The sequence below is a fragment of the Neolamprologus brichardi genome, chromosome 11, assembly GCF_056152115.1.
Source record: "Neolamprologus brichardi isolate AB-2024 chromosome 11, ASM5615211v1, whole genome shotgun sequence".
Classification (NCBI taxonomy): domain Eukaryota; kingdom Metazoa; phylum Chordata; class Actinopteri; order Cichliformes; family Cichlidae; genus Neolamprologus; species Neolamprologus brichardi.
In genome coordinates, this window is record NC_142114.1 from 23433410 (window position 1) to 23505498 (window position 72089).

Below are 72089 nucleotides of genomic sequence, written 5' to 3' on the forward strand. Positions count from 1 at the left end.
CAAGCCAGGAGGGGAATTATACAGTATAAAAAGAGATGGAGATCATTGCTGTGGAGTTGTGGAGTTGGGGAGGGGCAGGGTGACACAGCAGCTAACAAGACAAGGGCGTCCAATCCCACGGCTGCAGCCGGCAGCCTGCACGCCACCACCAAGGGTTGGATTAATTCACTGTGACGCGCTCTCTTGTCTGTGGGGAAAGATGAGCACCCCCTCCCTCCCTTCCCTCTCCCTTTATATCATTGCTCCCCTTACTCAGGGCTCGGCCTTCCCTCCCCACTCCTGCTGGGTCAATCTCTGGAGCGCTGATGAAGCTCGGCTGGGGGCTGATGCCGTGGATTTGAGGTGACAGATGGGTGAGTTTGAAGGCAGCTGAGCTTCGTGGCCCGCTGGCTTGGCCGGCCAATCTGAGTCATGCATGTGCGTGCTGTGATGTTTGGACTCGCATGTCAAAGTGAATTGAAGGAGGTGGAGTTTTGAGAGAAACCTCCTCAGCTGCTGCTAAAGCATCTTTTCAGCAGACACAGCTGAGTCTCAACATACTCGGGTCTGAATTTTTGCAGCGATGTGATGTTTTATGACAAAGAATAGACTTTATATTGATAGATGCAATGACAGCAACCTTAAGCAGAGTCCATCAGAATATTGTGTTTATATAAGAGATGGTTCTTCTTTTTGGGAAGTACATATGGATCCGAAATCTTAAAGATAAGTGGGGTGTGGGTTACCTGGATCATAGAAGCCAGTTCTTATACATCTGTAAGGTTTAATCGCAGTCGCTTGTTTGTATTAACAAAATCAGTCTAGAGACAGACAGCTGCCAAAGTCATGGACTGTACATTAGATCGACTTGGGCCCCTTGACATCACCTATTTGTGATCAGTGTCCCAACGTAAAGCTGACCTCTTTTGACCATCACCATTATGTTGTTCAGAAACTAGGCTGACGGGCAAAAAGTGAATTTAGACAAGAGACATGGAGATGCTGCACACTTGTCAATAAGGTAACCTCACCCTGAAGCATACACTGGGGACAAAAGCCACAGTTTAGGAAATTAGCATCAAAAAGAAATTCATGATTGAGATTGTCATGGTTATTCTCTGGAGTTCGTACCTTTCTTATCTCTGGACTTCAGCATTAAATGCTTGCTTTACTTTACTTCTCCTTCTTGCATCTTGAATGTGAGTCTGCAGCTTTCTGCATGAACAGAGACGGAGATCATAAAATAATTAGCAAAGTGTTTACTGAGACCATAAAACAAGGAAGCCACAAGGTACTTTTGCTTTCTTGTTTCCATGTGTACTCCTTTTTTCAGCCAGACGATTCACTTCCTATTCACTATTAGACTGGATGCATATTTAAGGCTCTTTAGCTTTAGGAAACTATGCCCCCTTTTTATATGCAGTACATAAACTATGGCCGCTGTAGTAAGCTATGTGCCAGGAGCCAACAAAAGGGAAATAAAACATCCAAGAGGGAAACATTTTGGATTTATTTATCTGCTGAATATAAATAATAGTTACTTTGATTCTGCACATAAAACATATTATCAGTTCATAAAAATGATGCATAATTGTAGATTAAAGGTCCCACACACCCACACTGTGTGGTTGATTAGACTTGCTGGAACTGGAGTAAAGCTGCACACTCTGGAATTTCCATAATATCACCAATCAGAGAAGTGAAGTTGAAAGATTTCTGCAATAAAATGAAAACAAGAACTTAAAAAGAAATAAATATACTGTCATTATTGATATTTTATCCACTTTCAGTCTTCTAGTTCCAAGCTTTCCAGCACATGAGGGCTGCAGGAATTTGATCCTATTTAGACAATTGGGCATTACACCTGAAGCAACTGATGATAACAATTTGTTATAAGGAACATTCTTATTCTCTGTCTTAATGGTAGATAATGCTTTTATCGTGCATTCATGTGGTGTCAGATTAAACAGAAAAACTTGAAGAAATTCTCATAAATGTCCACTCAACTTGGAAAAATAAGGTGGAAATTCAGAGTTCCTGAGATGTTGACATTATGAAAAAACAAGATGAGTCATGAATAACATACTGCATATATTTCTGTTTTTGCTACTATTTCATTTAAATGCATTAGGTGTTACCCTTTAGTTTCTATAAATGAAGTGGGACCACTTAATTGCCAAAGTTATTTGTTACCAGTAATTCTACCAGCACATGAGCTTCGTGAAGTTCATGGTGTTTGTTGAATCTAACCAATAAGAAATCTGACCTTTAGAAGAGTACATGTTTGGTTACATGTTAAGAGTACACAGTCTGGTTATGCTCAATTCCAGCTGCACTCCACCTGCCTGCCTCCCTGCCACAGCTTCTGGAGCAGTACATTTTGGATTCACCCACCTGCAACGTTGACTCTGCGCTCCCCCTCCGGCGCCACCACACCTTCTTTCCCCCCTTGGACCAGTTCATGGACTTTTGAATTTAACAATAATTCAGAGATTAGGTTTCTCGTTTCTGGATTAGTCTCATAGTTCACAGTTCATAGTTGATACCTTAAAAAGTATGCTTATGCCTGTGCATGCCTGTTTGTGTCTATGCAACAGGCTGGGTCTTAGACTCTCCCTCTGTCTTAGAACATTTCAGGCTCCTTCCTGGTGTGGGGCCTATTTCCTCCCACCACACTCCTTGCTTGTTGCTGGTCCCCCAACTGCCAGTGCAGTGGTGGTTTTCGGTGTCCGGGGCTGGTGCTCGGGTGTGTACTGGCTCGCTCCTGTTGGCCCTTTGGTGGTCCTCCTGGGGCTCCCATGCTCTGGGGGGAGTTGGATGTCTGGGGCCCAGGTCTCCTCCATGCCTGCTTCAGGTCCTGGAGGTCTGGGGCTGTGGCTCCCCACGCCCACTATTAGACACTTGCATGGAGAAACCTTATGAACACAAGCGCCCGTGCACACAAGTGTTCACAGATATGTACACACAGATACTCACAGACACACACTATCATGGGCTGCTGCTGCCTCTAAAATATGTATTATTTTTAGAGGCATTATTTTTAGACATGTTATTATTACTGTGTGATGTTCAGTAACATTGTCATTGTTATTTATGCATATGTTGGTTGTTTCTGTGGTTCCACCGGTGGTTTATTTTATCTCTCTCTCTCACCTCTATTTTCTCTGCCTCTCTTCACTTTCTTTCTTTTTTCTTTTCTGTCCCCCAGTCTTGTCTATATGTCTAATAAAGTTTTAATAAAATTTGACTATCAGTTGGACAATTATATTAAAGGCTGTAATGCTTCACTTGTGAAAGTAAATCTGTTTGGCATTTTTTGGCCTTCAGACAAGAATTCTGATTGCTACACTGCCAGACAGGACATGGAGGGGAAAAGAGCAGAATACTGGTTTTGAATTAGCAATCTCTTACAATGGGTTTAGTAGAATACAATAGAATATACCTTTATTGTCATTATACATGTGCAAAAATAATTGGGGTGCTCCACGCGAACTGTGCAGGACTAAAATATACATAAGACAGCAGGAATACTACTACTACTACTACTACTGATAATAATAATAATAATAATAATAATGATACATTTTATTTATAGGGGTCCTAAAGAACCTCCAGGTCACCTTGCAATAGTACAACAAAATAAAAACATAAGGTAAACAAATAAAAGCACAACTATAAAACTAATATAGACTAAGACCAAGTTATAATGAAGGGCATGCAGTTCTGAACAGATGGGTTTTGATGGGAGTGCATTCCAAAGTCTCAGAACAAGTAAAGGCTCCGAGTCCCATGGTAGTCAGGCGAGCAGATGGAACAGACAGAAGGGAAGCGGGGTGAGAGTGAGTATGTATGGAAAAGATCAGATAAATACTGAGGAGCAAGTTTATGAAGGGCTTTGAAAGTGAGAAGCAGGACTTTCAGTTGTTACGTGTTATACGTTCAGTGGATATGATTCTGGATATAACATCAGCAGCTGAATTCTGAACTTCCTGCAGTTTATGGAGAGATTTATGAGGTAAACCATAGAGAGGAGAATTAAAATAATCTAAATGAGATGTGACAAGAGCAAAGGCGCTGCTTTTTGGTCCAGGTTATTCTTCCTCAGGACACGCAGGAAGTGCAGCCACTGCTGCACCTTGTTTTCCAGGGTGTTGGTGTTGTGGGTCCAAGTGAGATTGGTGGAGATGTGGGTGCCAGGAAAACCTGAAGGTGGAGACAGAAACTGTAACTGAGCACATTTCTGGATGTTAATCAGAATCAGAATACTTTATTACTCCCTAGGGAAATTATGTGGGTTACGGTTGCTCTGGTACAGTAACATAAGTGAAACAAAAACAGACTAGACTATTAGCAACACAATATGTTAAGATATAAGGAATAACACAATATATACAAATCACCAAATAATCACTATCCAGGGTTGGCAGATGTGGTTATAAAAAAAACAATAAAGAAAATAGACAGCAACGTTAACGAGTAAGAAAAGAGCATGTGCAAAAGGATGCAACTATTGCAGTGTTTACAATGTATTAGATGGAGGAGTTGTACAGGGAGAAGGCCACTGGCAGGAATGATTTCCTGTGTCGTTCCAGCACCACCTCTCCAACACCACCCTAAGAGAGTCCAGCTCCATACCCACAACATTACTGGCCTAGTCTATTAAGTCCGTTGGCCTCAGCAACCCCCAACCTGCTGATCCAGCATGCAACAGCATAGAGGACAGCAGTGGCCACAACAGACTCATAGAAAATCCTTAGCATTGTCCAACAGATGTTGAAGGATTATGTTGGGCTTTCTTGTTTACTTACTTTAGGGTCATTATTTTAGTTTCCCTTCATCTTGTCTCTGTGTTTTGTTCTTTAGTGTTCTCTTCCTGTTTTCTAACACTCACCTTTATGTTTTGTCCTTGGCATCTTCCATGTTAGGTCTGTCCTGTTTCCATGTTTTTTTACTTTCTTTGTCTCTTGCCCTTTCTGCCTCTCTCTCTCTCTGTTCCTTGCTCTCCCTCTCCCAGTGTCTCTCACCCTCTCTCTCACCCCAGTCATGTCTCGGTGTTCTGTCGCCACCATCCTGGTGTGAAGCTTGTGTGTGTCTTGGTGTGCATGATGCTTCCTTTTTTTTCTGTGTTCAGTTTTGCTTCCCCTGTCGCTATGTGCAAATTTGTTCCTGCTGTGATCCCATGTGTTTCCACTTCAGTGTATTTATTGTCTTAGTTTTCCTCAATCCCTAGAGCATCTATTTACTCATCCCTATGTTACAGGTTCCCCAGTTTAGGTTTCTTTTTTACTTACTAATTTGTTTTTCTCACATTTGTATTATATTTATCTATCCAAACAGCTCACCTTCAGTTAGCCCTTGTGTCCACGCGTCCGCATTTGGTTCCTCTCCTTTGCTCCGTATGGTCTCCAGCCACTGATCCTGACATGTGGTGTCATGTTCTGTTTCTGTCTCCTCCTTGGCATCGGCTTTCTTATATTTTTAAATGTTGTGTGCTTGATTATAGGGCGAGACACAGTTTGCGAATGGAGCCCAACCACGCGGTCACTCCTACAGTCAGATCAAATACTTGACTCTGTCTCCTCTCCTCTTAGTTTAATTAGTGTTTATCTTTTCCTACAGTTTCCACAGGCGATTTAGCCTTGGTCGTTGAACCTTCCATCTCACCTGGTTCCTCTGCAGCTTCTGCTCAGATACCTGCCTCTTTGATCCTGACTTGGTCATTATAAAGGTTAAACACCAGAAATACTGAGTGAAAATGACGAGGACTTAGGGAACCTCCTGACAGAGCCAAATCTTTTTCCATATGTTTATATCAAGCGTCTTCTTCCACATCATTTTTCCTTCATGAGGTTGAAAGTTTTTCTCTACCGAAAGTATTTGGAGAGCAGTTTTTACATTTCTTTATGCTGATGATGTGAAATTGATTTCCTGCTGGGTGATAGATTCTGGTAATATTGCCGTTATTAGATTTCAGTGCTTGGAAACTGCTAAAAATCACTTTGGTGAGCTTGAGTGTCATTGAGCCAACCCCTTTGTCATGTTTATTCTATGTTGTAGATATAACTGGTTCACCTGGCCTTCAGAAAATTGCACAAACCGTCCATTTTTGATCATTTTCACTCTGCACATATGCAGCCAGTGCTCTGTGAGATGTTCTTTTCAGTGAACTTTATTGAAATATATTTCAAATGTAATAATGAGATGTAGTGTTTTGTTTTGTTTTTTTCTTGTGAAGAATCACATTCGGCAAAATTCAGCTGCCACATAAACAGCCAGAGATGCCCGTTTTCCTCTGTCAGCAGTACACATGGCCTTCCGCCCATCACTCAAACAAGAGTGAGTGACAGCTGCACTGATGCATGGTGGATCTGTTGATACTGAGTCAGCTCTAATCTCCGGTGACAGAGAAAAAAGCAGAGCACAAAGAGGAGGAGCTGCCGTTGGCCTGTCCAACAGTCTACTGTAAGATAAAGAGAGCAAAGGTAAAGGGTCATACAGTCCTTAATCTCAAGATTTAACTCAAGTTTCAGATAATTGCCATCTGAAAATCTCTGACTATAACTGGTGTAATTTTTAGTTTGTTTAAAGCTTAGAGCTGCATCTATTTTTCTGACTGGTTGCAGAATGCCACATCACATTTGTCAAATACTCACATTTCTTTCAGCTGAGATTCAGGCTTCACCAATTTCCAAGATAAGCTTTTTATGTTCCACTTTATTTACTAACAGTCAAGTGCATCCAGAAAGTATTCACAGCGCTTCATTTGTTCCACATTTTACCATGTTACATGTTTCACCTCAGAATTCTGCACACAGTCCTATAAATCCTGTCTGAGAGGTCTACAGACAATGCCTCTGATTTCTTGGCTTGGTTTGTGGTCTGACTGTCAACTGTGGAACCTTATAATTATGTACCTGCTATATTTCTGTTTCTTGTTTTTAATCAATATGCGATAATTCCAAGCAAACTTTACTTTTCCACTGTGGAGTATTGTGTGTAGAATTTTGCGGCGAAAAAATAAATCTAGGAATGAAGCTGTAACATGAGAAAATGTGGAACAAGTGAAGCGCTGTGAATACTTTCCAGATGCACTGTAAGCCGAAGGGGAAAAAAACAAAAATAGAGAGAAAAAGCTCCCAAAGCTGCAGAGATGCCTTGCTGCTGTAGGATGAACTTTTCCTCAACTTGTTAAGAATTGTTCAGTTTACTTAGTAATAATAAATGATTTTTAAAAGGTTTGTTATTTTAGTTCTACCTGAATTGGATAATTAGAAGTAATTTTTAATTTTCCTGTTACTTTGTATGCCTGTATTTCTCGCCTAATAGCAAAACTTAGTAACAATATATAAATCAAAATAGCTTTTTTGGTGCTAAAGGCTACTGACCCCCACATGAGATGAAAGGTTAGTATATGTATTCATGGTAATGACGTATCTGTCCCACAAACAGTTATTTATATGTTATATATACTTATTTATTTATATCAACTATGCCTGTTGATCAGATCAATGAGACAAAGCTCCTGGGTGTAATCTTAGACAGCCATCTATCCTAAACAGAACATATTAATAAAAGTTGTTAAAATGCCAATCTTTGACACCAGAATTGATTAGGTGATTAATCCAGGCATCGATATTGCTCAATAGTATGGTCTGGTGGTACAGTGGATTAGATTAAGAGTCTTTAAATGGTACAAAACAGAGCAGCAGGAATTGTTCTTTGTTGTGGGTATAGAACAAGTTTGTAACAAAAAATTGTAACAAAACCATAAATGTCTTTATTGGTTCACTGTTATATATTGATTACTTCATTCTTTACTTTATCTGTTAGAATTATTATTATTACAACGAGTCCGTTTTGTATAATAATTTGCACTTCAGTGAATAGTCTACCCGACAGGCTACAGGAGGACATTTTTTTATTAAACAAAGCAACAACCAATTCAATTAAAAGAACAGTTTTATAAACATGGAGTTTACCACCAATACAGATAACAACAGAAACCAGTAACACTGTGTTTGTAAAATATTTAAAACAATATTCTTTTGGTCTGACTTCTGCTCACAGTTGAAATTGTTGAACCATGAACCTGGATTTTTGTTTGTCTGCTGTAATGAAATTTTCTGTTATATTATCAGTGCTTACCCCGATGCGAGGCATAGTTTGTGTTGTAAAGAGATGTCTTTGTTGCTTCTATATGTGTTTTGTTGTATAGGTGTGTATAGTGCACTGTCAAAATGTAAAGTTTGTGACTCCAGGAAAAATAGCTGGATCGCGATAAACTAAACTGAATCAGTAGAAATGGCTCTTGGAGTTTAATCAGGAGTATTGTGGTGTGGACTAACACGCACTTGTTTTGACTCTTTTTTTTAAGGCATTTGTTCATCAAGACAAAAATATAGAATTACATCAATCTTACCCATTTACTCTCAGATGGCACTTGAGTATGATAGCTGGCATCATGATTGTGTGACGTTCAAGGAACTAATGGAAACAGACTGTGTGTCAGTGTAATCACACAGTGATTGTTTCCAGAAATGACAGAGGAAGCCGAGAGCTGCTTCCACACAGACACCTCCTGCCAGGAGCTGCAACATCAAGTGTAAAGATTCTCAGCAGGTGAAACTACAGATTCCACAGAGAAAGCAAAGCCACCTACCAATCTTAAATATACTCTGGAAGGTTACAACTGAGTAAGGCCTCAGTGAGGTAAAAATTGTCCTTAGTCTATCTTCCCAAGGTTGAATAATCCTACATGATTCAAATTCTATTTCCAAATATAATGTGTGATATGTATGCAAATAAAATCTGGGTAAACAATGAGCAAAGTGTCATCTTGGCCAAGATGAAGCAATGAGGTCGACAACTGCAGCTTCCACAAGGTATTTTTAGCCTGCATGTGTGCGTACTTCATGCCTCACCGTGTGTTGTAAGCGATAGACAAAGCTGCTGCTTATTTTGCTGAGGAGCTATGAAACTGTCGCAGGGAGCAAAGGGGGTTGAACGTGTAGCACAAAGCAAGAAGTGAAAAAAAAACCAGTGATCTGTCACATTGCAGTGAACCCTCACACTTGTTAGCACACTTTTGCTTCCTCTTCAATGTTGTTAAAAGCTCTTCCTTGTCCACGTATCCTCATATTGTCGCGTTATCAACTTGTCAGCTAGTTTCATATGTTTGCAGAATGCTTTACTAATCTGACTCCTGAAGATGCAATTAAACTGCAACAAGCAGAAAGGTAACTGATCTCAGAAAACATGACTGAGAAGTTGGAGGTTTGTTTAATTAGACATCCAAACTAAAGATGATTTTTATGATATTAACTATAAAATCTTTGTAATGGAAAGAATCTTCTTCTTCGTGAGCCTGAAAAAAGTTACAATTATTAATGTTCTGTATATTTCCCCAAAAGAAAAGTGTGCCATTATCTCTTTTCTGTTCTTTAATGAAATGGGGAAAGCTGAAAGATGACTTTATTGGATTTATTTGACTCAGACCTTCATTTTTGAGCTAACAAAGAACAAAAACATTTTAAAATGAATCGGCATGACAACCGTTTCAGCTGCATGCCTTTCAAGTCAGCATAGTTAAATATGACATAATGCCTATATTTTATTTACTCACTTCACTAACTGATAAAATAGAATTGAAATGTTTGGGAATAGCAAAAATATAGATGACTGATATGAAATGATAAATATTATGTGTAGGTGTGAAGGTTAATGTTGAAAAGAAGCTGATGGACTCCTCGAGCTCTTCGGTAGTGAAAAATAAGAAACAAATTTCTTCATAATTTCTAACCAATTGTCAGTTCTTTCGAGATATCACTCCAACTAATGAACTCAAGTTTTCATTTTCAGAGTCATGAACCAGATAATCAGCAGTTCATTCCCATTTTACGGTGACCACGGTAAACGAGGCTCCACTTACCATCACCAGAGATGTCAGATGTCTCAAATGAGGCTCTGGGTCACAAAGTAAAGGAACAATTTTCTCTGAAACACAGAACTGCTGTGCTGATCCATTAATTTAAGGACATGCTGTGTTCATTTCCAGTTCACTGAAACTTAATTTGCATTTAGATGACATGACATCCATATTAGGGTGAGCAGATATGAAATCATAGCCCTACTCATGGTCATAGAGTCGCTGATAGACACATCAGCTGCCACGGTGGTTGAACCTGTAACCTTGGTGCTATAGCAAATGCTTCTCAGATCACCAGGCCATCCTGCCCCCAATTAAATCTGCTTCTACAGATAAGATCCTGGCTCAGCTCTCTGCACCTCTTGTTTTTCAAAAGACCTGCTCCTACCTCCCATTACCATGAAGAAATGGCAACTAAATCATGGGGGACTCAAACTATTTCTATATACATTGAAAAAAACAGTCAGTATAATTTACAGTCTTTCAGCTTGTACTGGACAAACAGTGTCAAAAGCTCAAAAAGGTATAATCAAAAGTCTACTGCCTCCTCTGAATTATAGCGAGTAACTGAAAACAAGACGAGTACATGTAGAGACTTGCAGAAATGACAGAAATGATGCAGAAGTGGAGCAAATTTGGGAGGCAAAGAATGTAAACATTGCTCATCTCATCTTTTAACTACACTTAAACAACATTTTAAGTACTCCTGATCTTTTCCAAATGGAAGGTTTTAACAATTTATGATTAGTCAGAATTAGCCAAAGTCATGGGTGTCAAACACAAGACCCAAGATACAGAACTGGCCTGGCAAAGACTCTAATCCATCCCACTGGATCAACTTTGGAAAATGTGAATGACTGCATAAATTTTTGACTTTTAACTCTATTTGCATAAGTTTTACAGCTTTTTTAATTTAAAAGAAAAAAAAAGCTCCCCATGACGAGCCATACTACACCAAAACACTGATAGATAAATGACTAAATGACAGAAAAAAAATTGTATGGTTGAGAAGAGTCATTTTTTTCATTTATTACAACAGCATTTCGTTATCACGTGAAAAAACTTAGACACGCTGTTGAAAGTGCACTTTATCTTCTATTGAGATATCTGGTCTGGCCCAAAGTGAGATCAAAGTGGCCTGTATGTGACTACGATGTAAAACGAGTTTGACATCCCCGGTCAAAGTGATACCAAACCAAGAAAGAAACTCAAAGGAACAACTGTGATAGTTCTATTGTGTTCATTATCAAGATAAAATTCCTACACAGAGCAACATGATGATGGTTGGAGAGCTTTAAGTAAACAAAAACCTTTTCTTATCCTTTTGGATGTTCCATCTCTCATTTCCTCACCCTAAATTTTTAAAGTGCCTGTTGTTGTTTTTATGGTTTTTTTTTTTTTTTTTTTTTGGGGGGGGGGGGGGGGGGGGGGTTGTTTTTTGTTTTTTTGCTGTGTTCTCATTGAAGTGAATATCTCCCTTCACCACACCAGCCTCTTTGACTTATTTTCAACCAGTTCCTGTTACTGGCTCTCTTACTGCTGGCTGTCCTTACTGACCCCATAAACTGACCAAAGCCCTCAGAGCTGCCAGTTATGGCTTATTTTATACCTGTAAAGGGTCGTGCTGCTGAAAGGTTTTACACAAATAAATATCAAATAACAATTAAAAAAAAAAAAAAAAAAGATAAACATGCAGAGAAATTGAGGTAGTTTGTATCTGCAGTTTGAATAGAATGTGAAATTACAAACAAAAATAAAAACAAAACATATCTGTAGCTGATTTAAGAGCACCTGCAGTCTACTCTGCGTGTCATTTGTGGTGAAAGCGTCCTTCACACAACAATACGTCGACATTCGGTGCTGTCCCTGAAGAAACTCTGAAGAAACTGGTTCTTTTTGTATTTTCCTCTTTCTCGTCTAACATATCAGTCGGCTTGAAACCTGGACTGAACTTATGTGACTGCAAGAAACAAGATTACACACTCAAATTGTCTTCACACCTGAGATTAAATGTCATTGTTTGGAAAATCAGGTTGAGACAGGCTTGTCCCTTCTCACTACTGGAAATAGTTTGTTTGGTTTCAGTAAGGATGCTGCATGGGAAGAGCATGAAGAAGATAGGACACATGATGGCCACTCACCCAATGTGAATTCAATTACTTGCTTTATTCTCACGTAGGTGCTATCAGACAATACACACACTTTTTACAAAGGACCTGGTACAACAAGCCTATCTAATTTCCTGTCTTAGTGAGTCACATATCCATGTTCTCACATACAGTTTTATCAGGTAAGGGCTGCATTGCATGTCATAGCCAAACGTCATTGCAAAAATTTAAAGTCATCAATCCAAATCATGTTTTTCCAATCTTCTGTTGTCCAATTGTAGTCAGGTTGTGTAAATTATAGCTTCAATTTCCTGTTCATGGCTGACAGATGTGGCACCCAGTGTGGTCTTCTGCTGCTGTAGGTTTATGTGCTGTGTATTCAGAGAGGCTCTTTATATTTTCGTTGCGACAGTGTGAGTTAGTGTTGCCTTCCTAGCAGCTCACAGCAGTCTGGTGATTCACTTCTGAACTCAAAAAGTCATATTTGCCCAAAGAACTACTGCTCACTGGATATTTTCTCCTTTTTTCCACATCATTCTCACACATCTACTTGGATTTATTCACTTAAATCAACTTTTTAATCACCTGTTCCGCTTAAGTCACTTCATTCTGATGTGTTGAGTTGCCGCCATATTATTGGCTGATTAGATATTGCATTGATGAGCAGCCAAACAGGTGTACCTAATAAGGTATGCACGTAGACTCTGGGGTGATTTAATGAAAAGATGAAGTGATAAAGTTGGTTAAATTATACAAATAATCATGTTAAGTGAAGTGAGTGAAACTAATTTTGTCACAAAAATATTCCCAATTTTCTCACATTTAAAGATTAGTTTAGAAGAGCTTGTGATCAGACTTTTGTATGAGCACATCCATACCTGGGCACTGCTTTAGTATGTTGGTGTTGTTGTTACTCAAAATTGAAGGAAAACATGATTTTACATACAGGCAGTTGCAATGAGGGAAACACTTACAGCAGAATGTGTTGAAATTAAGAAATTATGGTTATGTTTGAATTGGCCAGATTCACTATTTAGTCCTGTAAATAGCATAGCAGCTCGTTTTGTGCAGTTTCAGTGGTACAGTGCACAACAAAGCATGCTACACACCAGTAAGCAGCATACAAAGGCTGTGCATTAAATATGTCAGCCTAAACAATTGTGCTGTTTGAATGACAAAAAGGGAAATCAGATATCTCCTTCTGAGCCTGAACAGCAAAAGATAATAATAAATGTCTGTTTATAGAAATGCTCAGTCCAGACTGTTACATTAGTAGACTACTAGTATATTATGAAAAATTTGCACATGAGCCAACGTGCAATATGTGCAACTGTTAATTCCCCATGAATAATACTGAAGAGTAGTATATAATAGCACAGATACAGCCACAGTTTCCATGCTGCAATTGTTTAGCTAAAGTAGCCTAAGACAGAGGTGTCCAACTCCAGGCTCCAGGTTTTAGATATCACCCTGGGTCAACAAACTTGAATCAAATGATGATGTCACGGCCTGAGGGATCGGCGAGACGCTGATCGGCCTTTTCTATCTTTTTCTCTCTTGTGCTCTTTCTCTCCTCCTCTCTGTCACCGGGGCGGAACTCATTGTGGGTTCACGCCCTTGGCCCACGCCCACAGAAAAGAACACACCTGATGCCCATCAAGGTGAACAGCATTTAAGCCAGGAGGTGACTGCTGGTCTTCGCTAGACCGTTGTCTGCCACACATCAGTGAAAGTCGAACTTCAGCTCAAGATAAGTCAAGTGTCTTCTACGAATATCGTTCTCATTCCTGTCTTCTTATCTGCAGACCCCCTGGATTACCCTTCCCGTGTGAATCTGTGCACTGCCGTCGTGTATGTGGAGAGCTGGAGAGCGAGCGATTCCCCCCTTGGATTTCCCTGGAACCTGTCCCTCACATTTCTGTATATAGCACTACCCCGCACTCTCTGTATATAAACCTTGGTGAACTGTTAATAAACCCTTGAATTCAGCTGATTCAGGAGTCCCGCATTTGAGCATTGAATCTTAACAGATTAGTTCATTACCAGGCCTCTGGAGAACTTCAAGACTTGTTGATGAGGTAATTTAGCCATTTAAATCAGCTGTGTTGGATCAAGGACACATTTAAAACCTGCAGGACACTGGCCCTTGAGGCCTGGAGTTGGACACCCCTGGCCTAAGATGAAAATAAAGTTAGGTATACAGAGAAATGTCATTAAAGTTGATTTAAAAGTTATGGAGAGCTAGATGTCATTTAGATGTACCAATCTAAAATGAAATGTAAAAACAGCTGCATGCAACATGGTATAGCAAATACAATACTGTGAGAGACTGGGAATGAGGGGGACAGTTAATTACAGTATAATTAATCTTATGTGAAGCTAAAGCTAAGCTAAAGCAGACCAACTTTGGATCATTAGGATCCCAGTGATGATCAGATTGGGTTCACAGACACTCTCTAACAGCAGCCATTAAAGACAATCTTTAAGGACATTTACATTATTCATTCGATTTACCTGCAGGTGAAACTGGGGTCAAACGTCTATCCAACAGGCGTAGGTGGTCATGAATAATCAAACTTTTGTTTCAATAGATTCCAAAAAAGCCTGCTGCGGGACAGAAGTACATGCCACAGGCATTTTTTTTAAAGCATATGCAGTGTTTCACAGTTTCTTTCATTTTTGCCACATTTAGATTGAAAACTACCTACAGAGAAGGGTGAGAGGCATTAAACAATCAGCTGGAAGGAAGGAAAAGTGACACAAGTTGATGTGTCACTTTCACCCAAAGAGAAAAGTTAAATCCTTTGATGATAAGATGGAGAAGAAAAGCCAAGTTAAACTGGCCACCTTTGCCCTACGAGTTCTCATAAGGGTGAGGTAATTGGAAGCTCCAGGTTACGGACAATTAAGTAGTGGAAAAGCTTCTTAAAGTCTGCGACCCCTGGGCCACCTCACCTGGCTGGTAATCTAGTGTTGAATGACAGTGGACGTAATCTTAAAGCTGGTGTTATGAAAGCTTTGAAAGCTCATTTCGTTAGGTGAACCTAACTGGATAATGAATTTCTTTTTTTCACTCAGCAGTCACATGATTCAAACTGAGAACAACCCGGTTAGGTCACGGGTGATTAGCGTTGCTGTAACTGTTGTTCACTAATCTCGTCTGTTCTAGTGCCTCACTGAGCATCGCGATCTATAAAGGTTTGTAATCACCTCAGTCAGAGCTCTATAGATAGACTCAAGAAGTGACTGTGATCAGTGAATTTCCTGTTCCACTTAACGCCTTCTAATGTAAACTAGGAAAAAGATTATTTAGGATAAATATACATTATACACTGACCAGGCACAACATTATGACCATCTGCCTAATACTGTGTTGGCGCCGCTTTTGCTGCCACAACAGGCCCTGACCCTTGAAGGCATGGACTCCACTAAAATCCCAAAGGTGTGCTGTGGTATCTGGCATCAAGATATTAGCAACAGATCCTGTAAGTCCTGTAAGTTGTGATGTGGGGCCTCCTTGGATCGGACTTTTTTGTCCAGCACATCCCACAGATGCTTGATTGGATTAAGATCTGGGGAATTTGGAGGCCAAGTCAGCACCTCAATTACTATTTTACCATTTTTTATTTGGCTTTTAAGTTTGTGCTTTTTTCTCTTTTATATTTTTTCTTAGGGTGATGCAAAATGGCCTTGTAGCAGATTGGCCACCGTGTAGTACCAGGGGTCAAATCTCAGTCCGTAGCATTTCATTTTCTGGCTCTTCAAATACTAAAATAACTTTCATAATTTTCTGGTTTTTTATTAAAAACATAGATAACCTCCATTATTTTCATCAGGGAAGCATTCATCTCTCCTTCAGTGTATTTCCCCTCATTGATTGTTTTGATTTTCATTTACTTTTCTTCCTTGTTTTCCCTTCTTTCACCTCCTAACATCAGCCCCAACAAAATCCATCTTACTGATGCAAACTCCACTAGAATAAAAACCAAAATCAGCTTTGCACTTGCTGATCTGAACTTGCTCATTCAATCCATATTTTGTCTGTTTGTAGGGAAAAATAATCTCCAAAGGTCCAAGTCTTTGTAAACATTGCACTCAGCAATACAAACTCAGACGCATAACCTTTGGAATTATTTATTAGAATTCATCTTTTTTTGCAAGTTAATTAGTGCTAGTAAAATAAATTCAGACTCAGTTAGTATAACTTAAAGTTCAAAACATTTAAGTTAACACTTTGTTACCCATCTTTCTCATTGCTTTTCCACCTGCAGCTTTCCGCCATGACTGATGAATTTATTTTAAGATGACAGTGATAAATAGTTGACATGTGAGCTTAGCAGCTTTCTCCAGAGATATTTTAGACCATTAAGCTTGTGTTAGCCTAAAATATCATACGAGCAAACAGCTAAAAGCTCTGGGGGAAGCACCTAAGTAGTCATTGGGTTTGGACATACAAATAACAATTTTCAAGATCAAATTTAATTTTTATGCTTCCTTTTTAATTATCCTAAAAGGATCCAGATGTTTACAAGTCATTAACAACTGAGCAACAGTGATATGCTGAAGAAGGCCATGTGATACACCTGTGACAGAGTATGGAAAAAAATAGTAATTATAGACAAGGAGTGCAAAAGTTTACTGCAACCGGGGGGTTCAAATTGAAAACCTTTGAACACCCAAACAGTAGTAGTTTTGGATGAATTCTGACTCCCTGCCAGGCTGATGTGGGGCTTCAGCTGCAGCAATTTTATTGTCTTGCTTAAGGGCATGCAGCAACGGCATCTCTACTGCCTCGCGCAACAAAAACCTTTTTAACACATTACATAATGCCAGAGGAAACTTGTTAAAAACGTTATTCTCACTAAAGGAAACACTTCCCACTGATTTTATTTTTTAACTTTAGTTTGGGTGACACTGCATTTTTGCCCGGTAAGCCGCAGCATGTTCTGTCCTGGTTTCTGCTCTGGAACAAAAGCAGGTCTCCTCCCAACACCACAACTTTTGGCCCTGCTCATGCTGCTTTCACTTCAATTGGGAATAAACAAATCAACTCCTCTCTGTGAATCGCTACCTTATCGTGGTGGAGGGGTTTGTGTGTCCCAGGGATCCCAGGGGCTATGTTGTCTGGGGGCTTTTGCCCCCTGGTAGGGTCTCCCATGGCAAATTGGTCCTGGGTGAGGGACCAGACAAAGAGCGATTCAGAAGACCCTTATGAAGAAAACATCAAGGGAACAGTTTACCCTGCCTGGGATAGGGTTACCGGGGCCCTGCCCTGGAGCCAGGCCCGGGGAGGGTGCCCGAGGGCGAGCGTCTGGTGGCCGGGCACAGCCCAAAAAGGGGACATGGGCCCATCCTCCCGCAGGCCCACCACCAGCAGGAGGCGCCATAGGGGTTGGGTGCATTGTGTGCTGGGCGGCGGCCAGGAGCGGAGGCCCTGGCGGACTGATCCCCAGCTACCAAGACTCACAATTGGGACATGGAATGTTACCTCTCTGGTGGGGAAGGAGCCTGAGTTAGTGCATGAGGTTGAGAGGTACCAGCTAGATATAGTTGGGCTCACCTCTACACATGGCTTGGGCTCTGGAACCAGTCTCCTGGAGAGGGGCTGGACTCTGTCTCAGTCTGGAGTTGCCCCTGGTGAGAGGCCCTCGGCTTGCTGCCGGTATGTTGGGGTTTTTCCCGGTGGATGAGAGGGTTTGTTCCCTGCGCTTTAGGGTTGGGGAACGAGTCCTGACTGTCATCTGCGCTTATACGCTGGGTGGCAGTTCAGAGTACCCAGCCTTCTTAGAGTCCCTGGGTGGGGTGCTGGAAGGTGCTCCACCTGGAGACTCTGTTGTCCTGCTGGGAGACTTCAATGCTCACGTGGGTAACCACAGCGAGACCTGGAGAGGCGTGATTGGGAAGAACGGCCTCCCCGATCTGAACCCGAGTGGTTGTTTGTTATTGAACTTCTGTGCAAATCACAGATTGGCCATAACAAACACCGTGTTCGAACACAAGAGTGTCCATAAGTGTCCAAAAACTCGGGTGTGGGAGTTCGGAGAGGCCATGGCAAAAGACTTTTGGACTGCCTCGAAGAGATTCTGGCAAACCGTCGGGCGTCTCAGGAGGGGAAAGCGGTGCTCCACCTGCCTTTGTATAGTGCTGGCGGAGCCAGTGGTGGTGGCTCGAAGTATTCAAAGTATTCGAGGTCCTCGAAGTATTCTTAATCCCAGTGAGTAAATGTTAGTAATGCAAGATTTCAAGGTTGTTCTTTGACACTAAAACAAACACAACAATAACAAACACAACTAAGAAATCTTGCATGATTTCTGATCTGGCATGACATTTTAAATCAATTAAAATTTGGTATGTGTAACAAGTCTTGAAAACCAGTTATAAAGGTTAGTTTTAGGTTTCACTGTAAGCTGATGAAAGGACTTTCTGGTGTTTTTGTTTAATCAGGTATGTCTAACAGCTGTTATCACCTAAACTTTACTTACTTTACTTAAGGATTTAAATCAAACGTTTTTGTGCTGTATGTATAATTGTAGGGTCTACCTTACAACATAAAGCGTCTTGAGGCAACTGTTGTTGTGATTTGGCACTGTATAAATAAAATTGAATTGAACTGAAGGGAATTGAAGTTTTATATCCTTGCTTTAACCTGATTCATATTTCACCTCTTTTCTTAGTTACATTTCATGTTCATGTTTTGTTCGATTGTTTCACTGATTCCTGTCTTGCACCCTGTGGTTTTGGGGGTTACTTTACTAAGTAATATAAGTGTAAAAACTTATTATTTAAATAATTGTCAGTTGTTTGCTGGACGAGACAAAGCATGTGAAGTTATAAACCTGGATTCCGCTAATGATGATGGGAATTTTGGCATCAAAGTTGTGCCAGAATAAAAGATGTCATTCACATTTCAGCTTTGTTTGAAGTTTCTTACATGTTTGCAGGTCAGAGACCGCACGTTAGTTTCGTATTTACCGGCTGTCCAGCGCGCCCTGAACGCGGCGCGGCGCTGCCATGTTGTTGTTGTATTTTCTGGGCAGCGGCGGAGTTTCCAGCTGCTGTAGCTGTCTGCGGACGCGGTGGGTAGTTTCGGTGGGGGAGGCACTGCTTTAATCACTCTTATTTGGATTACAACCGAGCTTCAAGTAACAGCAAAAGTTGCCAGACAACAGGAGCTGCCGTCGGGTATGTAGTTTTCCACGTTTTTAAACTTGTCTCCGTCGGTGTCCTGTCACTCTTTGCTAAGGGGAGCTACGGCTTGCTCTGTGGTTTGCTTCTACTTTTTCCCATTCATGCTAACAGGCGGTAGCTTAGCGCAGTTGAGCAGCTATCTTTCTTTCCCCGGAGTTCCACACAGGGAGTTAAAATCGATAAGTTTTTTTTTGTAGTCTTAAAGTCGAAAAAGCGGAGTTGATTTTTGTTTGACACAAGCAGTAAGAGGTGAACATTGTTTGGGAAGCTAACTTGGGAGCTAGCTGGCTAACGCTGCCAACTGACACCAGCTTGGAAAACTTACGGGGCAATAACTTGAAAAGTCACAGAAACTTTTAGTCGTATCGTGTTTAAAGTGTTTCAATGTAAAGAAAGAATAAACTGAGCGTGACGGTTTCAGTTTGCCTCACCAGTGGTGGCTTTTTGAGGACTGCGAGGAAAAGTCATTGCGGTTTATTTATTTTTAGCAGGTCAGGACAAGCTGAAAAAGGACCATTTATCAGCGTAGGGTAATATTAGCCTGATGCGTGGTTAAAGAAACTGACTTTTCCACCTAGTGTAAAGTTTAATATTTCTTTGGACTAACTTCACCCACCTTTGCCTCACTGTGCAGGTAACCTACAATCAGTTAGAGGTCCAGGCTCTGTTATTACAGCTTTTGTGGAAGCGAATGTGCGAATCTGATTGCTGGTGAAACCTGTCTATCTCAAAATGGGAAGTCTGCAACGCCTTGCCTCTGCCTTAGTCAGGTTGCCCATTATTTTCACTTGACTTCTTCTTCCACTACACGGAGTCTTTGAACTTAAGGTTAGAGGACGATCACGTGTCTTCTCTGGTCAGTATTCGCGTTCTCTCCTGCAACTGATTAATTTTCAGTTAGAAGAAGATTTGTATTATTTTTAATTATAAAATCCCTAATTCGTGGTTTTAAGTTTTTCTTCTTTGTCCACTTTACAGTTTAAGCCACCCCAAATAATTAGAATAATTCAAACAAAATAATTAAATAAATGACATCCACTTTCTGCTGCTTATCTGGGTACAAATCGGAGGGGCGGCAGAGATAACCAGATCTCACTATCCACATCAACTGCCCGTAGCTCTTCTGGTGTGACATGGAGACGTTCCCAAACCAGCTGAATGACATAATCTCTACAGCATGTACTAGACTTGTCCTTGGGTCACCTCCCAGTCAGATGTTCCCAAAGCACCACACATAGGAGGCATCCTAGTAACCTCAGCTGGCTCCTTTTGATATAGAGGAGCAGTGGTTGTAGGCCCCTCACCCCTCCTGTAAGGGAGAGCCCAGAGACCCTATGGAGGAAATTAATTTCCACTGTTTATACCCACAGACTCATTCTTCCTATCACTTCCCAGATGTTGACAGCTGTGCCTTAACACTTAGCTCTCTTTTCATCACAATTGAGTGGTACAATGTTTGTAACACTACCACTGCGTCTGTCAAGCTCTCACTCCATTCTCCTCTCACTAGTGAACATAACTGCGTTGGAATAGTCCTCCATTTGAGGCAGAAACTTGCTCCCATGTTGGGGTGGGCACTCCGGATTTGGATATGGCTGCAATACTGGTGCTTCGACAAATCACTCCAGTGTGAGACAGTGGTAATCACTTGATGTATCTGACAGGATCATCTGCAAAAAGCAGAGACATGATTCTTAGACTACCAAGCGTGAAACCCTCCGCCTCTTGGCTGAACCTGAAATTCTGTCTTTAAAAGTTATGAACACAATCTGTGACAAAGGGCACCTCTGGCAGAGTGCAACACCCACTGGGAATGAATGTGACTTATAGCTGCCAATGCTGACTAAGCTCTCACTTTGCATCTGCATGGACTGATTAGCCTGTAACAACACGCCTGGTACTTCTTAATTCTGAAGCACCCAAGGGATGTGCGTGACACACCGAGACATGCATTCAAATGCCTTCTCAAAATCCTTTAGCCTAGTTGATCAAACTCCCACATGTACACTTGAACAAAAGAGTAAAGAGTATCCCCTTGTTCCCTCTTGCATTGTGGGTGCTACATTGTGTCTAGATAGCTGTCAGTGTTGACTTCGGTTGCTGTCATCGCCCTGTTAGCAAACAGGTTACATTTACCTTTGGCAAAGGCTATTGTTTAAATTTTTAAAGAAAGTATTATTAAGTAGTATTAAACCACCCCACTGTCTTCACCTTTTCTCATTTGTCTCCCACACTTACAAAAATAATGCTGGAACAGCTGGTGGTTTAAATTTAGTAATTAACAAATCTTTCAACTCTTAAGCAAAGTACTCACTAGGAATTTCTTGTAACGTAAAGACTTCTGAATATTGTACTATGTCATGGTTAACAAAATATTTTTGTTTTTTTGGACATATATTCATTTTTATTAAAAAAAGTATTTAGCTACAATTGTTCAACTGTAACTTGAAATAAAACAGTGATTCTCTAAATCTAACTAAATAGGTCTGGGGAAACAACTACATTCTGTTAGCAATCATCTGTTATGACTGAGTGTAAAGAGCAGGAAGAGATTTACATATTGATAAGGATGCTTTCTGAACTACTTTGCGGTGACAGGAACAGCTGGGCTTAATAAACTTACCTATATGGAGCGTTTTTGTAGAGATCACTTTTGGAATTTCTGTAGGACGAAGGTTAAACAAAAAAGCACCCTCACACTCTAATAATCCTGTTCTACTATAGGAAAAACTCTGCTGTATTGCATTGATAGACTGAGTATCTCTGTGGGAACAAAAGGTTAAAGGAAATTGTGGGCGAGAGAAGATTCTGTTATAAAAATGTGTTTTCTTTTAATCAGACGTTTCATTAACCCCTATAGCTGCGTAGGTTGGTAGTTATCTTATGTTCCAACATGACATGTCTTGTAGTCTAATGGTTGCATTTGGATAAAGTTACATTTTTGCTTAAAACTGTGTTTCACGGTTCTAGAGTTGACTGCCTCTTTGCCTAATTATTGGTGATAAATGTGTGAGATCTTTTTTTCATAATAAAACTGAAAAGTCACCCACAGCTGAGTGTCAGGCCTTTCATAATTTAATATAGTCTTCTTTTTTAAGTTCAGTAGTATTTCATACATTAAATGAGCCCAAGGTATATTTTCACTTGTCATGCTTTATCGAAATTGCACCCAAAAGCCTAAGGGCCTACAATGTAGACTGATGTAAAGTAGAAGAAAGCAACAGATCTTCACTTTGAAGAGATTTTTGTATTTCCATAGATTTAGGTTATATTTCTAGGATAAAAATTAGACACCCACTGCCCCAAAAATACAGTTTTTAACATTCTCCCTTCTAAATATTTAAAATACCAACTATATTGTGTCAAGTATATAAAAGTTCCTTAAGAGCTTGTCCAAAAAATAGGTTAAAAATAGTAATTAACCCTAAATTTTCATAGTCAGCTGCCTCTCCAGTGAATCACAGTCCTTAGGCTTAGAATATGAAGTATTTCTCCACCTGCAGCCCCCTTGAAACCATAGACATTATAAAAATACGTACCTACCATGACACAGATTTAAGGCATTTGGGATCTATTGGACAATGGGACAAGAGACACAAGCAGGTGAATCTTGAGCATCACACAAGCAACCTGTACAGAAGACCAGCTGTAGGGAAAGAACAAGACAGGAATATACTGGACTGATCTATAAGCAGCACTTTCACTATAAGAGTGAGGAGATTATCAACTAGTAATCCAGTAGTAATCTTCTAAATAGAGTCTCTATACAAGAAATTCTTAACTTGTACCTAACCTTTTGAAACTGGGCATCTTATTCAGCTTTAATACCAAAACTAGGGAAATAAAAGAACCCGGCATGCTTCTGAAGTGTCATGTGATTTTGGGAGTCTGTTACTGACTGCTTCCTTAGATGGCTGAAAGTAGAACGCTGGGTGGGAAATTACCATCAGTCTTTATGTAATGAGAAAAATGGGACCTGATTAATGACTCCCTGGAAGAGAAATTGTGACTTTCTGTTTCTATTCCCCAAAAATGCACCTGGTAAATTGCAGAACCCACCTCTTAGGAGGTAATCATCCATTTATTGGGATTTATCCAACGCTGCAGCTTTTGGATGATCTTCTAAGTTTGCTAGTAGCAAATCAGTCAGCCAAGATATCTTCTTCCTTTTTGTGTTTGAATGTGGTTCAAACTAGTTCTTCCAGAACTCCTGGGCAATGTACAGTACACTCAACTACCTGAGGAACCAGGAACTTCTTTACCCCTCATCTCACTTTGGAAGTAGTCAGATCTGGCTCCGTGTAATCCAATATCCTGCACATAATCCAACGTGTCAGTTATAAATGGATGCAGATAAGGACAGCGGGTCATTTCCTGACTGACACATCAAGGAGGTCACAGATAAACAAAAACAGATTATCTAAACAGTGAGTGCTTCGTTTACTGTTTGTGAGGATGAGTATCCTTTGGAATCTGTAGAAATCTGCACATGCAAAGCACAGTTTTAAAAATATACATTTTTAAGCACTTTCCTCCTGTATACTTTGTAGCACACAGACAAAATGGTGCAAAGATAGTAGGGAAGTGCATCATTTATGTGATTTGCAGACAGAAGTGCACAGCCAGCATGTTGTTAAGTCCTAACATTTCATCATAACGTTTTGTCTTTCAGGCTGTTAATGTGTAAAATTGGTGCACCTACCTCATCTTTTCTGCACCATGGTCTCTCTATTTATTCCACTAAAACAAAAACAAAAATGAAGAAGTGAGATAAATTAGCAAGCTTTAAATTAAAAGAGACAAAAATACTGTCTGTGTGGTTTTGTTTACGCTAGGCCATTGTAGGTGCTCGCCACATCCCTGTTCATTTCAAGGAGTCCAGAGGTTTCTGTATGCACAGTCTCACGCTTGTTGTGTGTGATATATGCAGGGATGGTGATATAGCGAGATAGTGAGGGAAGTTAAATTTAATATGAATTTAAAGAATGTAATATTGCTATTATGCATTAGTGGGAAGAAAAAAAAACCCTAAATATTGCCATGACTGGCAGACTGTTGGCAATCACCAGCACAACCCTAATTTTCTTTAGTTAGGGAGGATGTTTAATTGCATATTTAGGAGGGCTTACATTAATCATGCTTTTTAGACTTCTGTAATCTGACTCTGCATTTGTGCCTTGTTTCATGTTACACTTGTTCCTAATATTAGTAATATGTTAGACTGCTTCTTGTAAGTGGTTTAGTTTGATTTGTATACTGTGTGAAATGTGAGTTTTGTTGAAATCGAATAACAAATATGCTATAAGTTGAAAAGTTGCTGGGAATAGTTCCTCTGCCAAGACAGAACAAAGCTTTTTAATTACAGCTCCTTGGCTTTTTGTCCTACTGCAAAATTCTGCAAAAACGAATAGGCCAAATTCTGTGAAACTTTCTTTAGAGGAGGGGGTTCTATGCTCAGCGCTAGAGCTGTTTGTCTATATATCTGCTCTCATTAAATCATGACATCACAACTGTGTGAAACACGAGCTTTTGGGTCATAGATATTATGTAAGCATACACAGAACTCATTATTGTGGACTTAGGTTATTAATGTGAGCATCAAACAATATATATATATATATATATATATATATATATATATATATATATATATATATATATATATATATATATATATATATATATATATATATATATATATATATATATATATATATATATATATATATGAAAGAGGGGGAAGAAGCAAAATTGATACCCTTGAAATCTACAAAATAGGGCATTATACTTTATGGCTCTCCAACTGCCTCTCTAGGCAGTCTTTAGCCAGTTTAAGGCAGGGGTGGGCAATTCCAGGCCCCAAGGGCCAGTGTCCCTGCAGGTTTTAGATGTGTCCTTAAACCAACAGCTGATTTAAATGGCTAAATTAGCTCCTCAACATGTCCTGAAGTTCTCCAGAGGCCTGGTAATGAACTAATCATGTGATTCAGGTGTGTTGACCCAAGGGGAGATCTAAAACCTACAGGACACTGGCCCTCGGGGCCTGGAATTGCCCACCCCTGGTTTAAGGGATTGTTGTGACTCAGGATATGGATGTTATTTTAGAGATAACATTCATAAGAGGGTGAAACTGAACAAAGATGCTCTACAGTGATCTGAGAACTATTTGTGTTTGTTATCAAGTCATTATCTATTGATGCAAGATATGAAGCCATTAAAAAAATGAATGGACACTGTGTATCCTACTTCTTTTAGTCTCTCTCTGCTGTATAGCTAACATTAGCTAGAGTGTGCTAATATAAGGTTGAACAGAGCAGCTTAATTGTGAGTGGACTTTCAAAATAGTCCTGTTGTAGAGTAGATGTTTGTACTTAGTAGCACCTTGTTTCAACTAGTAGATGACACTGAATTCAATAGTAATAAGAACTATGCATAATTATTCTAGTGGTGCATGTTTTTAAATTATTTATAGGCCTCTTGTAACATTTGTTACGAGAGTGTGTCCCACAAAAATAGTGTCTTTGTGGTGAAAGCGAGGAAGAAGGTGCATATGTAAGCATGTGTGGAGGCACACCCATCTTTTCTCCAGCTCCACCGCCTGGATTGCAGTGCGCAATGTGATATCCCCGTGTTGGTGGTGTTCTGTATTATCATAACAGTGATGGTCCAGGATCAACTGACCCGTCACGTTGTCCTAACATTCAGCAATTTTTAAAATTATCACTAGCAACCCAACATTAGTAAGCTATATTTGGCTAACAGGAAAGCTATCTTGATGCTGCATTTATTATATTGTATAAATTATTAAAGAAAACTGGAGACAGCTGAATCATCAAAGACTGTCACACCAAGAGTAATCTGACCAGTTTGCTCATGGGGAAACACTAGACTTGAAAGTCCTGTGCTAAATTGAGTGCATTGTCCAATAGTAAATCTCTCAAGCTTGTTTCAGACAGGTGAAAAAGTGAATTGTAAAATATACTCTGTGTGGGGAAAATGCTACAACTCAATAGTTTATTTGAACTTGTTCTAGAATACAGAAGATTAGACTTAATGCACTTACAGGTGACAATTCAATAGAAGTGTTGTACAATTGAATAAATCATGCTGTCTTTCTCTTTTTGGACATTGAACAAGCCTGTTGATCATGCAGGTCAGTACTTTGAATATCGTTTCAATTATAAAAAGCATTAAATATTTGCATAAGTCACATACAACGTCTTTTTTATGAGACTAATAAGGGACTAAAGTAACAGTACAAAACTAAGAAGAAGAGCATGTCCTGTAAGCATCTACTTTCAACATTAGTACTTCTCATTTTCATATCAGGCTACACCATTACTCAACACTTTAAGGTCTTCCATAGTAAGTCACAGTTTCACTTCGGGTTTTTTTTTTATGGCCCCAGCAGAGCATGTTTTACTTTTGTTACTCTAATTTGGCTTGTCTGTGTCATTTGTGCTCATGAACCATGTCCAGTTTATTTCAGATTTCATGTCAGTGCTTATTCTTGTTAGATTTAAAGTATTATTATCCTACACTGGAAAGCTTTTTAGTGTTAGGCAAACAGTCTACTGAATATACTCAGCCTGTACAGTGACATGAAGTAACATGGTTATAATCTTTATATTTCTCAGAATATCATTTTTCCTTCCTACAGATGCTCAGGGGTGTCAAACAAAGCCAGGCTTTCTTGTATTTACCTGCTTGACATAACCTACAATCACAGTCAGAAATAATGAGTATCACAATGAAGATTAGTTTCTCCGGAAACCCAGGCGCTGTGCTTCAAGTGAACGCTCACTTAAAAGGGGCGATTGGCATTTTACTAACCCATTAATCTTACTTAACTGTTTTTACGTTTTTTTTTTTTAAATCTTATCACTGGTGCATCTCAGTGTGTTTGTTTTGGTTATCTGTCATCAAGTTTGTATTTGACCTAAGAGCGAGAGAGAGAGATTAATAAATAATTAATAAATAATCAGAAATTTAGTAAGAGAAATTATTTTGTTGTTGGGATAATTTTCAGTTGTCAAATTGATCATTTGAATATTTCCATTTCTTAGGTAACTATTCTATAGGGTATCATTGTCATGATGTCATCCAGCATGTTATCAGATATTCATTTGTTGTGTAGATATCTGGTTACTGTTTAGGGGATTCATGTTTTATTTTTAATTTAAAAAAAAAAAAAACACGTAAATATATACCGTCTCTTCGTGTCCAACTGACATCAGTCACAGTAGTAGTTATACTTCAAATTCACCTCATTGTTGCTGGCTCAAACTTGCTGGTAGATTTCATACTGTCATACCAGAAATTCTTTCATTGTTTGCACAGAAACCCCCCCCCCCCCCCAAAAAAAAAAAACAAAACAAAAAAACCATGTACAGTATCCAAGTGCTTCACAACAATATCTTTTTTTCCTGGCATAGGGACAGCTCTTATTCTCTGCTGTGTTCATTGGTTGAGTGAGCAGCGAGGCTTCAGAGTGTGACAGTAAGCGTGGTGCACAGTGGGAGGAAAAAAGTATTACAGCTTTTGCTCCTTGTAAATTTCTTTCAAAGACAATTACTGTGCTGTGATTTCTGGTGCAGTTCCTCATGAAACAATGTCTTGAACCTGTGTGGTGATTTTTGTTGTGAGTCTTAGCTGCAGCTGCCACTATAGATTACTACAAAGCTCCAAAGCCCAACTCAAGACATTCAAGACAGCTAGATTTACAATAATAATTTCACAATGTACATATTTGTCTGTTTATATGCTGCATACTAAAAAAAAATAGTAAACTCATGTTTTTTAGAGGTGCCTTAACATCGAAACTTTTTTCACACCTTTGTTTTTCCAAGAAAAACAAGATGACTATATTAATCTTCTGCTAAAGTAGCACATTTGTCTATGAGTACACTTTATGGTGTTTCCATAGCTCTCTGAAATTAAGGGGTTCCTTCAGCTAATAAAACACATTAAGAACTTGAGTACCTCAAATTACTGTAATAAATCGGATAGTTAACTGGCTTGAAATATAGTTGGTTAACCACCCAGATATTTGATGTAAATTATGAGGCATTAATTCAATTCAATTTCTTTCATTTTTATTCATACAGCACCAAATCGCAACAAAAGTTTCCTCAAGGCACTACTTACAATAGTACAAAGAAAACAGAGTAAACCTCAATAATCATGTGACCCCCTATAAGCAAGTGCTTTGGCGACAGTGGGAAGGAAAAACTCCCTTTTAACAGGAAGAAACCTCCAGCAGAACCAGGCTCAGGGAGGGGCGGCCATTTGCCGTGACCAGTTGGGGTGAGGGGAGGAAGACAGGACAAAAGACATGCTGTGGAAAAAAGCCAGAGATGAATAATAAGTAATGATTAAATGCAGAGAGGTGAATAGACACATGATTGAGAAAGGTGACTGAGAAAGAAACAGGGAATGCTTTATGGGAATCCCCCAGGATCATGGCCTATTGCTGCAGAACTAAGGGAGGATTCAGGGCAACCTGATCCAGGCCTAACTATATGCTCTAGCAAAAAGGAGAGTTTTAAGCCTAATCTTAAAAGTAGAGAGGCTGTCTGTCCCCTGAATCCAAATTTGAAGCTGGTTCTCTAGAAGAGGGAACCCTGTGGAACTCCATAATTAACCTTAGTGTGTGAAGAGGACTCTTCATTTATATAAACAAATTGGAGTCTATTAGGTAGATACAATTCAAACCACTGCACCGCAGTATCTTTAATGCCTACAGCATACTGTAATCGCTGTAATGAAATATTATGGTCAGCAGTATCAAATGCTGCACTGAGATCTAGGTAACAGAGGTAAGTCCACTGTCAGAGGCCATAAGGCAATTATTTGCGACCTTCACTAAAGCTGTTTCTATACTGTGATGAGCTCTGAAACCTGACTAGAAATGTTCAAATAAGCCATTTTTCTGCAGATGATCTGTTAGCTGTTTGACAGCTAGACTTTCAAGATTTTTTGAGATTGGCCAATAATTAGCTAAGATGGCTGGGTCAGTGATGGCTTTTTAAATAACAGTTTAACTACTGCCAGCTTGAAGGCCTGTGGTACACAGCTTAATTGAGATAGGCTGATCATATTTAAGATTGAAGCATTAATTAATGGTAGGACTTCTTTGAGCAGTCTTGTTGGAATGGAGTCTAAGAGACACTGATGGTTTGGAGGAAGTAATTACCCTAGTTACTCAGAAAGATCAATTGTAGAAAAAAACTCTAAATAAATATCAGTGGTAACTGTACATAATGTTACATCTGTGAGATGATTATGAGTAAATTTTTTCTCTATTGATTAAAATTTTATTTGTAAAGAAATTCATGAAGTCATTGTTAGTTAACGTTAAAGGAATTTTTGGCTCACTGGGGCTCTGGCCTTTTGTCAGTTTGGCTACAGTGCTGAAGAGAAACTTAGGGTTCTTCTTATTTTCTTCAATCAGTGATAAATAGTAGATGTTTGAGCTTTACAGAAGGCTTTTTTTTAAAGCAGCAAACTCTTTTTTTCACGTAAATGACGATCTTATAAAATAGTGAGACGCCATTTCCTTTCCAGCTTACAAGTTATCTCCTTTAAGGTGTGCATTTGAGAGTTATACGAGGGAGTTAAGTACTTCTGATTTGAAGCTTTTTTTTCAAAGGAGCTACAGTATCTAGAGTCATACATATTAAAGAAGTAAAATTATTAACAAGATAATCGACCTCTGTGGATGTAGCATTCAGGTAGCTGCTCTGCTCTGTGGTGGCACAAGGCAGAAAAGAGGATAACAGTGGATGAATTATATCCCTAAACTTTGTTATAGCACTTTCATAAATACATCTACTGTGATGGAATCTATTCCCCACTGCTGTATAATATATTATTGTAAATTTAAATGTTATTAGGAAATGATCAGACAAAAGAGGGAAATAGAAATACTGTTAAATGTTCAGTTTCTATTCCATAGGTTAGAACAAGATCTAGAGTGTGATTAAAATGGTGGGTGGGTTCTTTTACATTTAGAGAGAAGCCAATTGAGTTTAATAATAGATTAAATGAAAAATTAATTTTGCTTGTCCTCACTTTAGCACAGAGAAGTTAGTTGGATATGGACAGTATTGCAAACATGAACAGTTAGTGACAGCTAAAATCAGTAGAGTAGGCTGTGTGTGTTTAGGATGGAGGATGGGTTTAGTTTCACTTTCAGGGTACTAAAATCAGAGGTAGATATAGTGATAAGACTTGTGATTCAAACACCACTGGTGTTTTGTTATGCATAGTTGTTCAGTTGTACACAGTAGATACTAGAAAATGAAATAATTACTTGCTGTTAAGTAACAAATAGATAAATACTATTTACTAGTATTAGTAGTATTAGTATTTAATGCTAATACTACTAAAAAGAACAGTACCATTCTTAATTGTAGCCATTACAAAACACAGATATTTGTAAAAGTTTATATTATAATATCCAGGACTGTGGTAGTAGCTTCTTTCCGGTTTTACTTTACCCTTCGGATTGAATTGGCAGCCTCCAGTTGTTTTCTCTGTTATTTGGATAGAGTGGGAGTGAATGGGCCTGAGAGATTTGGGGGAAGAGATATAACAAATTCTTTTCATGGTGCATATAGAAACACCCTGAATGAACCATAAAGAAATGGAAACCGTACAGCCAAGCCAACACTTGGGTCACAACTTGCTACTACCTGTTGGGTTTATTTACACTGGAAAAGCTCAAAGGTTGATCTGCTGCACATATGAGTTCCACGGAATGAGATGAACAGATGGAGGACTGTTAAAAGCACATTCCTCAAAAGCTCTGTTCTGCCAGTATCATTTTTAACACATCAACACTAGAAACGTATATTCAAACTGTGCCACTAAGTGTGTTTTAGACCAGTATACAGTGTGTATATACCAGTATGCCCCCCCACCCCCACCCCAAAGAAAATGAAGTTTGATTAAAGTTTCTTCTGTTTAGTCTCCAAAGTTACATGTTTGCATTGTGCTTCTAATGTTGCACTGAATTATTGTAGTGCTACCAACCCATGATAATACTAATTATGTGGCATAGCTCTAACAGTTGAGCCGTGCTGGCCTTCGGACATTCAGTGAGTGACAGGAAAAACGTTAAAAGTTAACAGTTTATTAAGCACTTAAATTAGCCAGAGAGCAAAAAAACATTGTCCACTTTGTTCACATATGAGAAAGAACAATCCACATGTAATTAGTGCATAGAATTGGATGAAAGGAGGGTAAAACGATATTGGATTATATTAAGTACCTGGTTCTTTATCCTTTTAAAACTTCTTTATAGTTAGTTTACGTTATAACACGTACGTTTATCCTACGTGTTATAAAAAGTTCATAACACAGTTACAAAACAGGAAACCAAATGCCTAACCATATCTTACCAAGAAATAAATATGCTGGTTATAATTGACTATTAACTGTGACTAGTAGAATAGTTGACTATTAAGGTATCTCACAGACTGATATTTTAAACAACAGATTTTGACCTTTTAAAATATGGACTTTAAATGATCAAAGGTGAAATTTAAAAAACAAAAACAAACTTAAATATTCACAAAATGTCTTTATGGATAACCTGTGGAAATTAAATGACTAGGATGACTATGTTCCACAGTATATGGGTGTGGATGACTTAAGTCTTGCGCAAAATCTAAAGCAAACATGGGCAGGGATAACTTTTAGGTGCCTTTTTGCCCCTCTCTTCCTTTGCATTCTATGCCTACTGTGTATTTCAAGTGATGTGTATGTTTACTGAGGGTTTTTGAGTTTTACTCTATGCTTCACAGTAAACAGTGTTTTGCTTGATTGTCCAGTTACATTTTATCTAATGTACCTATCTGTGGTCCAGGAATTTAAAACATCTTTATGATTTCTGTCATGTCACAAAAACTTGATTCTAAAAGTGTGACGTTTTGGTCTGCACCACTGGTTTTCTATTCTAACGACTTAAGTGCAAGAAAGAACACAAACAATCAATGTAAAGTTTTATGAGTGCTAGCCTTTTGATAAACTTTAGCCAGTGGCTCTTGTTGGGAATCCGCAGCACATTTCAGCATGTATTTGACGCAACAGCTTGCTAGATTGTCTGGTTGTGCATGAAATCTGTTTGAACCTGTATGTGTGACAGATTAAACTTACATTGCTGCTGACTGTAATGACTGAAGGGAGGTGCGATGAAACGATTTCCTTCCCGTGTTGAGGCTTTCCCAGGCAAAGCAACGATCTCAGCAAAACAAAACAGTGATACTACCACTCCGTTACACACTAAACTTCCCCGTGCTTGCTCTGTAGTAATGTTTTTATAGTGATAAGATGTCCAGAGAGTATGTACTTTGGCATCCCAGACTAGAACTCACTGAAGTGGCCCAATTCCGATGTTTGTAATTCCCTGTCAACAAGCTTAATAGGGATGCACCCATTGTGAAATCCAGTCAATAGTTGATGTCATTATATATTTTTCTGATTATTTTTCCCTTTTGTGTAACTGAAACATCTGCAGTGTTCAGTCTTTCAGTACTCAACAAGACTGATACTTATGTCTAATATATTGATATTATATTGATGGTCTTAAATGAGTTTGACATCTTAACTTAGATTTTTTTTTAACTGTAATTTCTTTTTTAAAGGATTTTTTTTTCAAATCTTTTAAGTATTTTCTGTGTTAGATTTTTGTGCTTTTTTTTATATCTTCGTGTGGTATTCTTTCAGTGACACCAATGTCACTTAGACAAAACGTTTGACAGAAAATAACATTATTATTATTATTATTATTAGTAGTAGTAGTAGTAGTATCATTGTACTAGTAGTACTGGCATAGACACCCTTTTCCTGTCAAAACTACCTGAAATCTTCATTGCATAGTTTCAACAAGGTTACATAAACATACCTCAGAGATTTTGGTCACATTGATACGATAGTATCAAACAGTTGTTCTTCAGCTGCACATCTCCCGTTCCAACACATTGCAAAAGTGCTCTACTGAATTGGGATCTGGAGACTATGGAGGCTATTTCAGGACAGTGAACTTAATGTTATGTTATAAAAATTGGTCTGAGAATGTTATCCTGCTGGAAGCAGCCATTAGAAGACGGGTACACTGTGGATGCTGTGGATGGTCAACAAGAATACTGTGTTATAATAATGTGTTGTGTATTCAGAGATGCTCTTCTGCATGCCTCGCAGCAAGCGCCTGTTGAAGTTACTGTTGCCCTCCTTTCAGTTCAGGGCAACCTGACTCTTTTCCTGTGACCTCTGACATACACAGGGTATTTTCAGCGAGAACTGCTGCTCACTATTCTGATGCTGGGTTTAAATTTCAGCTTGCTGTCTGGACCATCTTCATGCGTTGCTGTCAGCAGCTCGTCATGAGTTGCTATCATATGATTGGCTGTTTAGACATTTTCATTAACAAGCAGTTGAACATAATAAATAATAAAGACCCTAGTGAATGTAGAAAATCCCCAAGTTGCTTGTGTAACAAACAAAATAAATATTGAAGCACATATGTTATTTAATTTTTAGTAAAGGGGTTGCTTTGGGATCTGCTTTTTTTGTAAATAAAAAAGACTCCCTGAAGGAATGTGTGAATGTAATTTAGGACATTTCCTAAGAGGTTACTGCGCAGTAATAAAGCAATAAACAACTTAATGATATTGGACTGGTGACACCATAGTTTTATAAAAGGAAACTATGGAGGATATCTCAGTTTTAACTTTTACTCTGAAAGTTTCTTTGTGGCTCCTGGAAGTTAAATATCTGCTGTTCTCAGTGACCCTAAAAGGGAAACTGTTTCATTTGGGAAGGGATTTAATCACTCTGCTGATCAATGTTTGAAGACGGCTAAAGTCAGAATGGGAAATGACTGTTTAGATGACTCACTTTTTTAAGTTCTGGGGGCTAAGATGAAGACTATTAAGCTTCATTATGTAATTAGTGATAATTGCTTGTGGCCTCTGGGAAATTTTATTGTAGTTTGTTCTACAAATATTTGTGTAATGTTCTCGTGGAACTTCTTTTGAGCATTTTTTTCCTTGGGAAGAGAAACTTTAAATCATGATTGGGCCCATTAAAATGGTGGTGATTATTAGTGTGACATTTACGGGTAAAAGAGTGTTGACTGTTTGGCAGAAACCGATGTCTTAGAGTAGCCGACCTGTTATTTGTCAAGAGTTTTTGGCCTGTTATTAGTGTGATTTTAACCCTGGACGTATCTCATTTAGAAAAGAGTGGGGTTTTTTTCCCCACTTGATGGCCTCTGAAGAACAGAGTGTTTATAGGACTGGTGGCAGTTGTCATGACTTCAGTAGACTGTTTCCACTGTTCTTGCACACGAGTGAACTAGAGTAGGATGGAAATATTAGTCTTCTCTGGTTTGGGTAGTCTTAAGGGGAAGCCCTGTGTCACTATCATTTGCATGAAGTGAGAGAATTTGCTCTTAGATATGACATGAGGCAGTTATTCTTGGAGGTGCAATATAGTTCTTTTAACAGTAATTCAGCAAGTGAGAATTATGTTTACTATAGTGACAACATCAGCTATTGTGATAGGTTAGATCGATACTGTCACAGTGGGATGCGTTATGGTAATGTAGATGATTGCTTGAGTAATTAGCATTGGCATAGAGGTCATGATAGTGAATGTTCCCATCCTGTTTTTTTTTTTTTTTTTTAACGTTAATGATAAGAATAAGCATTACAGCTCTTTATCATACTCAAATACACAGTGTGTTAATATATAGGATGTGTTTTGAAAAGGAAAGCTGTGGTAATTAATCTTGGGAGGATGAGTTAGGGCTGACCTAGTTTCTAGTTAGCTCAGTAGGTTTGAGGAAACACTGGCCAAGACTTTCTTTCACAAATTTGATGTGATAAAGAACAGGATTAGGAGTGAGGATGACACGCTTTCTGCTGTCTCTAATTTACAATAGACTAATTTACACAAGTGCTAAGGTACAAGAGGCAGGACTTTTTTCTCCTCAACGTGGTCTTTGTCCCATTAGAAATAAACAGTGTCCCTTATTTGGATTTTACTGAATATTGTTATAAAGAGTGTATTGTTTCAGACAAAGACTTTATTGAGAGAATAGAAAAGTACTTTAAATTTTAAATTTCAATGAGCTAAAGACTCAAGGAACACTCTAGGAAAAACTGGTAAACGTTGTTTAAATGATATTTATTCCATAATTCTTAGAGAAATATTTCGCCTTCTGTGGGATTGAAGAGTGGCTCTGAAGATTTTATATTGAAAGTGAAGTACAGATAAAGCAGGGCGATATGACCAAAAATATTTATCACGATATACATTTGAAAATTTGCGATGACGATATAATTGACACTAGACAAAATACTTTACAACTCCACATCTTTATTAGTGCAAACCCCCCCCCCCCCCCCCCCCAAAACATCAATGTATTTTCACTTAAACAAGCAGTTGTTTTTTTTTTTTTATCTGCATTAAAGTTATATAAAAATTTAACAGTGCAAATGCAAATTGCTTGCTGACAGTTTAACCAAAAGGCATTTCCAGTGGAAATTGGCCAACAGATCCTCAGCATAACCATGTATAATATCCACAAAACTTAAAAAGAGGTTATACACACACAATACGGTAATATTATGTTGAGACACAGTACGTATCACTCCGCGAGGCTCCTGCCTACGATAGCCGTAATGCTCCGACAATCCATCAAGCGGTGCAGGTTCGTAGCTTAGCAAAGTCATACTAAAACTTTTGACAGCTTTTCGAGCGCCGTGTACCACATAAAATCGTTTTGAGGTCAGTAAACACAACCAGAATTCATACATAAGGCAAAGGGGATTATAAGGGGCTCTGTCGATTTTCGGAAAAATCAAACGATTGATTTTAAATGTGCCTTATTTTCAAAAGAACACGGTAATAACGACGACCCGCTAGCATGCTCTACCAAAAGTAGTCCTTTGTTGTGTATCTGACGGACGGAAGCCAAACCAGTTCCACACCACTGAAGTTGCAGCATTTTTACAAACCAATTCTCATTCATCTGTTTCATTCAACGATCCGCTTTCGCCCTTCTCATTCTCCGTCATGCTTTTTCCGCCATGTGCTTATGAAAACAAAGGCACTGTGCATGCGCGTTTTACCCGCATTCTATCGGGATGTTTCATATTCTTATCGTTGCCCAACATTATACCGTTATTACCGTGAAAGGTATGATATGGCCCAGCCCTAGTTAGTTATAGTCCTATCCATAAAAACTTTCTGACCAAGTAGCCTAAATTAAAAAAAAAAGATAATAATCTGCAGGTTTATTGATATTATTTTTAATGCTGATGTGAACTAGTAAACTCTGGAGAATTTTACTGTGTATTTACATGATCTCGATAATGATATCCTGTCTAGATATATTTCTCAGAAGTTTCCCAAACTTGCTTATAGCTTAAGATCCCCTAACTGAACCGGATTCAAGCCTGTGTCTAGAGAAGCTATGAATCATTTTCCAGTTAATGATGGGGAATGTAGTCATGCATGTCGTAAAAGATTAATAAATAATTTATGTCAACTTACAGGAAGACATAAAGCAATAACTGTGGGTTTTTTTTGTTTGTCTTTTTAAAAACAGTGCAATTCAGCCTGATACTAGATTGATAAGAACTCCTGTTGATTTACTAAGCGAGCAAAGTCTACCAGTTAGTCAATTCAATTCAATTTTATTTATATAGCTCCAAATCACAACAACAGTCACCTCAAAGTGCTTTATATTGTGTGTCATGCTGTGAAGAAGGTACTTTCGGCTCCTCCCTTATTTCCCAAAGGACCACAATGAGTGGATCCAGATGGGTTTTTTTTGTTTGTTTTTTTTTAATCACACAGATTTTATGCCAGATCCATTTCCTGACTGAGCCCTCCTATTTACCCCGGCTTGAGACAAGCATTGGGAGTACACAAGCTTGTAACCCCTGGAGGACAAGTTTGTGTCTTCTCCCAGAATCAAATCAGGGGTCTTTCAAATGTAAAACAAATTTGTTAACCACCACACTACTCTAATAAATATTAAATAATGGCAGTGCTGTTTGTGATTCATGCACTTTTTTGTTCATTTTACATGCAAGCAGCAAATACCTAGTGTCATGTGGCATTTGTTGTGTAAAATCACAGTAAAATTCTGGTGTTCCAAAAGTTGTTTTCAGGTTACAGACACAAATACTGGTTCCGTTTTCAAAACATCACCTCTTTCTGCAGACTAGCCTCCAATCCCTTTATCTGGTGTTCATTCTCACACGGCAGCTCTGTAATCCTTTGTAATGACATGACAGGATGTTGTTGGCACATAGCAGCAGGGTGCTGCGTTCAGGTCAGCAACAAGCAGATAAAACCTCTGTGAAGGAGACCGTGGTCAAAGAGCTGTCCTGTTAGCTTTCAGTCAGACTGGGTATATCTGAATGCAATACATGTGTTTAGTATTTCATCAGGAACTACAAGGAAAAAAATGATCTCTTACAGTGGAATAATAACTCCTCTGTGCACTTTTTTCATAATAGACAAGAGTAGTACAATGAATTTTCAGATTCGAGAAACTGAGACTAATATCACAATTTAAGCTACATTTCTGTAACGTTGGTTATCAGTGGGGGACCAAGGATGGAAAAAAGTCCCAGCATTTTATTTGTTTCTATTGGATGGCACTGCATGTAAAACACTGGGACATGACCCAGTGTTAATTTCACACATAATGCACTACACACAAGCATAAGACATCAGCAACTTTCTGAGACTACGTCCACACTAATGTGTTTTCTCTCCGTTTTGGCCTCCCATTCACACTGAGATGGCGTTTTTGCTGAAGGAAAACGCAGCGTTTTCAAAAACGCATACATTTGGAAACGGTTGCAGTGTGGACAGCAAAAACGGAGATTTACTAAAATGATGATGCATGTTAGTCATATGATGCAGACATGTGACCAATTTAACTGAGATAGCGGAGGGCATTATACAGCAGTTGTTTATTTTGCTCTCAATTTTGACAGCCCTATTAAAGATTAATCAGTTTGTACATGCTTCAGATAGCTTTTCTTCAAATTCTTTAACTCTCAATCACTTTTGTAACTTTGTACTTTTGTGTTACTCGCAGCAATAACTCCACCTCATTTTTAGTCCATTTAAAAAACTCGGGGCTTTTCCTCAACATTTTGCCACGACGTTTCAAAGAGCCTGAAAGTAAATAAGCTGCTGACAGAAATGAGGCAGGTCAAATCTTATTGCGTTTCACGCATGCGTAGTACTGGAACGTAAGCGTTTTCGTCCATTTCAATGTGGACGCGCAACTCTGTGAAAACAGCTGAAAACGCTAGTGTGGACGCGGAGTGTTTTCAGACGAAAATGCTGTCTTCAAATCTATCCGGGCTAGTGTAGACGTAGCCTGAGGTTATGTTGGCTCTACAAAGATTCCCCGCAGCAGTCTAGCGATACAGTGGTAGTCAGTGCTTCTGATCGTCCTGAGAGTAGGGCTGTGCGATATGACCAAAATCTCCTATCCTGATACAGGATATTTGTCATCCCGATAACGATGTATATCACAAAATAGTGCTTTTTCTGTAAATTCTTTGAATCTCCGGCATCTTGACTTGTGTGAAGTGTTTTCAGCTTGTTTTGACCAATGCATTAAACAATATATTATGAGATATAAGCTGTAACGGCCGCCATTTTCTTTGCGATTATTTATTACAACCGCTACCTAAGCGAAAACCTGTAGTGATTCTGTATGTGTCAGGAGTATCGGAGCAGTAGAGACGCAGGGAGGAATGCTGGTTTGAGCGGGGAGTCAAGGAGGCCATTAACGTGAAAAGGGAAAGACCATCTCTGAATCGAGGAGGAGGCCTTAGGGGTACATCTTTCGCCATCATACAATGCTGTGATTGCAGCCATTCCCCAACTCTCTGTGAATGGTACTCATGGCCATTGATCAGTGGTTGTTGATCAATGGTCATGAACTGACCTCCCAGCCCATTGTTCCTTCAGTGGGCTGATTTCAGTCATTATGCAAATATCCTGTTTATAAGATTGGGGAAACCTGCAGTCAGCTTGGATGAGTGACAAAACATTTCTCCCACTGAAAACGCTACATCCAGATGAACAGAATCAACTTTTGGAGGTATTTATTACATGGTGTGCTGCTGGGAAAAGCCTGTTCTAAAGTTTGAGTCTAAGGATTATTTTGAGCACCTGACAGGTCTTTTTTGCTTCTCATCTGTAAACTCTCTCCATACTCTTTCACCTGATTCTTGTGTAGGTGGTAGAAGAGGTTTGTCGTGTTTGAGTCTGTGGTGGGGACAGGTTTGCGGCGTAGTTTTCAGTTTTCTGCTGTGTCAGACTTTTCATAACCAAACCATGTCCATGCGACAGAGGTAGTCCCTCGTTTAGGAATAAGGTCCTTGATTTGTTTTGACTGGTCCTTTTATTTGGAGCTACCTGTTCCTGCTTCATTTTCACTGGCTATGCTGGTATTCTCTGTGCCCCGATGCCTAAACAGTGTATTTTGCGAAACCATGAAACAAAGGATAGCGTATAATTTGAAACGATAGATGTTTTCATATCATCATCGATATATTTTGTCATATCGCACAGCCCTATCTGAAATCTATTCAAACTGGGAATGATTTGGTTTTTGTCTCACTTTGGATGAAGTTTATCATCATGCATAATTAAATGTATGCATGCTAAGTTTGTGTGGTTTTCCTACTGGTGATACATGGGCCAACATGTCAGACCTGTTGAACTTCTCGTGTACATGGACAGAATTTAAACTTTGCAAAGGAGAAAATTGGGTGGGGAACTTTTAGTTAGGAGAAAATTGGGTGGGGAACTTTTAGTTTCTGTCTTATTAAATATAATGTTAATATAAATCTTCTCTTTACGTTCAGTGTCACAACACTGTCTGTACCATTTGCTTTTAGATCAGATTTGCTGCTTTTAAAATGAAGACACCTTTGTACTGATCGGTTCTAAAGAATATGTTTTAATGCTTTATCATTTGTAATAAGAGCAGCAGCTTAAAGAGATGTAGAATGGAAAAGGCAAGAACAAAGACACTGCCTCATCATTGATGGCCTCCACCCTCACATTCTCTCCTCTGGATAAATGGGTGCCCTTGTGTCGTGTTTGCTGTTTACAGTCTACAGAATGGCTCTTTCTCTCTTCCCTGCCTGCTTTCACCATCTTTACTCTCTCCCTTTAGCGTCTGACTCATTGCTGTCACTGCTTCTTTCTTCCCAGACTTCCCAGTGCGGTGTCCACTGGTGGTTTAATTGCTGGTCATACTAAAGTCTTGAATCACCCCACGTCATCTTTTCGTATATTCCAGACAAGTCTTGTTCACAAATATCTCAAACATCTTATTTGCAAACCACAACCAAATTACAGAAAAGGCAGTTTCTCTGACAATTCCCACGAGTTGGCATATTCATGCTATTATCTGTGTAATTTTGAGAGTACGTGCTATACTCAAGAAAATCTCAAGACTTTTTAAGGTCATTTTACACTGCTTGAAAATATTAAATGAGAAATTGCATCTAATTCTGAAGTTCAAAGTTAACAAGTGCCATGTAATAATGACTGTAACCAAGAGGTCCGCCTGCAGTAGAAACACTTAACATAGGTGGTTATTTATAATTAAGTGTGAGATTGTTTTACACTGGCATCACCTTGGCAACTCTAAAGTAAAACCTTATTTTTGCTTATTTGTTTGCAAAATTTTTATTAGATGACCCACTTTAGAAAGCAAAACAGTTCACACCACAACTCCCAAAACTTTAGCAACTGTCAGAGTAATGAAGGATTGGAGATGAATCTTAGTGAAATATCGCTAAGCACAGTATCAACAGCAGTGTCTTCTTTGTGTATTTTTCCTACAAGAATCATATTTATTCAACTTATTTTAACTCTACTTACCACAGTTTGAGAGCACACACAGATTTCACCTTATAAAGCTTAGAATAACTGAACTTAAGATGGAAAACGGGCAAGTTCTTTTGTATTGAGCACAATAAGATGGGACTTAAAAAGGAAGATACGGTGGGTTTTTTTTAATGTTGTTTTTTCCTTTTCCGGGTTTTGTTGGGGTTAGAACATCTTGCATCTCTTATAAAGGGTAATAGCCGTGACCAACCATAATCTCTGCCTTACTTGTCGTGTCGTTCTTCCCCACTTTTTAAAGAGAACAAAGTGCCCTACTTTTTAATTATTTATAATTTTAATATTTATTTATTTATTGCTTTTTCATGGAGGTTTAATGTTTTTGGGTGCTGGCAATAAATGAACACCTCTTGTAAACTGAGAGAGAGGTCAGCGGCTCGTAATGAATTAATCATTGGGCTTATCTAAAGCCACTGCTGTTCCCGTAACCCTAGGTAGCACAGCCAGTCGTCATTGACATTCAAAACACCAGACTCCAGCTAAGAAACCAAAACTACCCATGAACAGCCCTGTTTGAAAAGTTGAGATGGTATGTGATTTGCACTAATTTGGAGTAAATAAAATATATTGTCTTTAGGCAAAGCTAATGAAAGACCATGCGGGCAAATGATTAAACAATTTGCAAAACACCTCTGGGTTTTATGGAAAAGTTACTTTTATTACAGCTTGGTAATAACATGGAAATAGTGGTGTAATGTGGGATCTAGAGAAGTAATAACCAATTAAAGCACTTTAAATAACATGTAATTAGGTAAGGCCAATGTACAAAATGTAACATTTGTCACATATTAACATTGTTACTAAAAGCTTACTAAGCCATTTTTTCATCATAGGTGTTACATTTGTTTTCACATTCTTAATCCGAATTGATACCACATTATATTCATTTCAGATAAAAATCAAGATTGTTACAAGCTATAACTGGGTTATTGCTCTAATTTGCATGTAAATTACATCATTCAGTGTGGTTACTACCCTTTTATTTCAACTTCATTGCAAACTATTACTGTTTTATTACCAAGTAAGAGGGAAAATGATCTAATATAAAATATATTGTCCATAATATAATTAAATGAAAATTAAAGATAACAAAGATGTTGAGTTGGTGAGAGGGGGAAAAAAACTTCGTATTCTTCAGAGTCTTCTGGAAATCAGCAACTGCATTTATATACATCACAACTAACTGTGCTAAAATTACCACCTCTGACCTATCGTCTGTTTTCCCTATAATTAGCAGCAATTTACATAGGAAATGCAAACTCATAAAACAAAATTTCTGTGGATGTACTGCTGTAAGGGTCTCTAGGGATATTCAAACCTGTAACCTTGGCAGTATTCACACCTTGGTCAGGCAGCTGTAATCTGGTGTCACGGTGGTTGATGCATTAAATAATTTGCTCCAACCTGGCTCAGTTTTGTCTACCTCTCTCTGTCCAGGGGAGCACAGATGGATGATATATGTATTCATTTTCACAAATGAGAATCAGCAGCTGGTAAAGTTGAGCTCCACAGAGGGCAACGCTGGCACAAAGAGTTCAGTTCGCCAATCTCCAGCTGGCTGACGAACCCAATCTATCCTTAAGGGAAACTGACACTAAATACCAACATAACAGAGATGGATAATTGGTTCTGGCTGTGACGTTTATTTCTTTTATGAGCCACATTGGCAAATGAATGTAATGGACTGCATTTACTTTTTATTCTTCACTAGTAATCCCAGTATTATTTGTTTTGTTTTTTTTATTGATTTAAATAAACTTTCGCCAACGTCTACTTAATAAATTACAATGGTACTTTACTTTCATCAATAAAACATTTTAATTGATGAAATTATTACATTTACACAAAAGCATTTCTGTTTCCAGAATTTTTCTTTATTTCCTTTGGCATATTAAAGTCGGCTTTCTTAAGCTACATTAAAGAATGTGTCTGCCAGCAGAAGCACCCATCTGTTAACTGTATTCCTGAAACAAATGACACGTTTTTTGTTTTTTGATGTAATTGATCATTTATTTTATTTATTTGAAATCCCACAGAGATCATACATAACTGTTTTGCTGTACTTTAACCACTTTTTAAAGGATAATTATATTTGTTTTAATTATTTTTAAATTGAAGCATTTACAAATGATAGCATTTTGAGCTTAAGGTAAAGAAAAGAGAAAAATCATTAGAAGAATCTTGACCTGTTTGCAAGATGACATTTCACTTAAATGACAAATAACTGAAACTGAAATGTCTCACTATATTAAATCATTATAGTGACCATACCATTAAACCGTCATGACATATTATGCCTTCAGAGTTCTTTTGTTTGCTCCCGGCTGTGTTCCTGTCTTTGCTCATGAAAGCTGTCATTTATCACTGCAGAGCAAAGAAAGCTCTTTCTTCTTGTAGCATTTTCTGTGCATTTTTCAGTCTGTTTCATCCCACTCTGTCTCACTTTGATTACTGGGTTGGGAGCCTGCAGCCTGTATTTATGCCGCTATCTCTCACCAGAACCTTTTGCTCTTTGTGCCTTCAACTGTCTGCTGATGGGAGTTGGTCCCCGGGCTGCCTTGGCAGTGGGAAATGAGCCCTCGCTAACAGGGTTGACGTTTCAGCAACCCCTCTGTCCTCTACGAGGCTTTTCTGTCGCAGTTCACTCCCTCACTCAGGGTTATTAGTGTGCAGATCACTAGGGAGCCCGGCCCAAGCTGCACTGGCATCTCCTGGCTAATTAGCATCGTTTCTTGCACTGTGGTTTTATTTGGTTGTTTGTATTTTTTTTTCTTTGTCTGAAAAAGTCTGAAATCAAGAGTGCAGTCACACCTAAACTTTGGTTTCTATATGTTACAGTTAGTTTAGTTATGCAGTTTGTTCAAGTTCAGTCCACCCACTTACCAACAAACAAGTGTCTAGGAGCTTATTTGTTGCAGAGTCACAGAAACGTTCAAATAATGAAGTTTGGGAAGTTTAGAAGGGACATTGTGTAGCTTTGCCTGTGTTTAAAAATGATCAAATTTCAGGAATATTTTAAGAAATGTTGGTTCTAGACCCTCAAATGTGGTGAAGTTGGGTGCCGGTTTAGCTCATTGGGATGAGCAGGCGACCATATGCCACATGTCTGAGAGCGGGTTCCTGTCCGACCTGCAGCCCCTTCGCCGCATGTCTTCTCCTGTCTCTCTTTTGTTCCACTTTCTTGTCAGTCTTCGCTATATCTACCCAAAAAAACTAGAAAGGCCCAAAATAATTTTAAAAAATGTGGTGTGTTTTTACACTTTTGTTTTGTATGAATGTTAATGTAATATTACTGACCATTTCATCACTGAATCATTAGTCTCTGAGAAACTTGCTAATATCTCCAGTTTAAAAACAAAACATTATTAAAGAAATAGTAATAATAAGCAGAAGGGTGGAGCAAATAATTGTGTTTAAATTTGTTAGTCAGGTTTAATAAGGCTGATTGGAAAGCACCGGAAAAAGGGGGGAAAAAAAGCAAAACAAAATATACATGTATGGGTGTTCACAGCAGTGGGAAGGATTAAAAAGGAAACCGCATCCACAAGTCAAGATCGTAAGATGAATGAATCTCAGCAGGCTTTGTCTAAGTAAATAAGACTTCAGAAGTTTATCTCTCTGGTTTCACAGTATCCATGCTGCTTGTGCATGGCTTCATGTCTGTACTATAGTGTGTACTTCATCTTATCTTTTTTGAGGGCTCGACTCTGCGCTCAACCCCTAGGGCTCGCCTAGAGAGTGCCAGCATCCCTTTGTCTGTATCACCAGTGACCTTTGACCTCTTTCGCTGGGCTTTCAGCCAAAGGGAGACCCATAAGCTGTGCTGTTATCTGGGTCACATCAGAGAAGAGAGACCTGCTGGTGTTTGGTATTGAGTCTCAATTGAATTCTCTCTTAAAAGCTTGAGGAATGGATCCATTCAGACTGTAACCTTTACTTACAAAGGACACACAAGAAAAAATAAAACTGAGATAAAATATTGTTCAAAAATGCTGGTTCATGTTCAGGAATTGAAGAGTTAAAAAGAAGAGGCAAAAAAGGGGCACATCGGGTAAACTATTTATTTATGTGTCACCCTGCGGGAGAGATGGCTCGTTTTTACCTACATTTGAATTGTGGGATAATATTATGTAGGCTAAATGTATTTTATGTGAAGACATTGCCCGCACATTCAGTTATTCAGTGTTGTTTCAGTTTGTAGTTTGGGACTTACCAGCTTTTCTTTCTTTTTTTCATTTATTTCTTTATTTTTGTAATGTTAATGTCCAGTGGGTTGTTTGCTACACCTAGTGGCTAATTATTTTTTTATGCCACAATCACCAGAAGTCGTAACAAATAAATTGGATATTTAGTATTTATTGCTGACAGATGAAGTGTGACTGATCAATCTGTTTAATTTGTTAATGGATGAGGTGCTATCTCTTGCTGTACGAGATGAAGGCATGGGAGTCTGGCAGTATGGAAAATTGGATTTTATATGATTTTTGTATTTGGCAAATGTCACTGTCAATTAAATATAACATGTGCTAAAGACTATACGTTTATCAGCCAATGTGATTATCGCATTGCTATTCGAAGTGACATTTTACAATATAGATGCCAGTCTTAAGCACAGACAGCTTAAGTGTAAAATCAGATCATGTGGCACTAAACCAACACGTGACAGATGAGATCAGTGAAGTTACCAGGGAAAGTGGAACAGTGATTCATTGCACTGTGGTTCTTCATTAGAAAGAAATACAGACACTGGCAGGAAATGCGCTACTACAAACACAGATATGCCAGTATAACTTAAGAACAGGGTGAGAGAGATTGTTTTAATGGTTTCTACTCCCCTCTGTATTTACAGTATTATGCTGTCAGTAAACAGGATCAGTATAATCAGTTTATGGCTTTATTTGCTCTGCGGTGACTCAGATGGGCATAAAAATAAGTCCTGAAAATATTACTTTTCTTGCAAGTCTGCTATATTTTAATAAGATGTTGATAAAAATGTAATTAGTCAAGGCTTGCTGGTCTCGTTTTCAAACTAGAAACTTTCAGAATTGCTTATTTAGCTGTGTTGCTCGATTTAAAAAAACAAAACAAAAAAATCCCCAATGTTTGTTCTCAACTTTCTTCTGTTTGTTTTCCTCCAGGTGAGGTGAAGATGGTGGACCGGCTTGCGAACAGCGAGGCCAACTCCAAGCGGATTGCGGTGGTTGAGAGCTGCTTCGGCGCTGCAGGTCAGCCACTGGCCATCCCAGGCCGTGTGCTGATTGGTGAGGGTGTTCTCACTAAACTCTGCCGCAAGAAGCCAAAGGCACGGCAGTTCTTCCTCTTCAACGACATCCTGGTTTATGGTAACATCGTCATTCAGAAGAAGAAGTACAATAAGCAGCACATCATCCCTCTGGAGAGCGTCACCATCGACACAGTGCCAGATGAAGGCGATCTGCGCAATGGCTGGCTCATCAAGACGCCCACCAAGTCTTTCGCTGTGTATGCTGCTACTGCCACCGAGAAGTCCGAATGGATGAACCACATAGGGAAATGTGTCGGAGACTTGCTGCAGAAGAGCGGCAAGTCCCCTACAGGAGAGCACGCGGCTGTATGGGTGCCCGACTCAGAGGCATCTGTGTGCATGCGCTGCAAGAAGGTGAAGTTCACGCCAGTCAGCCGCCGCCACCACTGCAGGAAATGTGGATATGTGGTCTGTGGGCCATGCTCAGAGAAGAAGTACCTCCTTCCTAGCCAGTCGTCCAAACCAGTTCGTGTCTGCGAGCACTGCTACGATCAGCTGACATCGGTAAACCAGGCGCGCTCAGACTCCATCACTCGGCCGGGGTCAAAGTTCCACAGCAACAACCTCTCGGACGATGACGACGATGACGACAGCAGTGACTGAGGAAGGTCCGATCCTCCCAACGGTCTGTCCATCTCTCTGCCGTGGAGGAAGTACTCTGCTGATTACATTTTTTGTTTTCCATCCTTGTGATTGAATCATGATCCACCAAGAGAGGAATTCTGGATTAATTCATTAATTCACTTCGGAGTTCTGGTCTCATCTACAAACCAAAATGTTTTACCCTTTTCTGTGAATCCAGCAGGGATAAATACTTTCCTGAACACAGTGATTAATCAGTCACTTGAGAAACTGCCTGGGTGACCAGCAGCACTTTGAGATAAAGTTTTGACTGTTCATCACAGCCCTTCTCCCTTCCCTCTTAATTAGCTTCAGTTAGTCACTACAGAAAACAAAGGTGCTAATGAGAGACTTGCCCTCTGCTCTATACTCAGCTTAAGTTAATTTCGTCTTCTTTCTTTTTGTCTTTCTTTCTTATTTTTGTCCGTGCTCTCTCTCCATGGACATAAACAAGGTAACTGCTTGTAATTTCTGCAGGGAAAAGCAAATGTTTGGGCTGTAGCCTCTGTCTTTGGTTTTCTTTCAGGTATTTCACCAAACAGGACTTTATTATAACAGAATTCTGCACTATTTTTGTAAATTGGACTCCAGCAAAATGAAAAGTTTCCCTTTTATAAATATATATTGTGCTAAACCCAGAGCTTTTTCTAATCTACTATAGCTGCTTTTGACAAATCAACTAAAGCTTGTCTCACGGTGAGCGATTGTTTCTCTTTTAACAACCACGTATGAGTTTTCTTAGAGGCTGGCCCCAAGCTTACTCTGCCTTCTTCTATACCCTCACATAGTGCCTTGTAGAAAACTCAGCTTAGCCTTCAGCAAGCAGAAAGGTTAGTAGATAATAAAACAAGACTGCAAAAAACAGCGACTTCATGATAGGTTGACTCTGAAACACATTATAGAGGGTAGGGATGTTGTTTGGTTTTGTGTGAAGACCAGGGCGATTATAGACCAGGGATCAGATGGGAACGGTTCAATTTGTTCCTAGAAACACTTGAAAGTCACTTAAACCAGCCATCCAATCTTGTAAGGGCAGTCACTGGCTTTTCCATTTAGCTGCTAGTGGGCAATTTTTCACTAGAGGAATTAACTAATTGCCTTGTTTCCACATTGTGTTAAAAACCAGAGGATGAATGGAAAGTATTGGTGATCAACATTCTCTCTCTCACACACACACACACACACACACATCTTTCAACAGATGGCTTGTGTGGACCTGTGTTCCAGACGAGGCTGATTGAACGCTAGTTGAGAGGTTGCTTTAGACCTTGTGAAAATCTTTCATAGCCGACCATGGCTGGGAAATCTAGTTAGACTTCTATCAAACACCCCATTGCTGATCAAACAATCTAAAGTTTACCTTCAGAAATAAATAACTAGCCAGCCAAATATACTCTGATTCTGAATATTGATTGAATAAAGCACACATTACTTTGCAGTGCTGGGCTGATATGTTCATTTGTTCCCAAAAAGCTGTTGCACTGACCCCGCCTGTGAGTAATTATACAGCATTTCCCACATATTTTAATTCCATTTTTGCTCCATTGTCCATCCATGCTAAACAATACCCTTCATAAAGGGCCCTTTTGGAAATATTTTAATCAGCAAGTACCCTGTGATACATAAGTAATTGAGCGTTACAATCACCTGCATCTCCAATGAGTCTTTCATCCTCTTTAACTGCAAGGCCCTGTTCTGCTCTGCAGTTGAGCTCAGAGTTTGAGACACAAAAAGCATTACAGCTTCTAGCAACCGTAGTTCTAGGGTTTGCAGCAGAAGATCTCCAGTTGTCAGATGGAGTACAGGACAGTGATGCTAGAATCCACTGAAACAAGAACTCAAGCAGAGTAATGACCTCCAAGTCCAACACAATGCCAAGATGGCCAAAATAGCGTCTTGAGTAACGTGAGATTAGAAGGCCTTTGGGACTGAACTTTTAAAATAAGGTCATGGTGTTATCAGACTGCAAAAATAAAATCTGCTAAACCAAGTTGCAAAATATTCTTGTGGGGCTGTTAAGTCTCTGCTATAACTTTAATGTCACATTATAACAAAAGACAAAAATTGGTAAAACATGAAGTTGCTAGAGTGGGTAAAGACAAAGAATTGAAGTTTTTTGCACCTGGTTGGGTTTTGTTAGCTGTAGGTTATTTTTATCTTTTTGTTATACAAACGGATCCGATTAATGTAATACCTCACAAAGAGGTAGCAGTAGTTTGGATTTTTTTTTCGATACGATTGTTTAACACTCAGCTAATGCCTCCAGTGAATGACTGAATGAATGAAATGAAATGAAATGCAGTAATAAGGAAGTTTTAGGGCCTGGTGTGTGTTTTTCTTTTCTTGCACAACTGTGTGTGAACCATAGGTTGTGAAATTCCTACCTGCTCAGCAGCTTAGCAGGTTTTCTGGAATGAACATCAGGAAATCGGCATGTTGTCTTCCTGTCACTTGCCCTTTACTGTGCTGCTCTTTTACGTCAGAGGGAAATACTGTGTCATAAAACAAACACACCTCTTTTGAACTCTGCCAACGCAAGCGACCATAACAGTCTGTCCATCTTTCTTTCCTTCCTTCCTTCCTTCCTTGTGTACTTGCTTCCTTTTTCAGTACCATCACTTCTCCATGGAAACCACAGCTTGTAGATCATGTGACACAGTGTGTGTGAATTAAGTCATGTGATTGGGTACTGAACGAGGAACTGAAAAAAAAAACTCCTTTGGGGAATTGACTACCTTCTACAGCCTGCAGAGAACTCCGGTTCAGTTCGCTTACCAGACGTTCATGTTATCAGTTTCAGTGTGAGTTTCTGTTCTCAGTGAGTCCTGTGAAGAGTTTCATTCCTCAGACTAACATTTTCAAATAAACAGCACTCAAAGTTGACTCTGAACTCCGCAGGATCATTAATTTCTGGGTATTTATGGCCCAAACTTGTACTCAGATACTCATCAGTCTGCTTCTCTGCTGTATGCACTCTGCTGGCTCATTCTGTGCTGTTGGAGGTCTCAGGATTGTCACTATTTGTAAAAGTGCACTTGTAGCATCTAAACCAAGACTGAGTTAGGATTCTCGTCTGTCCTGTTTCCCTGCGTCACTGCATGTCTGCTTAGAAAATCCAACATTTTTATCAGATTGACGCATCACGCTTCACATTGACGGGCGTTTACAGTATTCTTAAGAAAAGATTTAGCAACTCTGGAATATTGACGGGAATGTTTTCTCAGTCACATTAGAAACACAAGACATGCAGTGCATGACAGCCATGTCATCTGCCAGGAATGCATTAGAATGCCAGGCATTTTGCCTATTGACAACTCGACTGAACGAGTAATCTTAACATATTGTATGAACCTGTCGAAGTGTGAAAGCAGGACATCAGCAGCTTGGATGAGACCTTTTTTTTATTGTTTTAAATGAGCTACAGAGTGTAAAGGTCACCATAAAGTCAGCGTAGACTGCTGCATTGATTTCACTAAAGTGCATCTGTTTGATCGGCTGACTGAAAAAGTCAAAACACCTCCTACGGGGACAGCCTGTGACACCCAGCTCCAACCAAGCAGACTCTCACTCACGTGAGACTTCATTTTCACAGACGGGTGAAAGTGTGAACTTGTATTTTGGAAGTTTTCTTCTCGTTAAATAGAGCACACTAACTGCATCAGGATATTTGGAATGAAACTCCTCATAGGTGTTTGTTTAAAACAAAAGACATGGGATAAGATGTACATGAGCACACTGCAGTCAGGACTAGAAACCGAAACCACAGAAGTGATTTTACTTTTATCTGAGATCAAACGGGATTTGGAAAACAAGTTTGCGTTGCTTCTAACAAAAGCTGAACCTTTACCTTTATGTCCAACACCTCTGAGTGTCTACAGATGATTTCCTTCATTGTGACTTTCTTTCTACACAGATATACAGTAACAGTACAGCATTAAGCATCTCAGTAAACCAGCAGAACAGGAAGAAGAAAGGGATCATTTTCTTGTTATGATCTTATAGGTTAAACTTTCTGGTAATGTTATAGCGATAAGAGAAATGACCATGTTAATGATCACTAACCAGCTGTCCTTTATACTCACTGTGGCGGTGGTGCTCACGGAGAGACGATGACGTCACTGTCGAATCCAGAAGCACAAAGTCCGGCCTCAGGTTTGCTGTGGATTGCACTCAACAAAGTCGGCACATGGATTCTGATCCAGGTTGTTACCATATACTGTCAGATCCACAGCGACTGGACATTTTCAAATGAATCCTCATGTTATTTTAAGCCTGTTGATTTTTGTACATTTGTACAGATTTGGGTTCTTTGGGTTGTAATGTTTTTGTTGTACAGTTCTCATAAGTTTCTGAAATGACGCTGTCTCAAGTCTTTTTGTGCTCAGCCCTCCTCTTCGTCCTGTCTGTCACATGTCATCAGCATCTGCAGCTTTGTAATACAGTTAAAAAACAGATGGGAACGTTTTGATGGCCACCATGCAGCCATGTGTGTTTTAAGAGATCCTGCTCCTCAGGAAAGGCAACAGCAGCCGGCAAATATTAAATGCCCGGTTCAAAGACACCTAGTTCCTGTGTTTTTGGGGGGGTTATATGCACTTAAACGGGTCACAACGCTGATTTCTTGGTAGTAAAACTTCTAGTATACAGTACAAAACTAAGGATTGCAATATGTACTTGGTTTTAAATGTCTCATTCCACAGTTTGACTAAAATTGAATCATTTTTTTTCCACCTCCCAACCTCCCAAACATATTGACCAAGAGAAATGACACAGTCTGATGCAGACGTACAAAAACCCGATGAGTCATTACTCCCCCCCACAAGATTGTCTGTACAGTGTGATCCTGCTGCAGAGTGAACCATGAACATAAAAACATCTAAATCTTGGCTGATTGAGAATGTTACACTTAACTGGCTTTTATATTTTTTTTCCCCACTTTTCCATCTGGACAGAACTTTTGTGCTGTAAATTACAGTGTCCAGCTGTTTGCGTGTTCACACTGTGAGCAACATGTCTGACAGGTGGCGCTGTTTGCGTTGATTGTAGATTGAGGGGTTCTGATTACTTCTCCAAGCATTGATTAAGAAAATGTCACATGTAAACAAATCACACATGTAATTGTTTTGATTTTTAGAGGATTTTTTTTTTTTCTTTTTCTTAAATGGCCCAATAGTGAAACTAATGCAGGGAAGGGCATGTTAATAACAAATAAATAAAATAAAAATAAAACCTTCAACTGAAAGAGTGAATATAATGTGTGTTACTTGTGACTTTTTTTTTTTAAGCTGATCACTCTGCTGCATTCAGGCGATGTGCTTGTATTCAAAACTCTAAAATTATCTCAAGCATGTGACCTTTATGTTGTGTTTATAGGTCGTGAACTGGCAAAGCAGTGGAAAAGTCACTGGAGGCTGTAAATAATAGTCTAAACCTAACATCTAGTATTTGATCTTGATAGTAGCATGGATTTGCAGCTGGAAGCTGTGCAGAAAATTGATTCATTATTATGATTTTTCTCGGCTTTTTCCAGCACATTTCATCCTTCAGTGGCTGTAAGAACAGCTGAGCCAGCCACAACGCTGCAGGGATAATTAAAGCTCAAAATCTACTTTTTTTTTGGACAATTTTCTGTAAGTCTGACACATATGGGTCTATCAGGATAGTGTGGACTCACTCTCTACACATGTCCAAACTTAAGCGCAAAATATGACAGAAAGACAGTCTTTGAGTCCAGAGGTAAAATACTAAGGCTATAAAGATATAAAAAGGAGAAAAGTGAATGCTTTTATTTTGAAAATACGGGCCGATAATTTTTATATTCAGCCAGTAAACTAACATGTGGTGACTGAATGCTGCTCAGTTCAGCTCATGTCGCTCACAGTATGAACCACTTGGTTGAGGGTGGTGATGTTTTCAGGTGTGGGATAATATCCGCAAGTGAATCGGAGAAGAGCTGCAGATCTTGAGCTTCATACATTTTCCTTAGGAGCCGACTTGGGACAGCTGAAAAAGATCTCATTGCTTCTTGTGATTTAGGTTTTGTTGTACAAATGTTTTCTGTTGCTGTTTGATTTCATTGTTGGTTTTATTTCCTAGTTTTGCGGGTAATCTTAATTCTCTAAAAAGGGCTTAAATCAGAATGTAACCCGGCATATCTTCTTCATACTAATTCTTTAAGAATTGCTTTAGTATCTCTTATATAAATGATGTAACGGTTAAAATTCAAATATTGTCCTGTGTTGTCTTTATTTGACCTCTTTCTGGGAAAAAATAAGAGGGTCATCTTGTGAAAATAGATTTCATGATTATTAAACGTGATTTTTGCACTAACAAATGCAACTGAGGTTGATTTCATCTTTAAAAGTGTGTTACTGTTGAGTGTGTCTTTTTTTTCAGTTATGTAGTTATTAAAGAAAACTTGGTATGAAAATCCCAGCAGTAAGAAATAAAAGCTCATCTTCACAGCCATGACAAACAGGAAAACCAAAGAAACGTAAACAGCTCGAACTAAGTGTACTGTGGTTAACTGAGTTCCTGATTAAGATCAAAAGCTGCACAGAGAAATCAAACACCCTATACACTCCTGGAAACTAAAGGGCAGAGTAAACATGCCCAAAAGAAGTCAGAAGAGCTGAAGACACATTTCTCATATTCTATGACTCGTCGTATTAATTAATTTTTACACGCTTTTTCCATTAGTGGTTTTGTCAGGAAGGGGTTAAAAAAAATCTGCCAAACAAAACATCTGGAGTCACCGTGGCGACACCTTGTGTATAAGGAGCACGCAAAGTAGCTTCATTGTGTTAACCCCTTTAATTAGCTCTTATACCAACATATTAAGTAAGTTGGTATGAAATTTTAATTACACTATAATACTTTAACGTAGTCAAATGAAATATTTATAGATTATTCACTAGATATTGTAGAAATATTACATCAATATGTATGTAAAATGCCTTATAACCTTATAACATTTGTTATAACACTAGTGTTTAGTACAAATGTCATGCAGTAATCTAAAAATAAATATATTTCTGTGGGTCAGTACTGGAAACAAACCGGCAACTTGTGGGTAACGTGTGGACACTCTTGTTACTTTTAGTCTAATTTAAAAGCATGGGTAACATAAAAATGGTCACATCCATTGTGATGTCACCTACTGGCTTTGGACACCATATTTGGCCACTGCCTCGGTTGACAAGCTGCATTCACAAATTGTGTCAGTGCAGCAGAGTTTAATCAGCTGAGTAGCTGACAGACTAATAAAATGCTAGTTTTTAACTCACCAAATCCTGGATGGTGTTTACTATACAGTGTGCTGTAGTATAAGTCAGATAATACATTAAAAATGGCACTGAAAGGCTCCCAGCAGCACACACATCATACAGTTTAATGACTGAGGGTCGTGGATGAAGCCTAGCAGAAGCTGATTGACTCCAGATGTCTGTTTGGATGCCTGTCGGTCCACACCCCTGATGCAATTACCCAGCTGTGAAAAGTAATCACCCCAGGCAGAGTTGTAATCCATAGAAGTCAAAACACATTTGACTTTTTGCTTAACCTTTTAATGCTGTACAGTTGGACATTTTAACATAGGAGCCTATTATGATCGACCCCCTTTTGGGGCTTTCCACTAGTGGCCGATAGAGGAACTGCAGTTGTTGTCACTTTGCATAGACTTCATCTCTCAGCCTGGAGGTGGCCTGTGCTTAAAAGTAAAGATTGATTGTTCGATGTCTAAATCACAGTTGGCAGTGGCTTTTAAGTGTAACTTGCCGAGATTCCTGACTTCAGGAGTCCTCTCACAAATTGTGACAGTAACAACAAGCTGTTTATAAGTTATAATGATCTAACAATGCTTGACATGTTTCCGTCCTTTAGTTTTAGCGATTTGTATGCAAACCTTTTAGTTTTTTAATGTTTAATTATAGCACAGTTCTTATTTGTGGCCTCAGTTTGTACACTTAGTCCAAATTTGGTTCCAGTTAGATAAAGCATTTAAAATTACTGATCTGATTTATCCTCACAGGCCATCCATCGCTGTCACTGCTTCTGTCGACTGCCTTTACAAACTATGAAAGGATCATGTGAAAACAGTGGGGCAGGAGTCAGTCAGCAGATTATTCAGCCAAAACTGTAGCTTTCCACAGTTTTCCATTGCTGTTCTGAGTGTAAATTAAAGAGTTGTCTTGCCAGCTAGTTTCAGTTCATTTTTATTTATGCAATGCTATTTCACAACAGGCATTTTTAATTCCCTGTACACTGTAAAGACCTAACAATATTATAGAGAGAAACCTAACAATTCCCTTTAGGCAAACACTCACAGTAAGACGGTGAAACCTCTGGGAAAACCAGGCTCATCATCCCTTGTGAAGAAAAAGTGTAGTTAGAAAAGCACATAGAAAAACAATAAAGCAGCAGGCTGATGTGGCCAAGGATACGTGCAAAAAAGGTACAGCAAGAAAAGGAAAACTTTAATACATGCAACAGTGGCTTATGCACACTTTTCATTAAAGCCACCATAACTTGAAAATACTTTCAATTCAGCTATAAAACATCCACAGCAAACACACACTACCATGTGGATTACCTGTCATGCTGCACAACTCCAGAGAATTACAAATCCTTCACAGTCATTCGAGGAAATCTGACAGAGTTTAGTGCAACATTTAATAATCTGGTAGAGATTAGGTTCAGCCACAACAACCACTGGTGTGTAAGTTGTGTTTGTGTTAGTCTCTACTAAGGAAAGGACAGGGGAGACACAGTCAGCAGGGAACCTTCTCACAGTGCTTGCAAGTTATGATGACATTTTTCAATTGTGGGCTTAAGACATTATGTTTTCATTGAAGCATTCTGAGGATGGTTCGCAAATGTTGTTGAGGTGCAGAATATAAACAGTTTAAAAAGTACCACAATCACCTGCAGCAGTTTAAATATGTGTTGGGGACATTAGTTAATTTTAACACAATGAAGTTATATCAAATTGTTACCCAGAGCTATCAGAATAATAGCTTTTCTCCAAAGCATAGGGTTAGGGTGTGGAGCTAAAGTTGGAGTCATCATTCTGAATGTCAGCATCCTGAAACTTGTGTCCATAATGTGCCCATTAGATTGCCTGATATTTGGTGATTAATGGTCCTCAGACAATATAATGTAGTTTTTGATTAATTCATGGTGACTCTTTATCTTTAGTACTACACCAATAGCATATTGCATAATTTTGGGAAATTAAGCTTGTTATGACGCAGGCCAAAATTTATATATCTGATATTATTTTAGTGTGGGACTGATTATTTCTCCCTCTGTGTTAGCCCAGTGATGTGACTGTGATTGTCCAGGGTGTACCTCACCTCTCTTCCTAAATTAGCTGTGATAGGCACTAGCACTCTGTTACCCATATTAGATAAATGATTAAAAAAGGCATGGATATACTGATGATATTTCAAATATTGAACATGTAGAATATCATTTTCAAAGCTTTCTTATTAGGGTTGTCTGTTTTACAGTCTTCATATAAACTAAAGCCACAGCAGGAGCCAATCAGCAGCTTTATGTTAAATTTTAAAGGAACGTAGTTTGCAGGCTTCATACAGTTAGAAAAGTCTTTAATCCCATGATGCTATAGGAGATGTAAGTGTGTGAAGGAATAATGAATAAATTATGATATGTTAAAATATCTGTCAAACACACACAACTTCTTTATCAAAGCAAATCTCAGAAGTACCAAAACAAAGAGTTCAGGTGTTTAATATTTATTAAATACAGTCAAAGGTATCAGACGTTTTCAGCACTGCCACTGCTGGATGTGTAATATGTTAATGAAGATGGCACACAGCTGAAAAGTAAAGCTCAGGATGAGACGACTCAAAGAAAAATGTTTTATCTATATGAAAAAGTTTGATCAGCAGAAAAAAGTCAAAAATAGTGTGTAAAATATCATCACTAGATGAGAGTAGGTTGCAGATTACAATCAACTGAGTACTGTTTTCTTACTCCTCCCAATTTGAGCATAAGTCTAGCTATGGTGGCTTCTGTAGGATACACAACTCTGGCTGATGTTTATCTGTATTGAGTGTAAGCTATCACTCTGTGTTTACCTGAGTCGGTGTCCTTTTCTTTTTACTCTGAAGGAGGCTGTAAAACTGAGAAAAGAGTTCAATACGAGTCAATGAGTCAGTGATGGTAACATGTGCTTGATGACAGTGATACTGAGGTGAGTTGTTGAGAATATTCTGAAGTTTTCTGTCTTTAATTGCTGCAGTTTTTGCTACTGTTAGCTGCTGTTAGCCTCTGTTAGCTGCTGTTAGCCAGCATTACTGAAACATTCTTTGTAGTGGCTATAATATTTGTGTGTCAAAAACTGTTTATCAAAGGTGTTGTTTTTAGGACACATGAGCCGAACATTAACTCCCATAATATTAATTTATACTCTCTTCCCTGCTGTCCAAAAAAAGAAAGGGTCGCACATTTAATCTGCTGACAATATGCAACTGCCACAATATCAGGAATAAGTGAGCATGTTTATGCATGTTTTCATGCATTAGTCCCCTGATTTCAGTTTAGAAGATGGGGCTTGTTGTGAGGAGATATGTTTTTTGTATACTCATGAGTATAATGCTCTTTTTTGGATTAAAATCCTATTAAATACCCTTAAGAGTTTAGGTTTTTTAAAAATGCTAAACCTTATCTGTGTTTAAGTAATACTATTTACATTATTTGAAAATAAAAAAGTAAATAATTCACATTTAATAGATTTAAGTATAATTTAGTTGTTGATTTTTTAGAATAAAATACTCACTACAGTAAAATAAAATGTGCATAATGTGAAAATTATAATAACTCAGTGTTGCTAGAACTGCACTAAACAAAATTGAAGGTATTCCAGTATTTAAATTTTCACAAAGCCCTGCATGAAAAGCATGTTTGTGCATCAAGCACACACTTTACGTACAAAAATGAAAATGAAACAGCAAAAGGTGACAGAAAATGCACTGACTGGTTCTGAAAAAGGAACCTGCCCAACTTTAATCACCATGACAATGATTTTTACTGATGTGCATACTCAAAAATACTACACCAACATATTTTTTTTATGTAAACTATGCACTGTAAGATATATAATGTAGCAAAAAATAATTATTTTATCAGAACCAACATTATTATATTAAATGGCACCTGGACCTCTGTATAGAAATGACATGCACTATGTGAAAGGTAGAGCCAAGGATGAGACACAAGATATTTTTAGAATCAAACATGGTCATATTCATATCTCATCTAAAACATGATTGAACTGAGGATCAAAAGGAATTTAATGCTCAAGCAGCAGGGGTGCCAGAGCTTGTCTGCCAAAGGGTCCATTATGGTCCATTGGATGCCTTTGCAAAGAGTGAAAATTACAGAGAAAGAGGGCATAATTTTTGGACTGTACTTTGCACCTGGAGAGCACTCTGCAGCAAGTCATTATTAATGGATCATGTCAGAGTGGTTGTCCAAACTGCTTATTTTTTCTGAGGCAGAAGTTTGAACAACTGTCACTTTTGCAGCTGTCTGAATCAAAGCGCTGAGCCCGCCGTGCATCTGTAATTTACAAAAGCAGATTACACTGATGTGGTAAAAGTGAAAGACTTTTGAAATTTCACATTTTTCTTGAGTCATTTCATGCAGTTCACCCTCTGAAGAAAGTTTACAAGTTAAACATTACAAGTTAAAAGTCATTTTAAAAAACTGTGATGTGAAAAAAAAAGAAGATTAACGCCCTCAAAAACGCTCTGCTACTCGTTCCCCAATTTACGTGCTGCATTGAATGCAACGTTCGTTTCACTTGCATTTACACGGGCCACCACAAGGGGCTGTAGACTGTTTGACTATAGACAGTATATGATATACTACACGACAGATTTAACACAATAAAATGCAGAAATCGACAGCGGCAGCATTGAAAATGTGGATTTTAAGGTCACATCGCAAAGCAGAGCTGGCAGAAGCCTCAGTTCACTCACCTGTTCAACAAAGCTCTACGTCACCAGGCCTGGCGCCAGGTAAAGAATTACTGCAGTTAAATGACACCTGCCATGGATTCCCCTTCATGGAGTAGCTTGCTCATGTGAAAGCAGCATTAACCTGGCCTAAGGTAAGGTGGCTGTTTTGTGTTACCACCTGTTGGGGCTTTTTTGTGTGTTGTGTGGATGAAGAAAAGTTTACAAATGGACAGGATGGGGTTTAACATTTTATTAAGTGCCACATTATGCTGATACCACCTGTCATTTGTTCTTTTTTTATGTGCCATTGCAACATTTTTTTTAAATGGCAGTTTCATGTTTTGAATTTGTCAGTGGCTACTACGCGTTTCATGTGTGTTAAACATTTTTGTCTTATAGACAGATTTTATTGTAATTTTCTGTAATATATTGTTTTGTAGGGAATTGTGGTTCACAGACAGGCTATGAACAAACCTGCTGCTGTCACAGATTCTTTTTTTTTTTTTGCAATGTGTTTGTAGCCAGGTTATCTAAATACTATCTCCTATTACCTTCCTGCTATTGATCTCTGTGTAGATTAACAGCTGGTAGCTTTCAGTGACAGCTACAGTTTCACGCAGTGTCTCTCTTCTAAACCAATCCAAGTGTGGCATAAAGTCCTGGAAAATTGTGATGCCAGAACTCCTGCTTTGCATTAAAAATGAGTTTTAAACCATAAATACAGACACAGGAAGATTTTAGAATGTCCACCATGCATAAAAGAAATGGCACAAGTAGGTTATAGGGGCATATTTGATATTTATCTAAGATTTCATATGAGCTGCACTTGTGATGGGATTCTGATTTTTTTTTTTTTTAACTATTTAGTGTCCAGAGACTAAACAGGTTTCTGAAATGACAGCATTAACATACAAATTATATGAAAATCAAGAACCCCGCCCAAGTGGTCCACTCTATTATTTATTCAGATCTTTGGTTGTGACTTTTTTCTTTCTTCTTTTCCTGACACTCTCCAAGTCACATCTAAAGCATTTTAAACTCTATATGAGCCCAGACTTTGATTTAAAATAAAATAGAATAAGGAACAGAAAGGGAACATTAATATCTTACCAATATTTATACATCCCTAATACAAACAGTAATTTTTTTTATCATTTCATTACTCTGATAGCATGAGTAGGAAAACAAGCCTTTATTGGCAATTATTGGCTAATTTATTGCATCATGATGTGCTGTGTGAACTTAAAGAATCGGAGGAAACTGGACAGCTAGTGGTGGTAAAGAAATTGATTGGCATGAGGACCAAGGAGTCGAGGTATTAAAGAAGAAAACACCTTCTTGCTTCAGAGCCATCTTTTAAAAGTGATCATATAAATACAGTAGGCCCGGCTGTGCCCGTGTGTAGCCCATATTTCCTGGTTGCTGTAGCTATCAAATGGTAGCAGGTGCATTAGCACCCTAAAAATGCCCATTTTCAGTACCATATATACAATGATAACCAACACTATGTTTTTTTTAAGCATGTCTTTGTACATGAAGTATCTAAAACTTTCGGACAGCTGGGATGCACTACAGAGATGTGGTGGAGTAGAAACTTTCCGCAAAATAGAAATATTGTTTTACAAACTCCTGTAATAGTCAGGAGAGCTGCATGAGGCCATAAAGGTGCTTTCTATTTTTGAAAGTTCTGAAGAGAAAGAACAAATTTAACATTGTGTGAGTTTGGATTATTTAAAGAAGAGGTGATGGATGAGTATCAGACTGAAGGCAGACACGAGTGTCTGGTTTCTCTCTCTTCCTCTCACCTCATCTACGAGACAAACACTGCACCTTCGGATGATCCCTCACGATGTGATATTTATTTCTCTCCAGACGAAAGTCATGAGAGAGTTGATCACCTTACACTGAGCCTAGGTCTGCCTTAAAGATTGCACTGTCTGCAGCGTCCCTGTGAGTGACAAGTAATCAAAGCAAGGAGTTGCTATTAGTAAGCTGATAATGGAGTGTAATAGCAGTAATCATGATGGTTATTTTTAAAGAGATATCAATCCTGTGTTACACCGGTGCTGGGTGATATAACTCCAGGTCAGACTGAGGCCGCGGGCTCTGCCAGTAACGATTCACTTAACACTGGATGGAGTCTGGATGGACACATTTCTCATCCTTACCATTTTTGAACACAGTGGTTATAATAAATAATGCATCTGGAAATTTGCTTCATCATTATCTGTCCTCCTTTTTTGCACCTCTTCAGCAAATATCCAATTTGTTTTCCTTTCTTAGGGGTCATTGTAGATGATGATATCCTGAGACATTATAGCACCTTAAAAATCTTGTACAGTGATAGCATCACAGCTGCGGAAGATCAGAATAAGTTCACAGGCATGTTGTTGAAATCAAAATGAAGGCTTCAGAGATGGGTCTGATCTGACCAAGTGAAAACTCCTAAAACTGAAAAATGGAGCAAAAGAGCCAAAAACTGCACTCAGTGGCTGCTCCAGGCTGACTCCAAAAGCAAATCCATCCCCAGAGACTTCCCGGTTAAAATGGCCAACCTTAGGGCATAAAAAAAGCCAGGTCCAATGCATATTAGGCCTGTAATGATAGTTTCCCCCCTTCGTAACCACTGTATAGGGAGCTGATATTTTCTTACTCATACACCTGGACGGTGGAGTTAGCAGTGTGGCTGCTTTGATTGGCAGGTTTCTGGACTGTAGCCAATCACTGCTGGCTGCACCTCTGCTAATTGGAGTAACTGAACTGGACCTCTACACTGTTTTCATGCTGTTTGTGCCATCTGGAGCATTTTTAATGGATTGTCAGATAAATGATATGGTCTGATGTGTGATTCCATACCATCCAATAAGTCTGTGCATCAGTTTTGAGAGGGGAAATTCTTGCATTTGATTAGTTTGTTACTGAGCATTAATTTGCAGGTATCTTGCCTGTTTATGGACGCAGCTTGAGATGATGAAGGAAATCATCATACTGACTTGGTGACCATGGTGATAGTGTGATTCGTTTTTTATGGCCATTTTGAGGATGTTTTTTTTCTTTTTCTCTTATTTGACAATAATCGCTGAAACACTGTAGTTTTGTCTGCTTTTCCTGCTTTTTGCTTCCTCACTATTCCTCAAATGAATTAAAATGGTGCTACACTTTAATATCTGTGTAACTGTTAACTAAACAAAGCGCCACAAAGGGAGAATTTGACGCTTTGGGTAAAATGGCAGCATGAGCAGCATGATTACAGTATTTAATTTAAATACCTCTGAGGAATTATTAAATCTTCAAAGACCTCATTTACAAAAATATTCCTACATTAATCCTTCCAAACAGTATGCTTGTGTTTATTGGGAAAGATGCTGAGCATTAAATTAAAAACTGGGCCAGAAATCTTACAGAGCTGTGATCTGTGTTTCCCTGTGTTTCCCTTCTCGGCACAAATGAGGTTTTATGCATAATTAGGGACCAAAGCAGTAAAGCAAAGATTCAGAAAGACAAGATCACGGTGATGGTCGAGGTAATTGAAGCTAGGCAGCAAATTATTTAGCTCAAGCTCTAACTTGATGTACAAATAATGAATTATGACCCAACCCCAGACACACACACGCAGACACACACACACCCCAATACTCATTTTTCTGCCAGTCACCTCTTGCACGTTTAAATGTACATTTTTAGTATAGCATCCAATGAGTCTAACATGAGGCATAGCAACCTTACTGAAGCTAGTGTTAGCTCAACATGAATACAATAGCAGCAAAGATTAGCTGACCTATTTTGATAAGTAGAAAAGCACAAATGAAACACTTTCTAAAATCTTGAACACAGAAACATCAGATTAGTCAGAAGTTTAGGAATTAGTTTCATGATGGCAACACGAAAACTTAACAAGTACACCGAGGAAGTCAATGTTGGTTGAGGTGGATACGTTTTGGTAAAATACTGCCACCTCATGGTGAAAGTCTTCATTAAGTTTTGTATTAAGGAGGCCTACTTTTCCTTATTTTCTATTATATATAGATAATAGTAATAATACTGTTGTAGGCTGTAGTATTCAAACCATACTCGGCTGGTACTGAAGGGCTCAAAGTGTGATAGTGAAGGGTCCACCAGACCACTACACAAACACCAGGAGCCTGAACTCTTGATACAAAACATGATGAATAAATGAATCTGGTGATTTCAGTTTCACTTATGTAGCGCCAATTTACAACAACAGTCATCTCAAGACACCTACTGCAGAGTGAGGAGTCTACGAAGTTAAATGGAAAACTCCAACAATCTAAAACCCTTTGAGGCCTTGGCAACAGTGGGAAGGAAAAACCCCTTTAAACAGGATGAATCCTTTTTTTCTTTCCTCCACTCAAAACAGTCTGACCATTCTCCTCTCACATTTGAAAAACTGGATATTTTCTGCGTTTTGGTCCATTCCCAGAAAACTGTAGAGATGGTTGTATGGGGGGGAAATTCCAGTAGGTGAGCAGTTTCTAAATATACTCAGACCAGCTAGTCTAGCTCCAACAACCATGCCTCACTCAGTCATTTAAATCGCTTTTTTTACCCCAATCTGACTGATGCTTTGACCATGTCTACATGCATAAATGCATTGAGTTGCTGCCATCTCAGGCATACAGCTTGAGTTTTGAGCAAAAAAAGCCCCGCTCACATGCTCTTCTCAGGGACAGCCAATCAGAAGAAAGTTTGTTAAGCAACTTATTTCACAAACTGGGGGAACGGAGTCCTCGTTTGAGCTGTACAGGGATTATTTTGACTTGTAAGTCATGCAGTACTACTCTAGTGGAGTCTATGAATAAAAAATGGGAAGACAGACCTTTTTCTGCTCATTTCTATGTAGTTTATCATTCCTCTCACATTGTTCATGAAGCTCAGGAGACGTTTTCAGTCTCGCAGTGGAAACTGCAAGAGTGCGAAGATGACTTTTCTAGGAGATAAGATCGTTTCCATTTCAAAATAAGGTTTTCTAAGTAACTTGTACATGGGTTCTACTCAAGTCAATATTGATCATCAGTTTTATAAATAAGACCTTTTGTTAGAGTAGACATGTTCCCAGAGCTGTACAGATGTCTCTAGTGCGAGGCCTTAAATGAAATTGGCTTGGAAATGATTTTATTAAATATTGACACAGTTTTTGAAATTGAAAACCAGAACTGCAGCTCGAATGAAAATTGGAAATGAAATGCTCTAAGCTCATCTGAGCGTGTTTCTTTTCTTTCTTTCTTTTTTTTTAATGGCTGAACTTTATTGGTACTTTAACTAAATGATCATCACAATGTCCCACCAGAGACGCTCAGTTCATAACAATTGAATGTTAAATAAAAGAGTTTCTGTTTTTTATAGATGTAATATAAAACCAGAACAAGTGCTAATTTATCATTAAGTTTGAAAGTCCTTCAGACTTTAAACCAATAAATTCAGGCCTGTCATTAGAAACCATTAACATCAATATTAAGCCGTAGCAGTCTCCAGTCCTCTGGGAAGCTCCGCCTAACGTTATCGTGTGCACCATCCTGCTTAACATTCGTGATGACAGTTTAGCAAATGTGGTTGAAAAAGACGTACTGGCCCTTTATTGGTGCCAGCTGGAGGAAGCAGTAGATATGAGAAGTGAAGAATATCTCATATTCAGAAGCACGCATCAATAGATTGGAGATCTTAACTATTTGATGACTTTATTGATTTGCGTTTGTTTAAAAGTTTTAAGATTGTCCTTTTTCTGTACTCCACACTGAGGTCATTGCATTTCATTTGGTTTTTTTCTGAGGTATGAGTTGCCCACAGGTATGAAACTTTGCAAAGGTCAAGTGGAGAAGCAAAACTGAAAGGCTTTTACCTCGCCAAGAAAAATCAATATGGATAGAAAACTGGAATTTAAAGTAATATTTAACTCTCCATTGAATAAAACACAATATTCATCTAAAATTTGAATGTAAATTGGCGCCCACTCCTGCCAACAAACGTTTTTGGGTTTGTTTGTTTTTTAAGAAAAAAAAAATCGTTGTGAATGTTATTTTAAATGTAACTAAATGGAGATCATCCTTGTTGGAGAACAGTGAGGCTGATGGGTGAATAATGAGTCGTTACTGGTGGTTGGCTGTGATTTCTTTAAGCAGCATTTTCATATTAAAGCTTGATGACGCTGGGCTGAAATTACTTCTAGTATAATGGCTGTTTGATAACCAGTTATTACCCACACGGCTTAGCTCTCCGCGGCACACTCTGCAGAACAGTCCAATCAGGAGCTCATTCACAGACGGGCCGGATTCACACCAACACAGAAAATGTTCTTTTGTTATGGTTTTGACTGCGTTAAAGGCTTTCTCTGTGTCCTGGTAAGGCTGAGCGGTTGAACTATGGTTTCTTTAAAAAAAAAAAAAAAAAAAAAAACTCTCTCAACCCCCCTTTTAATCAAATTTAGTTTAAAAGTTGAACAAAATATTTTGCTGTTCCATCATCTCAATCATCTCCTCACCTTCCCTTTCTGTAAAAATTATCATATGGAGCTGAATGTGAAGTACTTTTTGGTTCACGGTGCACTTTTTATTCTGCAGTGCACACTGATCTCTGCCAGTGTATTATAAATAACACTAACTAAACATGACTTTCATGTTAAGAAAAGAAAAAAAGTAAAACTTGTCACGGTCACAGAAACTTGCTGGCAGCATGTGGCACCGTTGAAGTAGTTCTCCTTTATCTTTCTTTCTGAGCTATACAGTCCTGTGGTGGAGGAGAGAAAAAAAGGTTTTAACAGGACTCTTTAATGCCTTTTGAAAGACTAAATACACTCTTATTGCTTCTGTAGGAATTAAGAGATAAGTATCAGCTAACCTGCTAAGCAAGTATACTTGATCAGCAAGTGTGATCACTTCTATAAAACCAGAAGTTTTCATTGTTTGCTGGTTTCGTTCAGGTGTCTGTTAAGAAATGGACCAAAGTCAGACCATGCAATGCTCAGAGGAACTGCAAAAAAATCCCAAGAGCTCAGACTTTTATGATAATACAATTAGATAAAGATTGAACAAGTACAGCTTGTTTGAAAGCATTGCTGGGAAAAAAGTTGGAATCCCTAATATAACATAGCAGACCACTAAATTGATATAACAGAATAGAAGATAGAATAGCCCTTTATTGTCACTGTACAGCAGGAATAAATGGCAAACAGGAGAAATGTACACAATCAAGAGGGATATGTCGAAACAAGAGAAATGTATACAAAAATAAGCGAAAAGCGCACATTAGAGAACAAGTTGCAAAGTGCTTGGAAGTGGTGCAAAGACAAGACTTGGTCTGACTAGAGATCTGCTTTGGACAGATGTTTCATCATTATGCAAAAACTAAACACAGCATATATAGCGAGACAAATGCTTCATGCTAATTGACAAGCATGGTACCAGAGGGGTGAAGATTTGGGTTGTTGCAGCCACAGGATCTTGGAACATCGTAGCCTTTGGTATGCAGAGGAGTTCGTGGTCAACTAAAAGCATTCTAGATTCATATATCCGGCCATTTCTTCGACAGCTCAAGAATAGAGTCCTGTGAGAACTTCCTGTTTTGCACCTGCAACTTTTTGGTCTTTCTGGATGCCTTTTGATTAGCTGTCCTAGGCTATAAAGAACATGTGTATTGAAGATGCTGTTCAGTCAAGTATCAGTCCAAAATTTGTGCACTTCCGTGAAGGCCCCTGTACTTAATGTAGAGTTCTCTGCTGGCCGCAGGCGTACTTGGATAAATATTTTTTTAATTGCAGTGGGTATACACTGTCTTTGGTGTAAATTGTTTATCCTTTAATGAGATAATTACAGATTTAATTAAGATGGGATTTTGCTCACATTACTGTTTTTCTTCAAATGAGGATTAATAGATGACATTTATGTACAACCTCTAGTATCAATGCAATGATGAAAACCACTCAACAATGAGAATTAAACTGAGTGTTTTCAAAATGAAATTTAAGAAACAAAGACTAAACAAAGACCACTTCCTTTTGGTATACAGGAAAAGCTCTCGAAACACATTCTTGTTGCAGGAAAATGATTAAAATTGTTTAAATTGTGCTGGTTTATTTTCCTGGGCCTTTGTCAGGGGAATAAACTAACTAGCTGAAATCATTCAGATTATGTTCAACAGTGATATGAGGTATAAATACAGGTAGGTAGCAGCTTTGTGGTCCATTAAATCTAAATTGCCAGTTGTCAGTCATTCTCAAGGGACATAAGTGGCCTCTTAAATGTAGGCAGATTTCTATTTAAGCTCGATTTCGCACACAGGCGTCTCGATGTTCCGGTGTCAGAGAATAGGCGTGACTCATTGGGATCTTTTGGTGAAGATGTTATAATGGCTGTGGCGTCATTGGGCCATGAGAGAGTTCAGGCTCACGGCACACTCTTCTGTCAGTCAGTATAATTACCGTCTCCCGGGTCCTTTCAAAAGCCTCCTCACCATCTGCCTGTATAGTTTAGCCTTCACAAATACAAACACAGAGTCAAGAGTCAAAATTTCTTTCAGAAGTTATCATTATACTTTTTTTTTTTTGCCATTAATAGAAACCGGGGTTTCTTTTGACTGAAAGAGAGACTCTGTGGTACCCATGTAGTCAAAACTGTCATTCAGAGAGACTGTCTGAAACACATCTGGCTAACAGGTGTATAGAACAAGGAAGTCATGGAAACAACGAGCTTGTAAACTCAGTGAATGTAAACTTAGTTCCATTTATGGAAAAGAGGCTGTGTGGGAGGTCACTATTTTTCTTTGTCTAAATTGTAATTGACAAAATGAAGGCCGTGACAGCACCCCTCATCTTGATGTTTTCTTAGTGGCAGTTTCTGAGTGGGTGGACACTGAGGGCCCATCCCTGACACTTCGTTTCCAGCAGCCCGGTCAGCAGATCAGTGCAAGAGAGCAACGGCTGAAGGGTACAAAAACTTCAAATTAAGTTTAAGGTCACTCAGAAAACAGGTTAATTTTTCCTACATACATTGTTTTTGTCTCTTCATTAAATCAGGACAATAATAAATGTATGTAACCTTTTGGAAAAACTGACTAGTCCACATCATTGGTTCACAATGGTGACTCCAGCTACAAGAGCGTGAAAATTCACTATGCAGCCAATGAAGCCAAACTTCCACGTAGCTATACACCCATTTCCAAACTGTTCAGCTATGTGACTATCTAATTAGCCACAATGCAGCAACTCCATGGATTGTAGCATTACTACATGTTTACGTGACTCTGTAAATGGTGAGGCTGTTTCAAAAACTGCTGAGCTGCTGGGATTTTTTCCCCACACAGCCATCTCTGGGATTAATGGTCCCAGTAAACAGCAGTTCTGTTGATGTCAGAGCGTATTGAGCTAACAGGTATGCAGAAGAGCACCTCTGAAAGCACAACATGTCAAACCCTGAAGCACTTTGGCTACAGCAGCAGAACAATCAGTTGGGGTGTCACTTCTCTCAGCTAAGAACAGGAAACTGAATCTACAAGCTTAGCAAAACTGGATGGTGGCAGATTGCCTGGTCTCATAGGTTTCAGTTCCTGCTGCGACATTCAGATGCAATGGTCAAAATTCAGTATTTAACCACCACAGCCTGCCTGAGTATTGCTGTTGACCATTAGGCACACAAGATACAGTGGGGCAAAAAAGTATTTAGTCAGCCACCGATTGTGCAAGTTCCCCCACTTAAAATGATGACAGAGGTCAGTAATTTGCACCAGAGGTACACTTCAACTGTGAGAGACAGAATGTGAAAAAAAAATCCATGAATTCACATGGTAGGATTTGTAAAGAATTTATTCGTAAATCAGGGTGGAAAATAAGTATTTGGTCACCTCAAACAAGGAAAATCCCTGGCTCTCACAGACCTGTAACATCTTCTGTAAGAAGCTTTTCTGTCCCCCACTCGTTACCTGTATGAATGGCACCTGTTTGACCTCATCATCTGTATAAAAGACACCTGTCCACAGCCTCAACCAGTCAGACTCCAAACTCCGCCATGGCCAAGACCAAAGAGCTTTCGAAGGACACCAGGAAAAGAATTGTAGACCTGCACCAGACTGGGAAGAGTGAATCTACAATAGGCAAGCAGCTTGGTGTGAAAAAATCAACTGTGGGAGCAATCATCAGAAAATGGAAGACATACAAGACCACTGATAATCTCCCTCGATCTGGGGCTCCACGCAAGATCTCATCCCGTGGGGTCAAAATGATCATGAGAACGGTGAGCAAAGATCCCAGAACCACACGGGGGGACCTGGTGAATGACCTGCAGAGAGCTGGGACCAAAGTAACAAAGGTCACCATCAGTAACACACTACAACGGCAGGGAATCAAATCCCGCAGTGCCAGACGTGTTCCGCTGCTGAAGCCAGTGCATGTCCAGGCCCGTCTGAAGTTTGCCAGAGAGCACATGGATGATACAGCAGAGGATTGGGAGAATGTCATGTGGTCAGATGAAACCAAAGTAGAACTTTTTGGTATAAACTCAACTCGTCGTGTTTGGAGGAAGAAGAATACTGAGTTGCATTCCAAGAACACCATACCTACTGTGAAGCATGGGGGTGGAAACATCATGCTATGGGGCTGTTTTTCTGCCAAGGGGACAGGACGACTGATCCGTGTTAAGGACAGAATGAATGGGGCCAAGTATCGTGAGATTTTGAGCCAAAACCTCCTTCCATCAGTGAGAACTTTGAAGATGAAACGAGGCTGGGTCTTCCAACATGACAATGATCCAAAACACACCGCCCGGGCAACAAAGGAGTGGCTCCGTAAGAAGCATTTGAAAGTCCTGGAGTGGCCTAGCCAGTCTCCAGACCTCAACCCCATAGAAAATCTGTGGCGGGAGTTGAAAGTCCGTGTTGCTCGGCGACAGCCCCAAAACATCACTGCTCTTGAGAAGATCTGCATAGAGGAATGGGCCAAAATACCAGCTACTGTGTGTGCAAACCTGGTAAAGACCTATAGTAAACGTTTGACCTCTGTTATTGCCAACAAAGGTTATGTTACAAAGTATTGAGTTGTATTTTTGTTATTGACCAAATACTTATTTTCCACCCTGATTTACGAATAAATTCTTTACAAATCCTACCATGTGAATTCATGGATTTTTTTTTCACATTCTGTCTCTCACAGTTGAAGTGTACCTCTGGTGCAAATTACTGACCTCTGTCATCATTTTAAGTGGGGGAACTTGCACAATCGGTGGCTGACTAAATACTTTTTTGCCCCACTGTATGACCATATCTTGTGCACCATGTCGCAAAGCTCACATCATCTCAAACTGGTGTCTTAAACATGACAATGAGTTCATTGTACTCATTAGAGCACTTTTGGGATGCAGTGGAATGAGAGATACACATCATGGATGTGCAGCTAACAAATCCGCAGCAACTGCGTGGCGCTATTTTTTCCAATATGGACCGACATCTCTGAGTAATGTTTCCAACACCTTTGTTGAAGAATTAAGGCAGCCTACTTCAGCAACATGTACCTAATAAAGTGGCTGGCGAGTGTATGTAAATGGAAAAAAAATCTGTGATCTGTTATTAATCCTGTAACACCAAATTTTCAAGGGGTTTCAAGGCTTCTACATCAGTGTGATCTAGAAAAACGTTGGCTGTAGCAAATATTATACAAATTAAAACTCATATTTTTGTCAGAAGGTTCAATAAACACGTTTTTCCCGAGAAAGCCTTGAATGAAAATGTAACTATATGAAGCATTAGAAGGAAATATCCCTACAACACCTTGTTGAATCTTTTGTGTACCTTTTTAACCATGTCATTCCCTCTGTATTTTCAGAAAAACTGAGTTGTCTGATGATGTAATGAAGAGAAGCTTTCAGTGGGCTGCCGCCAAACAAACATGGTCAGCTTTAATTAAATGGTTGAACAGAGCGTGCTCAGTCGTACGGCTGGTCTGTTCCTACTCTTATATATTTATATTTTCCTATGTCTGTGCTCTTCTCCCTTCCACACTGTTATTTTTGAGTCTCCAGCTTTCTCCCCACAGCTCCTCAGCATCTGCTGGACTGGAATAAATTCACTCTTTACTTAAGAAATACTTCATGTCCCAAGCGTGTGCATCTGTTGTGTGTCAGCTGGCTGTTTTTGGGTTTTTATTGGAAAAAACACGAGTCTGGGGTAAATGGGCTTTTATAGTAGACATCCATGTTTTGAGCAGAAATCTCAAACATTGATCACACTTGTCACCAAGCTGGAGCGTTACATTCGGAATATTTGGGATTATAATAATTTTATTATTACTATTATCATCATTTTACAAATTGCATGTTCTACCTATGGCTGCATGGATCACTTTAGACAATCGAGCTCTCACACACAGTCCAAACACATGCATGTTAGGTTAACTAGGGTTGGATGATGTTGATCATGTTAGCTCCGTGATGAGTGGGCAGCCTGTCTAACGTAGACCTGTGTTCTCACCCTCTCTCAGGTGGGATTGGCTCAAGCCACCTGTGACCTTGAATTCGATAAGCAGGTAAGAAAATGGATGGATTTACATGAAATATACCAACATAGAAAAAGTACAACTGGATGCAGAACGTTTAGCTTTCAGGCCCCGTGTGTAGCTCTGCTTTTAAGGTTAGCCATAAAAATGTCCTTTTTGATAAAGCATCTAGTTCGGGCTTGATCAGGTGACCCTGAATCCTCCCTTAGCTCCACTGCAATAGGCTTAGGCTGCTGAGGGCTTCCCATGATGCACTCTTGTTCCCTCTCTGTGTGTTTAAACGCCACTGTGCACTTAATTGTGTTTTTGTTTTTGTCTTGTCCCGTCTTCCTAGCTTCACCGTCACCTGGGTGCAGCAGACAGCTGCCTCTCTCTGGGCCTGATTCTGCCGGAGGTTTCTTCCAGTTAAACAGAGTTTTTCCTTCCCACTGTTGCCAAGTGCTTGCTCTAAGAGGATAGTTTGATTTTTCAGGGTTTTTTAGTGCCCTGAGGCAGCTGTTGTTGTATAGTTTGGTGCTATATAATGAACAGCTATATGATG

At 39.0% G+C, this 72089-nt stretch overlaps 1 protein-coding gene across 1 annotated transcript; it reads left to right on the top strand.

Moving 5' to 3' along the window:
• The first annotated feature begins 19051 nt into the window (after positions 1-19051).
• plekhf2 (pleckstrin homology and FYVE domain containing 2) lies at positions 19052-53408 on the top strand. The gene is made up of 2 exons (XM_006791754.3): positions 19052-19194; positions 46308-53408. The coding sequence occupies exon 2, from the start codon at positions 46319-46321 to the stop codon at positions 47054-47056; it is 738 nt and encodes a 245-aa protein (XP_006791817.1). The 5' UTR covers positions 19052-19194; positions 46308-46318; the 3' UTR covers positions 47057-53408.
• The last annotated feature ends 18681 nt before the right edge of the window (positions 53409-72089 follow it).

What these genes read in the sequence shown, in the direction of transcription:
- plekhf2 (XM_006791754.3), top strand. Translation starts at nt 46,319, where the DNA reads ATGGTGGACCGGCTTGCGAACAGCGAGGCCAACTCCAAGCGGATTGCG.